General features: G+C 42.4%; 2 protein-coding genes across 2 annotated transcripts; both read right to left on the bottom strand.

Annotated features, from left to right (window-relative positions):
• Positions 1-21,090: 21,090 nt before the first annotated feature.
• On the bottom strand, positions 21,091-53,009 carry CDC5L (cell division cycle 5 like). Its single transcript, XM_064709909.1, has 16 exons — positions 52,707-53,009; positions 49,649-49,752; positions 48,669-48,830; positions 47,731-47,858; positions 46,793-46,892; positions 46,491-46,709; positions 45,215-45,359; positions 44,903-45,091; positions 43,404-43,552; positions 41,606-41,768; positions 40,413-40,577; positions 38,718-38,798; positions 38,152-38,397; positions 35,203-35,400; positions 23,659-23,871; positions 21,091-21,555 (listed from the first exon to the last, which is right to left on the bottom strand). Exons 1-16 carry the CDS (start codon positions 52,749-52,751, stop codon positions 21,451-21,453), a joined length of 2,412 nt encoding a protein of 803 aa, XP_064565979.1. The 5' UTR covers positions 52,752-53,009; the 3' UTR covers positions 21,091-21,450.
• A 1,442-nt stretch (positions 53,010-54,451) lies between these two features.
• On the bottom strand, positions 54,452-60,744 carry LOC135446225 (zinc finger protein 845-like). Its single transcript, XM_064709910.1, has 3 exons — positions 60,633-60,744; positions 59,801-60,400; positions 54,452-59,163 (listed from the first exon to the last, which is right to left on the bottom strand). Exons 1-3 carry the CDS (start codon positions 60,697-60,699, stop codon positions 56,522-56,524), a joined length of 3,309 nt encoding a protein of 1,102 aa, XP_064565980.1. The 5' UTR covers positions 60,700-60,744; the 3' UTR covers positions 54,452-56,521.
• Between the last annotated feature and the right edge of the window lie 10,299 nt (positions 60,745-71,043).

Raw genomic sequence — 71,043 nt, forward strand, 5'->3', positions numbered from 1 at the left:
ACCATTTGATCTCACTGTGCCTCAGTCCCTTTGCTACAACATTTCTAACTCCTGTCCTACGCAAAATTACAGACAAGGCTGTAATACAAATACAAATAATAGTAATAATAATAATAATGATGATGATGATGATGATGATGATGATGAAAATCTGATTTATACACTGCATCAAATCTCAGCCACCTGCACCAGGCCAGCTACATCCTGGCAGGACTCTCACAGCTGAGCAGCGCACACAGGAATCCTTCAGCCGGGAAAAAAAAAAAACCTTTCCCTTTCCTGGTGAATAATTTTAGGACTAGACTGGTAGCAAAGCCAGAGTGCAACCTGGAGGCAATTTCGCTGGCATTCTGAAATGAGTTTTATTTAAGTCCATAAATGTTTTTGAAAAGTCTGTTTTAACAGAGGCCAGGGTGCCCTGGGGTGACTCTTTAAAGAGCTTTGTTTGGTTAATAATGGTTTGTAAATGCTGTCTGTTGGAAGTGGAAGTGCTGCTGCCACTATCTTGGAGAAGTCTCTGCTGGGGAACACAGGTACCCTGTGTTTGCTGAGGTGTTTTCCTTGTGTTTGCTGAGGTGTTTCAGTGTTCTCCTTTTCAAAAATGCCTGCCAGTGCCCAACCCTGTGTGGCCACAGTAGAACAATGCTCAGCTGAATGGCCATGGATGTGCTGCATCCACACACCCATTTCTTTGGCAGCACATGGGATGTAACCGTGGGAGAAGATGGCATTGCCCTGGGATTTGGGGAGCTGAACACCTTGGGGAACTCACTAGATTGTTTCTGAGCAAGGACAGGCCCTGGCAGATCCCTGCTGCAGCCTCAGCTGGATGTGTTGTGGTGTGAATAAACGACACATCCCACCTGCCAGGGGTAAGATTGAATTCATGGCACAGGGAGGGCCCTGCTGGGATGGTGAGCAGTTGCCATGAGGATGCCCTGAACTAGGAGCCAAAGGCACAAATCCTGGCATTAACTGTTAGAGAAAGGAAAAAAAATCAGTCATTTCAATCTCTTTATTTGTATTCAGTAGGAAGTAGGACTCTAAATGACCTTGAGAAATACTCAGAATTGTGCTTTCTGCTGCTGCCTCTGCAAGCATGGACTGTGTAAACATGATGCCTGCTGTTCCTGCTAAAATCCCACAGTTTGGTTTCTCTGCAACCACTGTTTCAAGCCTCTGGGTCCTTTCAGAGGGCCCAGCCCCATCTTGCAGGGATCAGCAGCACTATTTCCACCCCTCAAATCTACTCCAGCAACTTCAGTTTGGATAAAATTACAGCAGCCATCAATCCAGTGCTCGTGCTCCAGAGCCGACGCTAATCACCACAGAGGGGAAGGAAGCAATTTTCTTCACACTTTATTACTGTGCACTCCATACTTAACAGATCTCAGTGCTGCTCCTTATTTTGCATCCTTGAGGAGCATCCATCACCATCCAGTGATGGAAGGGCTGACAGAAAACCAGGCTGGACAGACCAGGCAGGATTCACCTGACCCAACCGTGGCTGCCTGCAAGCTTGGCTGATGCCAGATATCTTTTTCTACTTGGTGGAGAGAGTGGGAGTGGGTCAGGGGATGATTCATCCCATGCTAGGAGAGGTGTCTGAGGCAGCCAGGATAAATCACCCTTCAGAGGCCCAGTGGAGCCTATATGATTCACCCCTGTGAGATTCCAAATTTCTTGATGGTTGTAGTGGAGATAGGTGTTCCTCCTCTCTCCTGGCCATGAGTGCTGTATTCCTGACCCTCTGCAGAAGTTCTTCAGATGAATGAAATTCCAGAAGATTTGCTTTTGCTTAATACAAAAGTGCCCCAAGCATGCTGCCTCTTAGCAGGTTCATGCAGGACACTAGGCCAATATGGATGTGCCATAATAATAATAATAATAATAATAATAATAATAATGTTGATTGCTGGTTTGGAAAAGGGAAATATAACTGAAACTCAGGAGAAGGGGCCAGTGAGAAGTCCTGTTCCAAAATGATTGTGCACTGAGATGATGTGGAAGAGGAGGGGAAGTTTTATTAATTATCGTACTTAAACCTGAGTGCAACGGCAAACACTGCTGCTTTTAAAACTTCCCAGCTGTTCCTTCCTTTGTTCTGGTGACTGCTTGGAAGTTTGAGCAGTGATAAAAGCAAGGGCTCTTAAAGCAGTTTGCAAAGTTGTAGGAGACTTTAAACAGCTGGTATGATAAAACACCCACATTTCCCCTGACAAATGTAAGCTCCACCAGTAGCTTTTAGTACAGGGATCTGTACCAGAGCCATAAAAGAAATCAAATGGTTAAGTGTGGAGGTGAGGTCCTGGGTTTTCCCAGCTCAGTAAAGATATATCCAACCAGCCATTATCACACAGGTGCACGTATATCATTCAACATCAGACATCAAGGAAAAATAATCGCCTGGAGCGAGAGAGTAAAGTTCAATGAAAGTTTGAAAGTGTTACACACCAGCACTCCTAGAAGGATAATCAGACACACACATACAAAAAAAAAAAAATTAAAAAGAGTTACCCCCATGCTTTTGTTTGGTTGATGAGTTTGGGTTTTCTGGCTGCATCAAATGAGATCTGCAAATCTGTCTTCATTAGGCTTCTTCTAAAAACAATTGTACATTTCCTGGAAGCTCATTAACAGAGGAGCATTGCTGAGCTCTTATTCATAATGACCCTGATTCAACAAAGTAGTTGAACATGTGCTCTGGGACTGATGATTTATAATAGAAAGTATAAAAGGAACCCAGATTTCTTCTAAGTTGTAAAAAAACTGAGCCCAGATTTCATTTGCCTTTTAGTGGAAATTCTGGTCAATCCCTATTTTCTTTGATCTGATTTGTTTTAAATAATATGTCCAATATCTACCTATCTATTATTTCATCACTCAGCATAAATTCATGTTGAGCTCAAAATACTTGATGACTCCATCTCAGTATCTACTGATTCTTCCTTCTCTCTTCTGAAATACTTCAAATACTCCAGAGGCTGGGAGGGCAGCAGCTGTTACCTGTTGAGCACTAGGATACAGAATCATGAATGATTTGGATTGAGATAAGCTGGAAGGTTCATCTATTCCAACCCCCTGCCATGGGCAGGGACAGCTCCCACTAGACCAGGTTGCTCCAAGCTTTGTCCAACCTGGCTTTGAACAATTCCAAGGATGGGGTATCCACAGATTCTCTCGAAACCTGTGCCAGGGCCTGACCAGCCTCTGAGTAAAGAATTTCTTCCTAACAGCTAATCTAAATTACCCTTCTACATCTTAAAGTCATGTAGGTAAAGGTCTTTCATGTAGGCTTAAATTTATTTTTTAATAGCTTAAATATTTTTTCCTGTTGCAGTTTCCTCGCTAGAATAGATTCCCTGTTCCTGGCTGAACTTTGATCCAGCTTTGGTTCTTATTCCAACCACCTCCAAGGCATTAGCATCTGCTGCTTTGCCCAATTTATTGCTACTTCACCGTTCCTGTTCCTGTAGGATGATAGCCCCAACAGTGATTAATCCCTTGCTACATCCTAAACTCTGTACAAACATGCAGTCAGAGATTAACATCCCTCTGAGAAGCCTATAACCCAAATAGATGAAATAAATTAGGAGGTGAAGTGATTTGCCAGGAGGAAAAGCTGATTTTTGGATTTGCACCTGACGGCGCCAGGTCTCGGTGCCTGGTCATTAATCCCCCATTCCCCAGGGGAGCAGGAGTGTTACCTGCTGGAAGTCCTCAGCTGGAAAACCTTCCAGCCACAGCTTTCCTCTTGCAGTTCTGCTGGAGACAGATCACTCCTCGCTTGACACATGGAGTTGTACGAAGGCTCATTACAGAAAATGTTTTATGCTGTCGATCTTCCAAAGCGTCGTCGCTGCCAGCAGGGCACTGGCTTCAGAATGGGCGGATTGTGCTTCCAAAAGCTAATTAAAATCATTAGTGGCTCCCTCAGATCAGTTGCCAGAAGCTATCCTTCATGACAGCAACCTCACATTCCCCTTGTCTGCTTGGGTACATTTAAGAGTTATTCTGAAGTTTATTATCTACCTTTTTAAAAATAATTCATGGTTATTTTATGGTAAGAGGAGACATCTTAAAATGATTATATATACCCAGATAAGCAATAAAAATCACAGAGGTCAAGAAAGAGAGGGCCTGTTTTGAATGTTACAAGTGTTCTGTATCTGCTGCTGGGTTCAAGGCCAGAACCTTTGCCAAATCCCCCGAAGTCAGATATTTTTCCACTCTCTGCCTGTTACAAATGGAAGCTACAAAGCCGCTCAATGGGAAGGGGATGGAAAGATGAAAGGGGAATTCTCAACCAGAAAATAGTCATGAGACAGTATCACCATTTAGGATTTCTTTTTCTTTGCCCTGAATTTTTATTTCCCTCATCCTCCACCATTCCCAGGTTTGTATCCTTTGGAAATGGATAGAAACATGAGTTTCATGCAAGCAAGTCTGTAACATGGATAGAAACTTTGACCAGGATTTATACTGCTTACCTGCATACCAAAGAGCAGAGCTGCATTAAGTGCCTGGACTGAGAAGGGTGGTTCAGTTCACTGAATACAGGCTGTGACCCTCAATAAATCAAAATTATACTGCTCTGCTCTGAACCCTTTCTTGTCCTGTCTGTTTCAAGTATATTTTATTTTCCTTCCTCCGTTGGTACAGTGGATTCTCCACATGCTGACACAAGGCATTTCAAGATTTGTAAGCCATGTTACACCTGCAAAGTGCCTGGTAACAGCTGTGAGAGGTGCATTTGTTCCAGCTCTGCTCAGAGCTGCTGGCTACAGCCTTTTTTATGGAATACCTTTGAGCTGTAGTTATGTAGATTTAGACTTAGACAATAGGAAGAAATTACTGTGAGGTTGTCAAGGCCCTGGCACAGGTTGTCCAGAGAAGCTGTGGCTGTCCCTTCTCTGGAAGTGTCCAAAGCCAGGCTGGATGAGGCTTTAAGCAACCTGGTCTAGTGAAAGGTGTTCCTGCCCAGGGCAGGGGATTGGAAATGGATGATCTCTAAAGTCCCTTCCAACCCAAATCATTCCACGATTTTGGCTGGGAAATTGGGTGTCTAAAACAAAGGATTTGAGGCTACTGGGAGCAGTTCTTTGTGTGGCGGATTGCTTTCATGGACATGGAAACTCATGCTGGAAACATGGTTTTAATAATTACATTCATTTGGATATTTTATGTAGAGTGTCAGTTTAGCTTTGTAATAATAAATTCCAGTTCTTCTTCTGTTTGCAGCAATTTAACTCTTACTGGAAGAATCACTTCTGTTCTGCTTCTGCTTCCCACTCACTGATTAGCTCTAGTGCCAGGGATTTATCCCCCTCCATGGTTTTTAAAAAGCACAGGATCACCTGTAAGATGGGGCTGCCCATTGCATCTCTGCTCAGGGCGGCCAGTGATTCCAGCACAGCAAAAAGCATCTCTGAGTGGTTTTGTCCAAAAAAGAAGATGGAAAGAATGTTCTTTGTGCCTGCCTCCTACAGTGAGCATCTTCCATGGTGATGAAAGGTCCTGGTCCTCTTCCTGCCCTTCCCACCTGGAAAGACTACGTAACAAGAATAACATTCCCTGGCTTTAGCTGTGTTGCTGTTCAGTAAGGATTTGCTAAAATTCACTGAAATAGCCATTGAAACCCAAATATGAACAGAAGTTTCTGCAAGTCTGATTTGTGCCATGTGGAAAGGCTGTACCTGAGGCAGCTGAGGCACACTGCTCAGTGACAGCCACCTTTGCAGCCACCCTGCAGGGAAGCAGCAATCCAGCCACATTCATCAGTTCCTAGTGAATGACCACAGTTGCTCTGTGCATCCCTCAACTAATGACAGGCTGCCTTCAAAAGTTTTACAGCTTTTTTTTGCCTTTATTTTCTTTCTTTTTTTTTTTTTTTTTTTTTTTTTGGTAGTAGGAAGCATCCTTCCAGGGAAAATAAGACCATTTGATGTTACAATAAACCATTCTGCTGGCTCAAATCAAAGATGAGGCACCGAGGTGTTGTAAAAATCTTTGAGTCAACGAAAGACAGCTGGTTGAATCATTTCCCAGATTTTCATATGACTCATAAATTTGTTACATAGTGAGGAAATTCCGTGAAAGCTTCTTGGCAGGCACCACCAGTCTGACCAGTAGCTAAGAAACACATAACCTTCCAGTTATAGGGAGGGAGCAGTGTGTGGAGGAAACAAAGAACACTCTGCCTTCAGGTTTGAGCCTGGGGTCATTTGGAAATGCCACAAAAGCCACAATCCTTCTGCACAAGGGGACAGGACATTGAGGTGACAGCTCTGGGTTGTTATGACAATGTCCAGAAGAGTCTTGTCTCTTCCTCTCTCTCATTCCACTCCACTGCACTCGAGCACAGAAACACACATGTCCAGACTCCACAGGGGTGACCTGGTGGTGCAGATACCTTTATCAGCCAAATACATAAAATTATACCTTATCCATGTTAACCAAGAGGCATAAATTCACAAATGTTTTGGGTTGGAAGGGACTTGAAATATCAACTCATTCCAACCCTCCTCAATGGGCAGAGACTCCTTCCACTATCCCAGGTTGCTCCAAGACCCATCCAACCTGGTCTTGAACATTTCCAGGGATATGGAAGCCACAGCTTCTCTGAGCAACCTGTGCCAGGGCCACACCATTCTCTGAGGGCTAGTGAAGCACTGGAGTAAGACAGGCAGCCCAAATCCTGTCTTATTTGGGCATCTAACTAATGACAAAATTTGAGATGTTTCTGCCACCATGATCCACATTTCTTTGGGTAATAAATGGGGAGCACCTTAGAGAGCCTCTAAAGGGAAAAGCCTGGCTACTGTGAGCAGATAGGTTGGGTACTTGTGTTCCCTAAAAAACTGTGTTTGGTTTTTCCACTCTCACCACTGATTGTGTGTGGACAGAAAGGTCTTGCTTCAAGGGAACCAATCAATTAGACACCTATGGCACAAATTGGGGCACAGTGATGTGGACCCCAAATTAAGCTGTATGAACAAATACCAGTGACCATCTCATGCTTGTGCTGGCATAAGCCATTGAGCCAAAATCTCACCTGGTACCTCAGAGACCATTTAAGCCTGGAGTTGTCTCCATTACCCCAACAAAATGCAGCTTATTCATAAAACTCCTCCAGCTTCAGAGGCTGCTGGTGCAGACAACTGCATCTGAATTTCTCAGTGATCCCTTCTCTGTGTCCAGAGGAAAGGAAGAATAGATTCCTCTCATCTCAAGCTATTGAAGCTCCAAGTGACCTCAGGTATCATGCAGATAATCTCACAATAATTTTCATTCATGTCCCTGTGATATATAGACAATAAACCCAGGACACACTCTTGAAAGCTGGGCTGAAGAATCATTGGCAGCTCTACAGCAAAACTCAACAATGCAGCATTTGATTGTTCTCTTGGGTCTCTAAGCTCTGCACCTTGTTATCTTTTGAGGAACCCCCAAGGCATCTGCAGGGGCTCTGCACATCTCAGGTTGTAGCACAGAATCTGAGGTGCTTTGAGGTGTTGTCAGGCAGGTCAGCTCAGGGTTTTTCCCAGTCACTGGTACCAAACCCACAAAGCCACAAAGCCACAAACCACAAGGAGTAATTGACTCCAATGTGTTGGGTTGGGTGCTAGAAGTGAGACTGTCCGGGTTAAAGAGTGTGAAGGTGATGGGGACCACCTTGCAAAGACTTGGGGACCACCAGAGAGGTGTGGGCTCCTCCTTGGGGCCCACCAGTGCCAATATTTTAACCAGTGCTTAAGCTGAAGTTGTGTGACCTGGCAATTCGCCCCACAGAGTTTTCACACATTTAATTAATTCATCAGGTAATTCAACAGCCCTGGATGATCCCAGATAGAAGTCCCACTGAAATCCCAGTGTGTGAGCACACACAGGCCCAAGCACATCCAATGGAACACGGCTCCCAGCTCCCCAAACCCCACCGTGCTTAAAACGGCCAAAGGAAACACAAATGACATTTGGTTTCTTCCCTGTGAAAAACACTTGAAAAACCCTGACCAGCAAGAATGGATTGCATTTCAGGGACTTGTTTATTCATCCGAAGCTCAAAAGATTTAAGAGCTTAAATAAAACATCTGAATGAGGCTCTGAGTATGTGAGGCTCTGAACTGCTCTTTTTAAGAGACAGACGCCTGACGCCTTGGAGCAGCTCCTCGGTGGCAGAGAGGGTTTAGCGGCTTCACTTGGCTGCAATTAAAGCTGATCAGGGCTTCGAGCTGGTTGACAACACAGAAAATCATGCCCAGTTCAGCCCTCCAAAATGCCTCCCCATGTCACATATTTGTCACAGCTTTAGCTTCAAACTGCAGCATGAAATACACAGCCCATAGCCAGGTTAGGGGTGAAAATGTTCCTAGGAATTCAGAAACTTTACCAAACCGTTATTCTGACTGCTTTCCAGATTAAGCCTTTTTTTTTTTTTTTTTTTTTTTTTCCCTCTCCTTCTTTTGGTTGCTTTAATTTACTAGAGGAAGCAAAGGCAAATAGTTTAATCATAACCATCCCTAGGGGCAATTTAGAATCATTTTCTCATTAGTGCCTATAATATGCACTATAAGTAATGTTCAATCAGATGGTGGCTACAAAGGCCTGTGCAGACAGTGAAATGAAATGCACTCCAAAGCCAGGAATAGATGAATGAGAATAATCTTGTCTTTTTGTATCTTGCCCCTTTGCTGGTGGATGAACAGGATTTTTTTTTCCCTCCTTTATTCTCTTTCTGGTTTAAGGGGGATGAATCAAACTTTCTCCTAAATAGTAAAATCAAGTTATAGAAGTGGAGAGATTCCAAGACTGTTAAGGCTCCAGGGAGTTCAGTCACAGACAGCCAAAGGCAGGAAGTATTTGAAGGGGGAGAAGAAAATAAAAACACAAGGGAGCAGGAAATACGTGCTCCATAAAGATGACTTAAGCAGGAGACATGTGTCACACATCCATAAGGAGGGTCCCACTGGAGTACCTGAGGATATTTTGGGAGAGACGGTAGCTTCAAAGGCTTCTTTTTTCCCAAAAGATTCTCAGCCTGAGATGCAATTACCCCCATCCCCAGTTTCATCATACCACCTCATGTGGGTCAGGATTGAAGTCAGATCATGGAAATGACTCCCATTAAAAAAGAAGATCCAAAATGGTGGGGGCAGGAAGTTCTTGCAACATCTGCCCTGCCAAAGCTGGCACACATGGGATTACTCCCCTGAGTGTAGCTGGGTGGATAAGCAGAAGTGAAATGGTCATTACTGGATGGCCACCAGCTCAGTGGTTGCCCTTTTGCTCCTGTCATGTGGGATGTGCTGCTCAGTGACAGCTACACCACTAAAATGGGATCTCATGGATCATCCTGACCATGATGGGGAGCCCAAAGAGCACTGCTTGTGATTCCAGCACAGGCTGGGAGCTGAGGAAGGTAAATTCTTTCCTGTTTTCAGGGAAAAAATCAGTAAGACTCTTAGTTGTGTTCCTGTCTGTATTTCTCGGGAGGCTCAGGGTGGTACCTACTGGCTTTGATGGACCTTGTCTGGGAGAAGGGCAATTTCTGGGATTTCCTGCTTTCCAGCTGGCCAAGGGTGATGACTGAGATTGGATATTGTCTCTTGAACAGCTCTACATTAAAACAAATGTAGTGGCTTCACTTGTCTGTCTTTTATAGGTTGGAAGAGACACTGGTGCTGCTCCCAGCATCCACAGAGATCAAAGGTATGAAATTGGACTCCATAGCAAGGGGTTTTGCAGATCGTTTTTCAGGATCATTCAATGAGGGTTTGAACCTCCCAAGTTTCACTTAATTCTTCATAACTGAATAAAACCAAAAATTCAAAGTGAAACTCAACCCAGAAATCCACATTCAGCTTGGATTTGGATGGAAACCAAAGGAAATCATTTAATCCCAACATGGTTTCTACCAGAAGCTCTGCTTTGGTCTGGGTTTGGTTGAAGCTCAGCTTTTGCTTCCCTTTGCTGAATAGTTCATGTAAACTATGGGATAAGAAGAAACAAATTCAGGAAATACTTGCGTATTTTCCTTTAACGGTTCGAAAATATCCCCTGAATTCTATCAAACACATCAGTTCCATGAAACTCCAGAAAATACATCAGTCCAAACTCTCTGTAAATTAGAAAGAAGAGAAATTTGTCACTGTTTATCTTCAACACAAATACAGGTACTCCAGCACTGGAAGAACCTGGCTATGTAGCCTGCATTTTTTTCCTGTAGGTGAGGAAAAAAGACAACTTTAGAAAACATTATTTGATTTGAAAAACAAATACGAAAGGCTTAATTAATGCCATAAACAAGCTTTCCTCTCACTTTTACGAAGTCTGAAGGAAGTCTGAAGTATCTTTATTTACTGCTGCAAGAGACTTGGAGGATGTTTTCCCCAAGATCACAAAATTGATGGAAATAATACAAATGTTCTGTTGGGCAACAGGCTTTGAGTGATTAAGGACGAGCCTAATTATTGTCTTGTTTAATGGATCACGACAGTGAAAAATCTATTAAATAGGAGGATGGCAGGACTGTTCAGATAGTGAAAAATGGGTATGGAAAATGGGTATTTCTTATTTTAGTATGTGTTTGTGTAAGTCTGTGTAAGGATTGTCTGCCTCATATCCTCTTGACCATGAGAACGTGGAGCTTCATAGGAAGGGACAAGAAACCATAATTTATGCTTATGGCATTAGCAGTTTTTTAGTTCAGCCAACAATTAGGGGCAGCCTGATCTCAGAAGATGAAGTTCTTGCTCCTTTGGGCTCACAGATTGATTGGGGTCTGTAGATCTGGATTATTCAAGGGCAGGTTGGATAAGGCTTGTAGCAACTTGGGATAATGGAAGGTGTCCCTGCCCATGGCAGGGGTTGGAATAAGACATCTCTAAGGCCCCTTCCAGCTGAAACTGTTCTGTGATTCTGTGATACTACTGTGAACTGGTATTCCCCCTCAGGCATTCTGGGTGGTAAAAATACTTGTTTACAGAGTTTGGGGTATGATTGTTACTCCACAGGGAGCACTGGGTATCTGCAAACTGTGCTTGGCAAACTCACACCCTGGAGATATTTCGTGGAAATTCCACTCACTGGTTTTTTGGTTGTTTCTCCACAAATTCCTCGTTAATACATTCTCCACTAATAAATCTTTTCATTGCTCAACCAGCTCTGCAGAAAACAAAAGTACTGTTGGGAGAACATTTGATTGCAACATTTCTTTCTACAGAACTAATTATCATCCAATAAAGTTGGAAGGAGCTTGGCAAAATAAAATCCTCCACTGGGATTGGATCTCCTTGAAAAGACTCAAATTAATTTTGCTGTTGCCATGATTTGATTAGATCTTGTTTCACATGTGGTTGAGCTTCAAAACAGAGATTTATATCTGTGCAGCTAACCTGTGCAACAGCACTTGTTGCTCCTTTTAACTTTATTTAATACACTGAATGCAGTACATAAGCATATTTTAAATCATATAAAAAAGCAAACTAAGGAAAATATTTAAAATACTGATTCACACACATGATGTTTTGTGCTTCTCTTCTTATACTGTCTGCAAAAACATCATGTGTTTTGGCCAGGCCATTGTCAGAACAGACAGAGATTAATTACTGCAGCCATTTGTTCTGTTACAGAAAAGATAAAAATAACTCATGAGTCACGACAACAGTGAACACTGTGGAGCCTGCATCTTATTTGCCATTTTCTAGCCTCAGTGTAGAAGAAGAGATATGATTTTGAGAAGTGACCTGATGGTATCTTCAGTCCCTCTGTGGTGTTTGCCCAGCCAGGGAAGCTAGTGCTGGCACTGCCTTTAGGGACACACAGATGTGGCTCAGGGGAGTCTGTCCTGCTGTGGGCTGTGGAGTGAGCCCACACCTCAAATCCTGGGTCTAGTTCTGGGCCCCTCATGACAAGACGGACATTGAGGGGCTGGAGTGTGTGCAGGGAAGGGAACAGAGCTGGGGAAGGCTCTGGAGCACAGGTCTGAGGAGGAGCAGCTGAGAGAGCTGGAAAGGGGCTCAGCCTGGAGAAAAGGAGGCTCAGGAGGGACCTTCTCTATCTCCATAACTCCCTGACAGGAGGGGACAGCCAGGTGTGGGTCAGACTCTGCTCACAGGGAACAAGGACAGGCCAAGAGGAAATGGCCCCAAGTTGCACCTCAGAAGGTTTAGATTGGACATTTGGAAAAATTTCTTCATGGAAAGGGTGGTCAGACACTGGATCAGCCCGCCCAGGGCAGCGGTGTAGCCACCATCCCTGGAGGTGTTCAGAAATTGTGTGGAAGTGGCACTGTGGGACATGGTTTTGTGGTGAACATGATTGTGGTGCTGGGTTGATGGTTGGACTTGATGATCTTAGAGGTCTTTTCCAACCTTCATGATTCTGTGATTCTATAAAAATCCACAGGATGTGCTACAATAAGCATGAAATACATAAACATGACACACATGTGTCACCGGTGTGCTGGAGCCAGGGTCTGTGTTGTGTCCTCCCTTTGCAGCATGGATTCCAGCCTTTCCTCAGATGTTAGCAGGGGCCAGGGCAAATTTCCGACATAGTTTTCATCCTGGGAGAATCAGTTTAATAAAGTCATGGGCATAATCCATACAAGAGACAGGGATAGGTGGGGCTTAGTTTCCTGGCACAGATCATAGAATTGTTGAATCATAAAATTATAGAATTATACAACATTCTGAGTTCAAAGGGGCCCACAAGGACTATTGAGTCCAGCTTTTGTCCTTGCACAGGACAAATCCAGCCATCCCATCCTGTGCCTGAGAGAATTGTCCAAATGCTCTTTGAGCTCTCTCAGGTTTGGCGCTGTGACCACACCCTAGGGAGCCTGTTCAGTGCCCAGCCACCCCTGGCTGAAGAACTCTGTCCTAATGTCCAACCTCAACCTCCCCTAACTCAACTTTAGGCAATTCCCTCAGGTCCTGTCAATGATGACCACAGAGCAGAGATCAGTGCCTGCCCCTCCTCTTCCCCTCATGAGGAAGGTGTGAATGCAATGAGGTCTCCCCTCAGTCTCCTCTTCCCAGGCCTGAAAAGACCAAGTGACCTCAGCAGCTCCAGACATGGCCATGTCCTGCACAGAGCTCGCTGTGACCTCAGAGGGACAGCCAGCAAGCAGGGAGCAGCTCTGGATTCCACACCCAGGCCTGAGGACTGCTCAGATATTTTTCATTTAACAGTGACTGGATCTAATCAACAAAGAGAAATCTCACTGAAGTCTCCCAAGCTCTTCCTTGAAGTGCTCTTGTCTGTCTGGCCTGGGAAGAGGTGAAGAGAAGTTGAGTGCCTTGTTGCTATAGTGCGAAATTGGGCAGCTCCCGGTCCAGGCACTGCTCAGCAGCAGAGAGTTATGATGATAATGATGATGATTCTCTTCCAGCTGTGCTTGTCCCTTCCCTTGTTTTTTACTGGGCCAAGTTCTCTGTTGAGGAGCTTGAGCCAGAGATGGCCAAAGACCAAATACGTCACCTGAGTCCCATCATCCCTGGGAGTGTGGTGATGCCAGACAGAAGGCATCTGAGGTCAGCCCTGCACATGTTACATGAGCAGAGAAGTATCAGGACTCACTTTTTAGTATTTTTTTTTAAATTCTGCTGGCACACATCTTGCGTGTCAGGTCGTTCCTTCACACGTGCACATGTGTGCACTTCATTACAGCTTCTTGTCTCCCTCCCTTCCTCCGCCTTGCCCCGCTTCCCTGCAGTATCCTCCTTCCACCCTGGGGCTTGGAAGCTGTGCTCAGCCTCTGCTGAGCAGGAAAACTGCTTCCAGCTGTGTGCTGTGACAGGCTCCCAGCCGCCGTGCAGCTGTTCCCGGGCTCCTGCTCCCCAAACCAAGGGGTGGGTGGGGAAAGGCTGATCCATGCTGCTGCCTGACTCTGGGTTTGGAGCCCACCCTGTGCCTGAGAGCACTGTCCAAATGGTTCTTGAGTTCTCTCAGGTTGGGTGCTGTGACCATTTCCCTGGGGATCCTGTTCAGTGCCCAGCCACCCTCTGAGTGAGGAACCTTCTCCTAATATCCAGCCAAAACCTCCCCTGACACAACATCAGGCCATTCCCTTGGGTCCTGTCACTGGTCACCAGTGAGGAGATCAGTGCCTGCCCCTCCTCTTCCTCTCGTGAGGAAGATGTAAACCACTGTCCTCGTAGGGTAGGAAGGTGCCTCACACCCAGCTGACATCTCTCAACCTCTCCTGGCCATGCCACTATTTGTGGTCACTTTTTGCTCGGTGCTTCCAAGGCTATGTGTCTGCCTGGCCCAAGCTCCTCTGTGAACCCTTGTCCTTCTGGCTGATTCAGCACTTTTTCCAATTAGAGTCACAGCCACATGGGCTTGGCTGTGCTCCTGCCCTGCCTTGTTCCTGCTGGAAGAAGGGGAGGCAGGCAGACGTTCGTGCATTCTCTGGTGATGCACAATCCCCGTCCTGTGGTCACCGGGTAGCTGTAAAATTAAATCAGATCCTTGCTGTTAACCAAAAGGCATCTGCAATGAAAGGAAGTTAAATGCAGAGCTGGAGGGGTTGTTCTGCTGCTAACAACACATTACAGGACCTGCTAGGAAATCAAATTCACTGTTCTATCCTTGCCCACATGATTAAGTTCACCCCCAGCTTAATGTGATTTAGGATTAGGTGGGATATTTTATATTGATTGTAGGTTCAAGGACCCATTTTTTTGTTTCCTGGACTTTGGTAACATTGCTGTTATTAATGGCATATAAAATGGCCACAAGTTGCACCCCAGGGGAGGTTTAGAGTAGATATTTGGAAAACTTTCTTCATAGCAAGGGTGGTCAGACACTGGAACAGGCTGCCCAGGGCAGTGGTGGAGTCACAATCCCTGGAAGTGTTCAGAAATTGTGTGGATGTAGCACTGTGGGACATGGTTTAGTGGTGAACATGACTGTGGTGCAGGTTGGACTTGATGATCTTAGAGGTTTTTTCCAACCTTAATGATTCTATGACTCTATAAAATCCACAGGATGTGCTATAGCAAACATTAAACACATAAAGTAATTTTTTTTCCCTGCTGTATAATCCTTCTATGAGGTAGAAAGTGGCCAGATACTCCCATCTTCCTCTCTAGAGACCATGCAAGAAGCCAGAGACAAAAAATTCTGCCTTCACCAGAATTTGGATGTCTTCCAGGCAACACAGTGATGCTGGGGGTGTTGGCAAAAGTGTGACCAAAGGTCCAGACCTTCCAATCCATGACAGGCTCAAAGTTTGGCATCTCTCACAGAAAGGGGGGGGGGGGGGGGGATGCACTTTGTCATAGCAAAATGACACAGTTGTGTGACTAAAATCTGCTGCAACAGGGACAGAAACTGCTCAGGGCCCTCTAAAGCAATAGCAATGCCCAACCATTTATTATGTGGGGTGAAAACACCTCATGGGTGCTCCCACCAAACTGCTGTTCCTGGTTTTGTCTTGTTTTCCTCTAAACTTGAAGCAAGATGGCCAGCACTGTCTCTTTGTAACTAAAGCACCAGAAAAATGGGGAACAAAAACCCTGGAGGTCACTGTTGGAGCTAAGGATGTAGAAGCAGCAGTCTGAAGGGAGAATATCTTTGAATAAACCAGCTGGAACTGGGAGGTGAATTTCAGAGTTCAGGGTCTTGTAAATATCTGTGTTCTCCACCTTTCTAACGAAAGACCCTACCTCTCTCCAGACCCTTGGAAGCACTTGGCAGGAGCATAGATCAAGGAGGGAGAAGCCTGTTCTGTGCTAGAGATTGATTTGGTTGAGTCAGAATTAAGAAAAAAAGTGGGGGAACACAATCTAAGGAATAATTTAATTTTTATTTATAGTTGTTTTATGGTCTGCCATGGAGCCTAATTAATGTGGTCAGTAACCTCACTCTTTTTTTAAGACCCAGCTACAGTGATGGCCCTGCCCAAGCCCTAAGATAATTCATGAACAATTATAGATAAGAGAGAGACAGCTTTGAAATCAATGTTTTACACAAGAGCCAGATATTACAAAGATCAATGCAATAATTAGGTTTTAAAAAAAATAAATATATCATACAGTTGAATTACTACAGGGGTGCCTTTGTGTCTGAGGTTCAACCAGTGGATTCTTTTAATCAGAATTAATTCTGGAATAGATTTTGCTGGCTATGGAGCTAAAAACGTAATCCTGTCTGGCTCATTCAGCTTTATTAAGCATTCATGACTATTTTTCAAAAGAGAATCTCTTTCTTCTCCTCACAGAAAGGCTCATCAAATACAGACAGGAGAGGAGAGCAAAGGAAAGGAAATCTCAGCTCCATTGAAGCTGAAGCCAAATCTCCCATTGAATTCACTGGGGCCACAGTCTCACCTAGGCTGCATAACACACTTAAAAATGCTACTGGCCTGATAATTATACAAAATAGACCCCACATTTCTGTCCTGGGAGGGGAGAGGGAGAGGGAGGAGAAGAAGGGAACCTAACACACATCTGTCTGATCCTGTGAGGCATTTACCAGTAGCATGTACTTGGCAAAAGATGTGATGTATGAAGTGAATAAATAACAAATCGGTCTGTGTTTCCTTGTGTTGCAACTCCTAAATGCTTTTGATGCACATAAATGATCCTAAAAGATGAACTTGCACTTCCTTTGAGGAATCCTTGAGGAATCCAAACACATCAGCACCAGGGCTGGGACTTGGAAACCTGAAAGTCATTGAATGAGGCAGACCCTGTCTAATCTGATCTGTGAAAAACTTTTGACTTGAAAGCAAGACTTTTCTAACCCTGACACTATGCATCTCTCAATGAATCACAGCAAACTCAGACAACACCCCCAACAACTGGCAAACAATCAAACCCACTATGAGTAATCACACCAGCAGCAATGATGTAAAACTCTGCCATACCCACTTCTTTACCTTTTCACCTACTGTGTGCATCACAGTCACCCCTGAGGCAGCAGGAATTGGTTAAAGCCACCTCATTTAAATACATAAAAAGCTAATGAGGCTTGCTAAAAGGGAGATGACTCACCTAAAGGCCTGCATGCAACCAAAAAAGTTAAGCTCCTCTTTTTTTTTATCCACAGCTACTCCCCTTTGCTTCAACATTATTAAAGTCTCAAAAGTGCTTAGTGTGGAACTTTCAGAGGGTGAGACAATTGCATGTGTTTAGGGGAGATACAGGGCTGCATTGGCTTAGATATGTGTCAAATTGTCTTTTGAAGTCTTTTTCAGGGTCTGATCTCACTCCTAATGTCAGTGCAAGTCTTCAAGATCAGCAGAAGCAGGTATTTTTTGTTGGTAAGGAAAGGTAGAAACTGGAGCCCTGGAAAGGCAGAGCACACAGGTCTGGAATCAGTTACAGGGACACTCTGCCTTGAGATGAGCATCTGGCTATTTTTCAATGCGCTTTTCACTCAGCTAGGAAAATGGGGGAAATGCTATTTGATACTCCACTTTTAAATCCTGCTTGGGAGACAGGTGTTGCTTTGAACCCACATTATGGAAGATAACTGCAAGCTGGATTCCAGAGATGAATGTGAGGCAGATTAAGTCCAGACCACAATAATCTCTCTTCTCCAGCAACATCACTGACCGAGGATACTGAAGGCAAGCCAAAGTTCACACACTGGTTTATGATACTGTTAGCAAGTCTGCAGCCAAAACAAAAGTTCAAACATGGGTTTTTATGCATTTTATTTAGAAATCTATGTTCAGGCCATGATGACAAAAACAATGAATTTCCAGAGTTTTCATCAGGGGCACAGATCCAGCTGAGTCTGTCAGGGACCTAATTGTGGGTAGTTACCTCATGTCAGCTACTGGCCCTGGAGCACCCAGCCCATGTTTCACACTCACTTTAGGCAGACAATGAAGTGGGACATCCTCTGGCAGAAGCAATCACAGAATCATTAAGGTCGGAAAAGACCTCTAAGATCATCAAGTACAAACATTAACCCAGCACTGCCAAGCCCAACGCTAAAACAGGTCTCTAAGCACCACATGCACATGGATTTTGAACACTTCCAGGGATGGTCACTGCACCACTTCCCCGTGCAGACCATGCCAATGCCTGATCACCCTTTCAATGAAGAAATTTATTCCAATATTTGATTGAGCCCTTCTTGGTGTAATTTGAGGCTATTTCCTCTTGCCCTATCACTGGTTACCAGGGAGAAGGGCCTGACCACCACCTGGCTGCCTCCTCCTCCCAGAGAGAGCCAGAAAGTCCCCCCGAGCCTCCTTTTCCCCAGGCTGAGCCCCCACAGCTCCTCCCTTGTGCCCCAGACCCTTCCCCAGCTCCACTGTCCCTCTCTAGACACTATTCTGTCCCACTTCCACCTTCACTTGCACCTCCTACCTGGAAATGTGACCCAACTCATGTCTGCCCTGTACAGGGGATTGGACAATCAAGCTGGATGAACATATTTTAACCCAGATGTGCTGCCCCAATGCTTGTCTCAGCAAACAAGGGTGCAAAAGGCAAACAAGCAGCAACAGGCAAAGACAAGATGCTCCTGTTGGCACTGGAAGTGTCTTTTTAAGGCAGCCAGAGCTCTGGTGTGTCTTGGCCACCGCTGGCTGCCGTGACTAATTACAGTGTTACATAGAGCTTTTTTCTCTGGAGATTTGCCACGCTTGGAAGAGCTGGCTTCAGCTCTGTTGGATTTCTCACAGGGAAGCTCCTTTGCCTCTGAGGAGTCTCCCCCTTACCCTGAGCTCATGATCTCTGTTATCTGTTGGGTATGGATGAGACACCCAGCTGTTATAATTTAGCCCCCTTGGCTTTCCCAGGTACCGGAATCCAAGTCAATTGAAGTAAATGACAGCCTTATCAACTCCACAGACTTTGAAGCAGGCCCCAGCTATGGGATTGATCCAATACATAAATGCCAAGTCTGATTCCAGGAAGGGAGGAAAATCATCAGCTGAAATTATTTAAAGGCTTGCAGATATATTTTGGCATGCTGAATGGAAATGGAGGAATTTCTCGGGGAGAATGTTAAATAATTCTCAAAATAATTGTTAACACACACAGCACAGCCCCCATCCCACCTTTGTCACACTGGTTAGAGATTCCCCACTGTAGGGAAATGTTCACAAGTTTGCATTGTTTATGGTTATACTTATTATTGTTCCTGGAAAGAAAGATCAAATCAGTGGCCGGCTTCAGAATTTTAAAATAAAAATTTGTTGTCAAGCTGTGCTGGTCACTCCTGTGTCCAGCAAACATCTGCATTTAGCTACAGAGCCATTTAGACAGAGATTCAGGGAGTGCTGTTCAGAACATAAACTAGGCCAAAGCCCAAGAAATAGATCTGGCAAGCCTGAGCTCCATCATCACCTGCAGCTGGAAGCACTGGCATCTACCAGCATCCAAATTTGCTTGGACAGATTTCCTGAGCACTCCAGTTTAACATCCCACACCTGAATGATCTCAGGATGCTTTATCCAGGCTCTGCTGCTCCATTCACACCATTCTGGAACCAACATATGCACAGAGCACCCTGTGTGAAGTTTTTGGGGTAATTTCAGCAGATCTATGGCTGTCCTAGAGCAGGCAGCTGAGGGCAGGTAAAAATCTAAAGCAGGGCACAGCCAAGCTCTAACTAAGGAAAGAGACTTTATTAGTTTTCTTTCATTACTGAGATAGAAACTGCAGGACAAAAACTCTGACTAAAGACAGGGAAAACTGTGAATTTCCTTAAGTGTTGTGTGAACAAACTGTACTGGAGAAACAGTGACCAAACCTCCTGCAGGTACTTCTCAAATGGAACCACCTCGTGCCTGCTGCAATTAATGACTGGTTAATTGCATACATTTAAGAAAGAAAAGTCTTTTGTGACTGATCAGTCCTTCTGAATTTTTCATTTAAACAATTTAAGGCAGAGTTTGAATACCTGTCTAGCTCCAAAGCTGTCAAAAATACAGGGCACATCAAAGAGGCTCTGCTGCAGCCCTAAAAAGAAAAGAAACAATTGTAGTTGTGGTATTGGTAAACCTACAAGGGTTTCTCTGTTAATATCTCCAGCTACCACACAACCACAAGAACTGACATGATATGCCATGATTTTTCCTTTTGGGTATAACCATCCGAGCTAAAATACCCCATATGCTACAAGATTGATGTTTAATACTTCATTCCAGATGTGTTCTGGCTTAGTTAAATATTTAACACATTTCTAGAAGAATGTAGTCTATAATTGCATTAATACTTCAGAGGAATGATGTCCTGGTGAGTAAAGGGAAAGCTGTTCCAAGGCTGGCTGTGTCCCTACTCCTATCAGTGACAGCAGGACTCACCCAGGTTACATTTAAAAAATCCGATAATCATTGATCTCCATGGATGGCATTGACAGAACTACACAGGCACAGCCCTGACAGTGCTCCCCAGTAACATTTCCAAGGCTAAGCAAAGTGACACTGCAATCTGGTAAAATTCCAGGCAGCAAAATCCCCATCTAAATTTCAAACACATCCAAGTAAAATTGCATGATGCATGTTACTGGGTGTATTTAATTGCTGAATTTTGTGCTGTTAACAAGTTTTGTCTTTTTCCCTGTGCCTTTCCACAATCTATAGCTCAAAAAACCCAAAATGTAGGCACATTCCCACCTTTCCCTAATTCTATCCTTACCCTTCAAGGCAAAGCAATGAGACACTACAATTCTGCTGGGATGTGGTGAAAGGAGGAGAAAACCCAGAGCTTCTTTCCTACCCCACACCATGGGCCACAAAGCAGCAAATGATTTATAAAAATTAATGCTTAGAAAATTTAACAGTACATTTTCTACTGAAATCTGTTGTTCCATTAGGCATCAGGCCATGCTGGGTGTCTTTATAAAATTTATCCCTATATGGGTCCAGGATGGGGAGATTATGCCAGTGTGACCATTAGAGCACCTAGATAAAGCTGGGAGTGTTTATTCACAGGCACAGGGAAGAGTTGGGAACATGGTATTTATTATCTGGACATCAACTATCCTGCACAGGTAATTCCTATTACAAATTATTCATGGAAAATAAAGGCAGCAGCAGGGGGAAGGGAAGACCAGAAAAACAAAGGAGGGCTGGGATAGGTGAAGATTCAATTTTAGTTAAAAGACAGACATTATTACTTCATTGTTTTTTAACATTCCAGGTTTATTCAAAAGACATTATTCTGTATGTATCTTACAGGTCTTAAGACTGGTAAAACACTAGGAAAAACGTGATAACCCTAGCAAATGAAGACATGGATGAAATCATACCAGAGTGATTTTTCTTTCAATAAAATTTTGGACATTTCAATCCCATTTTTAACACTGGCCAGAGCTATTCATACCTAGAGCATTTGGAATAGTCCATTGAAGGAACAAAACTTGACAAGATGGAAACAGCAGACTACACTTGATTTCTGCAACTGCTGGCAAAAGCTGCTGGAGAAGTATCTGCACACTTTAGAAATGTTACATCAGTGACAGATGGAATTTTGTGCTTTAATACTTTGCTTGAAAAGTCTCTTTATCCAACATGAAGTCAGCAAATCTCTGCTGGAGCTCCTTTTCTCTCTCCTGCTGTCGCTGCACATCTTCCTTCAGACACTGTAAGGAAAACATCATCAAACAACCAGTCAGTTTTCCACCAGTCACACCCATGAGGATCATTACCAAAGGCTGTATTTTAGTTCTTCTAGAGGAAGAGCTCAGAATTAAGACAGAACATTGCTGAAATTACTTACTTTAAATATAAATGTAAAACAGAGCAGTGGATGTAAAGTATCAAGAATCACAGTTATTTCAAATGTCAGGTACCTCACCCTGGTTTTGACAGCAGCTAAGATCAAATGCTTCAAAAGGAGAGATTTCAAATTGGAACCTTGCCATTTACTAAAAACAGGTGCTATTAGCAGCTATCAAGTGATTTAATATGTTTTAACTGTTATCTTTCAGTAAATCAATTAATCACTTCTGAGTTTGTAGACACATCTATCAGCATTTCTAAATCATCTTCACAAAATCAGTTTTAAGAACTGATGCATTTTACATTTTTTTAGCAAGTGGTTGAGAATATCTAAGCCTCAATGGAAGCCTCTGTTCTGGAGGAAAACCATATTACAATAAATGTTCTGCTCAGGTGAACACTCATTCCTCGGAAAGAAAGGCTGGTGCTGGTTCAAACCTAGGACTGAGTCTTGATTAAGGGTTGTTTCATTAGCTGAATAAAAGGAGAATATCCTAGAGATCCTTAAACTAAGAAAAGTGGCTCCAAAGTAGTGATTTCAGGTATATATCAGCATTTAGTCTGCTGGCTTTTAAGGAAAAAGAAGGTTTTAGGCAAGTTTTACATTTACCCAAAGCTCTAAGAGTAATTAAAACCGAAACAAACCAAATCAAGAGAGATGGAACTTGTGCTGATATGCATTGCAGAAGACTTATAAAATAAACCACACAAGGAAATAAAAATCCCCAAAGTTAAAGAACACACTGCCAGATTAGTCCCAGCCTCTAATATGTGTATCACAGAATCTTTGATACTGAAGTAAAACACAGATGAATCTGGTAACAGCCAAAAGTGTAATTTTAAGAAAGCATTAAAAACTTGATACTAACTCAGGCTGTAAAGGTCAGTGTTGGGGAAGATGAAACAGGAAAGCCTTATAAATATGATTGCCTGGCAAAAGATTTTGAGAATGTGGAAACTATAAGCGAGATTGAAATGAAAGCAAGCTTTGAGATACTTTAGTTACTGAACAACTGGAAAACAATGGTATGGCTGGCTGAAGGTAATCCTCTTTTGTGACCGTGTTCGCAGGGGTCCGAGGATGAGGGAAGAGATGAGGATCGGACTCCATGTTTCAGAAGGCTGATTTATTATTTTATGATATATATTATATTAAAAGCATACTAAAAGAATAGAAGAAAGGACTTCATCAGAAGGCTAGCTAAGAATAGAAAAAGAAGGAACAATAACAAAGGTTTGTGGCTCAGACAGAGAGTTTAAGCCAGTTCACTGTGATTGGCCATTAATTAGAAACAATCACGAGACCAATCCCAGATGCACCTGTCGCACTCCACAGCAGCAGATAACCATTGTTTACATTTTGTTCCTGAGGCCTCTTAGCTTCTCAGGAGGAAAAATCCTAAGGAAAGGATTTTTCATAAAAGATGTCTGTGACAATCCCCTTTTGATGAAACAATTCCCTCTGCTTGCAGACAGGTCCAAGGGTCAGAGCAGACCCTACTAGCTTGGCAGACGGGACCCAAAGAGTAGTTTTGAGGGTTTAAAATGTAACACAGTATGGTAATGTAATGGTTCTTATAGGCTGTATGTAAATGCTATAGGATTTGTATCTTGTACTAGATTGGTTAGTGAGAATTAGAATATTCAACACAGAAGAAGACTTATGGTATTGTAAGGGAACCTCGATCTCTTACCCTCTTATCCTCTCATCCTCTCTCTCTCTCATCCTCTTTACCACTGTCTTTACTTCTCTCGGGCCTGCTCTGAGCTGTGGCTGGCAGCTCCCAGCAGGGCCCTGCACCCAGGCCCTTTGCAATAAACCCCAAATTCCATGACCTGGCTTCAGAGATCTCTCATCTCCATCCATCCTGACCATCCTACAGGTCAGAGCTCCTGCCTTGTAAAAACATCTTTTCCACGAGGTGCCTGTGTGTGACCTCAGGTACTGGATGCTGGAATCTCACCTCCAGTCTCCGAGGGATGGCAGCATCCTCGTGCTTCTTCAGCTCCTCGAAGGTGCGCAGCTCCAGGTGGGCCTGCTCGATCTGGTCCCACAGATCGTTCAGCTGCTTGATGAGCCCCATTGCTCGAGACTGGTAACCACCAAGGAGGATCTTCAGCTTCTTCTCCATCTTGGCAGCCCTCTTGGCTTCAGTGGTCATGTGGCCTCTGTTGATCTGCCAGAAGGAACACAAGAGTTGTTTTAGTTACACAGAATTCAAAAGTCAAAAGAGAAAAAAAAGAATAAAAATATATCTGTGGAATAGTGTTGAGTTGATCAAGTTCTTTAATTTCTATTAAAATAATCATACTTCACATTTTACAACAATCTAGGCATTTTGGATTAAAATCTTTATAATAGACATAATACATCTCTAAAATTGTAATCCAGACAAAATCCATAAATAGACAAGTGACACAAATTACAAAATTCTGTCACCTGGGACACAGCACCAATAACTGAACATATTTGTGTTTATATGTTATAAATGTTGTACAAAACATTTATAAATAGCAAAGGTAATAGAAGTCTTTGTGTATTTTTCCACCTGGGTAAAATTATGAGCACTAAAAGAATGAAATAGACATCAGAATTTTTAAAGGCATCAAAGAAATCTTTAACACTGAATCCCAATCACAAATGGCCTAAAGATGAAGATTAAATTATATTAAATATTTGGAAGAAATTGTTCCCTGTGAGGATGGGGAGACCCTGGCACAGGTTGCCCAGAAAAGCTGTGGCTGCCCCATCCCTGAAAGTGTTCATGTTGGACAGGGCTTGGAGCAACCTGGGATGGTGGAAGGTGTCCCTGCTGTGGCAGGCAGTGGAATGAGATGATTTTTACAGTCTCTTCCAGGCCAGGCCATTCTATGATCCTATGAAACCAAGAACACACTGAGCACAACTGTGCACACTGAGCACAACTGTGGAGAGGTACAACAGCTCAGATCTTTCAACAGGGACATAAGGTTCCTTGTTGAAGCTTTTTTAATGTTGCTTCCTTAAAAAAAAAGCCCAACAAAACAAAATTTTTTTTTTTTTAGAAAGGACTGTGTGAAGAATGTCAAACTCAAGAAAAAATTGAACTTCTCATATTTTGATTTTTGCCACAAGTAAAGATATAGTAGTGGAGAGCATGAAATATGATATGAAAGTTTCTCAAGTATTAAAATATAAAAGACTAATTCATAACCGCAGTGTCTGAGTCACCAATCCTTGCCTCATTTCTTTAAAAATCAAAGCTTTGCTGGTAAATGTTCTCACATACAAAGAAATTACCAATCATCAACCAAAATGCAGCACCTTTTCATTGATACAATTGCTCAATATATCATTTATTACCAATGAAACAGAACTCCTTTGAGGAGGAACTACTGAAGAGATCTGCCCTTCACAATGATAACTACAGTCAGCCATCACAGTCTCACACACCAAGCTACTGCAAAGTGCATTTCATCAGCGCTCCAACTGTACTGAAGTACCCTCTGTTACACAGCTGCAGGTTTCTGTAACGTGCCCTCCTACTCCTTAACAATTTATTCACTCATTTAGAACAGTTTTAGTTGGTGGTGCAGAGATAAACAAAGTGAATGGTCAAGGGAGCAAACTGTTAATGGGTGAGTGAAAGAGAAATTTGACTTTCTGAGCTGTCTAGTTTGCTCCTGGGGAGAGCCATGCAGACTGCTACGCTTTTCAAACTTTGCTGGCAATGTAGACTTAAGCTATGCCCAAGGTGCTTTAAGCATACAGAAAGGCGCCTCTTTTTCAATATTTATATAAATCTAGAGAAAATTAAATAAATAGATTAGGGATTTGTGAGGATACTCTCTGATGGAAAAGTATGAAAGCTTTAAATGTCTTCATTGGTAAATAATATGCTATTACTGCAACAACAAATACAGCTGTGCGGTCAATGAACTATTTTCCAATTACTGTTTCTTGGATGAAAAATGTATGCTGAGCACCACTGACATTTAGAGATCACGGAATACATGGATGCACAGGCAAACAGATTCTGTTTGTAACAGAGGCCTAATGTAACAAAGATCAACTGTGCATGTTGCTCCCAGCATTACAGACAATATAGAGTATGGCTGGTATGAAATGAAACTCCTATCACAATGTCACTCTTCAGGGCAGGCTAAAAAGGACCATTTAGAGAAGTTCCACTCTTCTGTCATCCTGAGTGAAGATCTCATTCTTTGCTGTGAGGGTGGTGAGGCCCTGGCCCAGGCTGCCCAGAGATGTGGCTGTCCCATCCCTGAAGCGTCCAAGGCCAGGCTGGATGGAGCTCTGGGCAACCTGGGCTGGTGGAAAGTGTCCCTGCCCTTGGCATGGGGCTGGAATGAGCTGAGCTTGACGATCTCTTCAAGCCAAACTATTCTGTGATTCCATGATCTCTCAACAACCTAATTTCCTAACAAAATGTTAAACACTGAGTACCTGAGGGCATAAATACAGTTATCAGCACTATCCCCACCATACAGAGAAGAGACTGGATCAGGGCACGGTGGTCACAAGCCCTGAATTATCCCCAAGCTCCAAGTACAACCAGCAGCAGTGGCAGTATTGGCTTGGTCTCACACTTTTACACTCTTCAGCTGGGATTCACTTTGCTTGGCTTTAGACATCAACATCTCAGTTTGTCCCAGGAGATCTTTCTGTCATCAGGAGAGAAACTGGCAACTCCAGGGCATGGCTCATCTGATCCAGGGCCTTGGGACAGGATTAAACACCTCAGTGAAGGGCTCTTCACTGATGGTGATGGGAGCACAAACTGTTATCCAAGACCAGGTAGATCAACCCCACACCAAGTGTGTACTATCTGAAAGTGCTAGATATAAAAAAGCTTTTTAAAATTTAAAGCTTCTAACAAAGCCAGTTCAAGTCTAATATTTATTACAGCATCAGACTCTGATTATTTGAGCACTCTTGAAATTTTCCGAGAATTTGACTTAATATTTCTGAGTTGGTCTGGATCCTGGACTCTTAACTACTAGAACTCCTTAGGTTATGTGTTCCTATATTGCTTTTCTACTCAGTTCCTTGTCCCATCTTGGATTATCATACGCCTCACTGCTGTGAAAAGACAAAAACAAGAAAAAGAAAAGAAAAAAGCCTCCCAAGTTTCTAAAACCAGAAATAACAGTCCTTTCTTCCTTCTCTGATTAGGGAGAAATGTGAACACTCACCATCTTTTCCCCTCCCTCCCAACTAGAAAATTTTAGGACCTACTATGAGAGGGTCAAAAGGAGGTCTCAGCTTTTGTAACAAATACTATTTATTAAAAATTGCTGACTGCTGCATTACAACTGCATATAATTTCAGTTCAAGCTTCATAAAATTTTAAGGCTCAGATACCAAGCTAAAAATTCCAAGCAGTTATGAAGAGGTGTGTTTAAACAGTAGTCTACATTATTTGCTTAAAGCAAAGAAATAGATTTGAGTAAAATCTGACAACCATTTCCCCCTGAACCTAACAGAAAGAGTAAAGACATTTGAAAGATTTCTCCACTTATTTATTTTGTACTGTTCCTTGGCCAGCTTTGGTTCTGCTGACTTTTATACCAGCAACAACAAAATGAGAACAGCATGTACAGACACGGGGTAAGATGATATATGATGTTAAGGCAAGTGTGAGAGCTTCATCCCATCCCAAATCTCCAATGTAAAAGCTTCCCTCCGGACTCATAAAGTGGTGTTCAGTTTTCAGTACTGCACTAGAGAACCAAGGAAGAGAAACCAAAACAAGCAGCAGACAAAAGAGCCAAAAGAGCAACAGACATAACCAGAGGTTTATAAAACATGATCTAGAAAAGGGAGACTGACTGGAAAACCAGGGTTTGTTTGATTTGTTTTTCCTCTGCCGAACAAAAAGAGAAAAAGAAGACACAACACTCTGCTTTAAATATCCCAAAGTTAATTGTGAAAAATTCATCTGTTCTTACTGCTACTGAGAAAGGAAGAGGGACTTAAATTTGGGAAGGAAATTTTAGATGTTAGTTGTAAGGTTTAACTAAGGACAACGAAGGACAGAGAAGGACTCCTTATGAGAACAAACATCCACTGGGAAAGATTTAAGAAAAACTGACCCTGAGGAAGGAAGAGCTCAATTGCCTTAAAAACTTCATTTTCAGAATTCTCATCTCACCAGGTCTACTGAGGACACTCCTCCTCAGTTCCAAGGGTTTTTTGCTGTACTGACTTGGTTTGTTTTCCTTCCCTTTAATGTGGAGCTTCTGGTAATCCCTGAACAGCATTAAGCTCTCTTGTCTTTTAATTGATCTTCCTAATCACGCTGGATGGATTAAACAAACATGGAAGAAAAACTGCTGCATGTTCAGAGCAGAGGCACAGTCAAAGTAAACCAACCTGTTCCGTGACCTTGGAGAATCAACATCATCACAAAGCTGCCTCGCCTGAGCACAGACATCCTGTGCCAGCTTCAGCCACGCCGGCTGAGCAGAGCACTCCTGGAACACACATTGGACTACTCTAAACCTTACTGCAACTTCCTTCCTCACCTCAGACCCACACATGGCCCACCCAAATTCAGTTCTGCTGGCAGGAGATGGATTGACTTAATTGGAATGGCAGGTTTGTGAGCTTGGCTCGTGCTGGCTCAGCTGCAGTGTCTGCAGTGAGAGCGCTCAGCTCGACAGCAGCCTGTGCTCCAGGCCAGGCACCTCCAACCACTCCAGGGACAAGAACCTCCACACTACAGAATCCTCTGGCCATGCTGGGGTCATCTGCCTTTACAAGTTTATAGTGCACTCAACAATAGCATGTTTAAAAAAAAAAGTCATTAATTTCTCTACTTCAAAATGCTTTTTCAGTTCCAAGCTCTTGGGCAGAATTCTCCATTTTTGGCTTGAAACACTGTTATATCTGTCTAGAGTATGACCAGGCAAAACTCTCTGTAGAGCCCAGCCTGAGTTACCCCCAGGTTAGTGAAATATAAGTCACCTCTGCTGGAAACTGAGGCTTGGAGTTGGTATCAAACCAAAATTGCATGTCCAGTGTAGAACAATAAGGCCTCAATCTATTAAACAACATCAGCTCAGCTCATTGACCAAAACCACTTCATGGGCTTGACACAATTTCACATTTCTGCTGTGGCACTAAAGATCACAGAATCAGAGAATGGGTTGGAAGGGACCTGAAGGATCAAATCACTCCAACCCTCCAGCCATGGGCAGGAACACCTTCCACTTGACCAGGCTTCTCCAAGCCCAAGCCCAAGCTGGCCTTGAACACCTCATCTCCAGTAAGGTGCTCTACTTAATGTATGAGGGAGAATGAGGATCGTGAAGTAAAGGGGCTGATCAGGAACAGAGCAGTCAAAGAGGGACTGAGCTTGTAGCTGGTAAGACATCAAAAAGATGAAACTCATTCTAATTGACTGGGATCACACTAAATTTTTTATGGATTCACTTTAAAAAATCCTCAATTTAAGGCACTGCTGGTAAGCAACTACAGCTTCCCAACTGGAACTAGACCAGATGTTCAGAGCTTGCACAGCAATATAAAGCTGCCTTTTCCCAGTTTAACAGGGGAGCCCCAGATAAACTCCTATATTGTACTTTGTCACGTAGATCAAGTACCACTACGACTTACTGATATCTACAGAACACTGTTCTCTCTACTCACAGCCAAATCTAATGACCCAAGAGCATGTTCCCCATGAAGTGTGTTCCACAAATTATGATGACTTGTCTTCAAACACCATGAGTCAGTGTGACTGCTGAGTAAAAACAATACAGGGAATATGAAATGCAAGTGTTCCTACAGGGGCTTACAGCATTCAACTAGAACTAGAATAATCTAGGAAAGTTACTGTGTAAGTCAGTAGTCATTGCTGTGACATTAAAGTCATGACATTAAAGTCCACTTTGAAGATTTTTATTTGAGAACTGCTTGTAAGACCAGCAGTTTTATGAGCGATACCCATACAAGCTTCCTACAAAGAAAGGAGGTTGTACTGAGGTGGGTGGCAGTCTCTTCTCCCAGGTAATAAATGACAGGATGAGAGGAAATGGCTTCAAATTGCATCAGGGGTGGTTTACACTGGATATTAGGAAAAATATTTGTTATGGAAAGGGTTGCCAAGCATTAGAACAGGCTGAATAGGGGAGTGGTGAAGTCACCATCCCTGTAACTATTCCAAAATGTGTGGATATGGCACTTGAGACCATGGTTTAGAGGTGAACAAGATGGTGGTATAAGGTTGATGGCTGGACTTGGTGATCTTAGGGGTCTTCCAAATTTAATGATTCAAGGATCCTATCTCAGTCACAGCAGAAACATGTCTAGAAAAGCACAGTTTATGATGAAAAACAATTTATTTTTACTCAACTTTTTTGGAAACTCTCTACCACTCACTGGGGAAGAAAAGCCTTGCATTAAGATCACAGACAGCAACACCCACCAAAGGCCAAGAGCTTTGATTAAGCACAAGCAAACCGAGGTCTCTGCAGTGTCTGGTGAGGTCACAGGGCAGCCAGCACAGTGTAATCACCTCCAAACACCACTCCTGCACTACCACAGTGCTGCACTGGCCTCTTCCAGGGGCTGACAAGGTTGTGGAAGCCCAGGCAACAGAGGAGCTGCCAAAGAGCCTGGCTCCCTCTCAGTACAGCAGAAGCTCCAGGGAGATCCTGCAGCACTCAGTTCTGGACAGTGAGGGTGTGCAAAGGCCTTTGCAATGACAGCTTGGTCAATGCTGACATTTATTTCCAAGCACACTAAATTACCAGATTCTGAACAATCTGACAGTGAAGACCCCTGATGCCTCTCTGCTGTGATCCTCCGAAGTGGATTCCACAAATGCAAGACATTAGCACAAAATAAAAAATGTGACCATAAAACCAATGCTACTCAGGATTTTCACCATATTTTTGTGAGCAATTTCTCTGTTCCTAGTCCTATAAAATCTCTTATTTTCTATAGGTGCTTTCTGAGTACCAGCACACCTGAAAATGCAAAAGAAACTGCAAACTTTAGCACATAAACTAGAGAGAAATTAAAAGACAATCTCCAATAAACTAAAGTGATACACCCTGCATCAGAGTGTACCATGTATCCTATAAAACTCCACCTAAGCAAATTTTTCTTAATCTGAATTAATTCAGAAGACTTGGGCTGCAATTAAAAGCAACAATTAACACTTTGATAAATCATCACCTTGATGTATCTTGGATACTGCAAAGAATAGTTAATTTACCAGATTTTGCACATACAGTGTGTCTTGAACTTTTCCCCTGTAGGGTTCCAACAGCATTTATAATTTAGTAATCAACTGAAATGATAATATTAACTACAACAATTTTAATGAAAGTATTTGTGTTCTGCAAGCCAGCTTTATTAACTGTCTTCAAAGGAAAAGTAAAGATGGCAGGAAGTTTCTATGTTGTGAACTACAAAGGAAAGCAACTAGGCTGTTAAATAGATGCCTTTACTATCTCATTTCATCTTATAATGTTCCCAGTTTAACATGTTACTAGGAATGCTTTTCTTTACAAATGTATTGTTTGGAAGAGAAGGGAGTAAAAGGTATTGCAGAGAACTGAAGCCATTACTCAACACAACTGCAAGTATCAGAAAACTCCAATTTCTGAAATCACTTGCTCTGCAGTGTAGCCTAGCCTTGGGAAAATACTTTGGGGTTTTAAAGGTACTGGAAAGATCAGAAAATTCCACAAATCTAAGGTGTACCAGAGCCACATACTGAGGTCACAGGGATTCACCTGCATAGACCTGAAACTCCCCATTTTAATCCAAGAAAACTCACATACTAATCCTCTAACACTCTTAACCCACATTAATAACACATTCAAGGAGCCCAAAACCCTCAAAACAAAGCAATGAAAAGTATCACTAATACACAGCAGTACACTCCAACATCAGAGCTACTGATGAGCTGTGGATTTCTGATGATGCCTGGACAGGACACCCAGCCAAACAGAAGCTCTCCACAAGGCTCCACTTTGCCTCCTCAAGTTCATCAATAACAGCACAAATCTGTTTGTGATATCAGCATCCATTTGAGAAAGATAAATGTAATGTCAACACAGAATGCCACCACTAAACCACTCAGGCAGTGAGAACAGGACAATTAGAGGAAGATGAGTGTGTGTCCACACCATCAATCCAACCAGGAATCTCTGAGTGATGAAGATAGACCCAGAAACAGCTTGGTTTTTCTGCACAGGATCTGCAGGGTGTCAGCAGCCCCATATGGAAGCATTAGACAGTGACTTCCCCATGTGCAGCTGTGCCAAATATCACTGCACTCTCGTGGTTTTTTCCCTCTAAAAATCTTAGTGCACATAAATGGGCAGAAGCAGCCCCCAAAACTGACCAACGTCAGTTGCTGCTGCTGGTAAACTTTGTTTCACAGTTTCTACTCTTCTCACAAAGACAGCTAAGAGTAAAAGCAAGTGTCTTGGGGTACCAAAAGCTGATCTAATATCCCTGCTTTTCATTAAGCTTGTCTGATACTTCCCATTAAAATATCTATTTCAACTGATATTGCTTTCAGACAATTTTAATTGGAAAAACATTAAAATGAAGGTGGGTTTTGTCATTGCTGAGAATGGGGTAGGGAAAGAAAATCTGTGCTTTTTTATTGCATATTCATTAGTTCATTAAACTGCTCTGCTTTTTATTTATTGTTTAAGAAACGATTCAGCAGGTGAGCTATGCTTAAAAAACCTGTATATCTTCCTTTTAGGCAGGGCCTTTTAGGGTCAAGCCACAGAGCTGCATTTTGCACACACTTGGGAGAGATTTTCAGTTCAAATTCAACTTTGCACAGAGTCCACCTGCACTCAACAGCAGTGAGTTGTGAGAGGCAGCACAGGGCTCGCTGCACCTGCAGGCACAGGGCTCTGCTGGGTCCCCTGGGGTGGAATTTGGGAACACAGGAAAATGGGAGAGCAGGATTGTGTGTGGAATTGCACTATGAGTCTCATCCAGCAGCACTCAGAGCTCCCAGGGGATGCAGCTGCATTAGCCAGAGTCTCATGACTACAGTGACTGATAACAGACACAGAAGGGGTCAGGTTGGAAGGGACCACAGTGGCTCCTCTGCTCCCTCCTCTCTGCTCAAGCAGGGCCATCCCAGAGCACATGGCATGGGATTGAGTCCAGGCAGTTCTGGAATATCCCCAGTGAGGGAGACTCCACAGCTTCTCTGGTCTCTGTGCAGTGCTCAGTTCTGCCTCCTGTCCAGGTGGAACTTGCTGGGCTCAGTCCCTGCCCATGGCTCTGGTGCCATTGCTGGGCCCTGGAGCAGAGCCTGGGCCCTGCTCTGCCCCTCCCTGCACACAGGGACACCCAGGGCTGAGGGCCCCTCTCAGCTGTGCCTCCTCTCCAGGCTGAACAGCCCCAGCTCCCTCAGCCTTTCCTCCTCAGGGAGATGCTCCAGTCCCTCCATCACCTTTGCCACCCAGCACTGGACCCACTCCAGGAGCTCCATGTCTCTCTTGTCCTGAGGAGCCCAGAACTGGGCACAGCACCCCAGATGTGCCTCAGCAGGGCTGAGCAGAGGGGCAGGATCACTTTTCTAAGCTTGATGGGACACAGCTAACAGGATTTTGTTAAGTGTCTTTCACAGAATCCCATGCAACGTTGGCAGAAAATAAAACCTTTTCCCTTTTTTTTTTTGGCAAGACCTCTGATTTGTATTTTGCTTCCTGGGTGACTGTCCTGTGACTGCAGAGCAAAGACCATTTAGAACAAACATACATGAGCTTGATAAATGATAACTTGACCTCACTTTGCTTCAGTATCCTTAATACACATTCCACCACCAACTACTCATTCAAATATAGGGAAGAGAAGGACAGAAATCAACAGCAAAAGAAAGCCCACACAGAAGTAACCAATTTAGACTGCAGAAACAGTGCACAGGATAAAGGCACAGGGCCACACAGCAAACAATTAAGAGAAAACAAAATATTCAAGAGCTACCCATTAAGCAAGTACCATCCACCCTGTGCAGTAAATGAGGCTGTGGAAAAACTAGGCTGCAATCATGAAATTAAAGACTGTCTCAAAAAGCATATGCACAGGCAAATTAAGGCTGTTCATGCATTCCCTAACTTGGACTGTTTGACTTTGCAACTTTAATAATGCCCTTCTAGCATAAATTTGGATCTAAGATATTTAAATTTTAAAAGGATTTGTACACAAATTAGGTGCAGCCCTCTGACTTCTGGCACGCTGCCTGCCAGGCCAGGCTGCTGCTGAGCTCCCTCACGGGTTTGGGAAGCAGAGCAAGGGAGAGTGCGGCAGGCAGCGCTGGGCAGGGCAATGGCGCTCTCTGCTGGGTGAGCAGCAGCACGACAGCGGCTCTGGAGTCCATACTAAACCCCTACTACAGGGATACACGCAGGTGAACTGCTCCTGGCCTGGAGCTGGGCTAAAAACTGCGGGAGCTGCACCTGGACAACGCCCTGGACTGACAGACTTCACAAAACACACACTCACATCGTATTTCATGTGTATGAATCAAGTGAAAATTCAGCCTTTCTGGCCTCTAGTTATTTCTGGGATAGCAGTTGTTTGGGGAGGTTTACTTCTAGCAACAGTAGCTATGTTGATGTTAAATAAAGAAAAACTTTTTTTGCAAAGTTTCCTTTTACCATAGGAAAAAAATAATCTGATTCTTGCATAATTTGGAGAGACTTTTAGGCTAAAGCAGTATTTTAGAAAACATTTATGACTTACTGCAAGTCAGAACAAACATGTTCTGTGGGAAGAAACTGTTTCAGACCAGCTTACTTGTTATCGTGAAGGTTGCCTATTTTTGGTTTTTTGTATGGAGTGTTTGGGTGAAAATCTACAGAGGAATGGGCAAGGGAAATCAGTGTCAAAGGGTCTGACAAAGACAAGTGAAACGGGATCACAGACATCCATTGTTCTCTTTTTTGGAGGGAATCTCTGGAACTGGAAAACGATGCCAGTCTGGAAAGAACTCAAGACTCTAATCTTCATGTATGTAATAGTCAGTCAGAAACCAAAATTAAGTTGGAAAGAGAACTTGAGAGGAACTTTGGCACAGAGATGGTTTTTTTAAGTATCTTTCTCTGAGGTTTCTCCTCATCCTGGCCACAATCAAGTGCAAACTGAGGAAGATCTGATCCACTCACAGCAGAGATTAAGAAAACATGAAAAAATCCACATGCAATTAACAGACAGCAGAACCTGACCTTCTCTCCAGTACAGAATGGAGTGGATGAGCTGTGTTACAGCTAATAGTGCAGAGAGAAACTCTGTGTGGGAATACTCTGTGTGGGGATATTGTAAGGAGGAAGATGAGAGAAGGTGATTTTAGCACCACAATAACATCTATAAACTCCCTAGGAAAATTCCTCAACAACCAACCTTTTCAAATGGATCCCTTTAAAAGACCTGATTGAACTCCTACAAGGAAAAATCACAAAAAACTACAAGGAAACTCAAAGAAAAGGAGGTGCAAAAGGTAGGAAAAAGTGACACTGACCTCGAGTCTCTTTTCAAGTGACTCTATCCTGTCCTTTTTGCTGGCCAGGTTAGCCCTTGTGTAGCGGCTCTGTCCAGGCAGGTACAACACTTGGCTGTAACATTCTTCCCACACCTGGTTATAAGCTTCACTTGACAGCTCTCCATGCCCCATTCCTTGCTTTACCACCTCCATCTCTTGTGCCAGTAGATCCTGTGCCTGTTGGAAAGGATGAGAGAAGTTGCAGTTACAATACACAGGATACAAGGAATTTTTTTTTTCTTTTCAAACCTTCAGTGTGCAATTCATGGGGGCAGCTTTTCTTTTCATACTCAAAGCTCACCATCAGGTTAAGCTAACTATGAAATTAAACACAGATGCTGTGGATTACAAATGAAACCCAGGCTAGAAGGCTCCTCACAGCACAACTATCCCTCATTTTATATAATTTGGCCAAACCTGACATCACTCTGGCATGGCTAATGAAAGCTGTGGCACAGCGAGATACTTCATCTTGCTGCACAAGAACCGAGATAAAAGCAGGGACCTTGAGGGGAGGGAGAACTGCACAGACAGAAGCAGCTGTCCTATGAAACAAAAATCACTTTTAATTTCCTTTTGCTTGCCCTTCTCCATACAACCTGGAAAGTCAAGTCTAAACATTCCCGGGTGAGCTGTGTAAGTTCTGCTGCAGGAAACACAACTCTGACTGCAACTAACACGTTCTGTGGCTGAGGAACTGGTGAGATATGAGCACTCTGCTGCTTCCACTTTAGTTTTCAAAATTTACAATGAACTGAAAATATTCTTGTTGGTCTCACAACTCTTAATATTTCTGACAAAGAGCCTGGCCTGAAAAACTACACAGGCACCCAGGTCCTTCTGATTTTACTAATAACTAAAAAACTAAAGCATCTTTGCCAGTCTAAGACTTCATTGTTTATAAGAACGTGTCCATCTCCTCTCTTTCAATAGCATTTACAGGTGCAGCACAAATTTCCCTATCAGCAGTAGCTATCTTACTGCAAGCACATGTTATGTTTTGTAACTGCACACTGACCAGGTAGAAATTCAGGTATCACCAGATTAGATGATTCCACAGACACTGAGGAAAATAAAATTAATTACTTGTTCTTCTTGATGGTCAAGACAGATAAAATAGGAGTAACACAACCACACCTGACAAAGCTAAATGTTATAAATTTCAATTAGCCAAGATTAGTGCACTGTGAGGAACTACTTGAGGGTATTTACTTGTGGCACCAGAAGTGTTTCCCAGCTCCAGGAGCTCAGCACACCCTGCCCAGCACCACTGCCAATCCTTCCCAAAAGAGAACTGCACATCAGGAAAAAAAAGGAGTATTTTATGAAAGGGTTTTAGGATGAAGATGTTCTAAAAACAAACGAAGTAAAGCAAAATAAACAAGGTCCAGATGATATCACAGAGATAGGAAAATTTTCTGGTTTGAACTGACTTTTTAGACAAGGGGGAATATTGTGATGAATGTCAGAGAGCAAGCAGGAATGCAAAAAAACTTCTGCCCATCAGTTAGGAGATGAAACTTCCAGGGACTTTGAAGAAAAAATTCCAGACAAAAACTACTGGACCGTGTAATAGTCTCTAAGGGAAGTGATAGCAAACCTGATTCTTGCTGCACTTCAAAACAACCAGAGAAAGCACTTGGAGAACATTCCTAAGGGAACAATCTGACACTGGCAGGGCAGTGAAATTCATGATCTAACTGTATTTTCCATCTTTAATGTCTCCTGGTAAGAGATCTTGAAGTATAATTTTTCCTTTCACAGCAAATTGGAAGTACATACTGTTCAGTGTTTCTCCTTTCAGGCTCTACATTCATTGGTCAGATATGGTCAAGGACATGGATTTAAAATCTGCTTGTGTATCTTTAGAGCCACCTTAAAGGAATAAGGGATTTAGGTGCAGAGGTACAACAGGTATTGTCAGAGGACAAGTCTAAAGAGACAGACAACTTGGTGGCACGTGATTTTGCTCTTTTCATTCATTTTTATTCCTGTAGGCATTTGGTCAAAGGTTACTGGCACAGCTTCACAGGTGAAGCTCTTTGAAAGAGCTAAACCACAAAATTGCCTATCTGTCACTTGGCAGCAAAAGCCAACATCTGTAGCTGCTTAAATAAATGAACACCCTGAACTGGAACCCTGGTCCAGAGCTGCTGTTTAACTTGGGATTACAATGCAAAACAGGACACAGTGCCCAGGCCGCCCACTCACTGCAGCCAGCCAGGGCCCAATCTGCCTGCTCAGCACTTCTGGGCCAGGTATGGCTGCAAGGTCAGCTGCCACAGCCCAGCAGGCTCTGCAGCAGCACAGCTTGCCTGGATTGAGCCTGACAAGCACAATTAAGCAACTTGATTTGCTGCTCCAAGGTATAAGCTGAATACCATTGTCCTATTTGGTCTGCACTGTTTTGAAGAAAATGCTTTGTGATTCTGGATTAATAAAATTCAGAGGCAGCACAAGGTGGGTATCACACCTGGTTAATGCCTCAATGATTTAACAGCAATTTACAGAAATGGCAAAGTAGAATTTGGTAACTGTTGGGGTATTACTCCTCTTAGCCTTATTTAAAATGATAAGCAACCACAACACATTCAAATTTGTATCTCAGTGACAATGTCTATGGGCAAATACAGCATCCTCATCATTCTGCTGAAAACCCAGATTAACATCAGCTCACAGACAGCAGAATGTGCACTTAAATCATCCTTACTTATTAACTTATCCTTACTTAATGCTTGGCAGTGCTGGGTTAATGATCAAACCTGATTATCTGAGAGGTCTTTACAATCCCAACAACTCTATGATTACAGCCCTTCATACAACCCTCTGGAGACCTCCCAACTCAATTCTTTCCAGGCTTTTTTCCCTAATATTACAGAACCATGCCCTAAGGAGTCTTTAGGTCTCCTCAAGCCACATAATTCTCACCTTCTTGAGATCCTCTTTGGAGAACTTCTCATAGGGATTTTGTTCCAGGTAAGCCATGTGCTCTGCATTGTTGCTTCCAAATCCTGGGCCTTTGCCTTTCTTACCAGTAAACTGTTCTCCAAATGGATGGTGTAAAAGATCAAAATGAAGCATGGTAATCATCTCTTTCTTTATGAGTTCTTCACTTTTCTGCAAGTCTGTTAGAGGTGGTTCCACATTTAAGGGTCTCAGTATTGTTTCATTAACCTGTTCAGGAATAAAAAAAGTTTGTAAATATAATATACACCTAAGATATTAAATTCATGTATCTCCACTCCGGTATGAATTTTATCTATCAGCTAAACCTCACAGAGGATGTACCAAAACCCTTGTGACACATGCAGCAATCTCAACATCTGTGCAGACAAAATACCACATGACAACTCTGCTGGGGAAGCTTCATGAAAATCAGAACAGTCAAAGATTTCACTCTCTCATTATTTCCTTTGACTGTATTTCCTCTTATACTGGTTAAAGCCTTTATTTTTAATTTTTGTTCCTTAGCAGTGAATTTTGTTTCCACTTACTTCTGAGGGCCGTGGTAGATTCTTCTGCACAGCTTTGTGCATCCTCTTCAGCTCCTTGGCACGCTCTGCTTCTCGGAGAGCCTGAACAGACAAGGCAAGTGTTACTGCAGCCACTGTAACTCAGTCAGATGCTGCTAGGAATGTATGTGATATAAAAACTAATTGATTATTGCAGCAAAGATTCCTTCTAGTATACAGACTTCATGTTACTAAGCCAGAGCTAAATAATGTGATGACAGCATAATTCACTGCCTCTAAAGTGAATGGGAAGAGCACAACAGATTAATTCCAACAGAAAAGAGATCTTCAAAAGTCATTTCCAGGCATCAAATCCTCCTTCAATCTCAACTGCAGCAAGATTTTGTTCTTTACACATTTCTCTATGTGTGACAGCTGCTCTAATTCTTCAGACGTTAAATCCACCAGGAAAAGAAAGGCTCTTAAATTAGCAGCCATGACTCTGTTTCTCATCTTCAATGACCTAAAGTACATATTTCACTAAAACAATACTTGTTAAAGTGGAAAAACAAGTTAGAGTTCTTTTTACAATACACTTTCAAGCAATAAAGAACATGAAAAGCCAGTGTTGTCAGGAACTTCAGGAACAATGACCAACATCTTCCATGTTCTAATCCCAGCATGTCACATCTTCACTTGAAGGCAGGATGCTGTTCTCTTGTATGATGGTACAACTCAGATTCTTTGTTCTACACACATACATTACTTGCAATTATTCAGACTTTTTATTAGGGTATGTATGCACAAGACATACAAATACATATATAAAACATGTTCCTCCCCAAACAGGACACATAAGGAATCAAATTCTGGGAAATGCTTATCCTATTTAAAGACCAAAGCATAGGATTTTGTAAAATATTTTGTTCACTTGTCAAGGCAGAGCCATTTTCAAAAAGTTCTCTGGACTCAAAAATCCCATTTATTTTTATGAAAAATGTATATTTATATAAGGTATATAATAGAAAGAGATTTGCAAACAGAATTTAGGCTTAGTAATAAATAGAAAAGGAACTGTTTTTAGAAAGATTTAAAGTGTCTCTGGTTACTGGCCAGTACAGCCAATTAACTGGCAAAATTTAGGCTTGTACTTTATGCAGTCTTTCTTGATTCTAAACCAAAACACAACAAGGACCCATTCACAAATTGGCTCTTTGGGTAATCCTCTAGTAGTAGCCAAGAGTGCCAATTCCCTGCACGGCAGATTTTTATCTGTGTGCTACCAGCCTGCCTGAGTTTGTATACACCTGTCTAAGCTTTCACAACCAGCAACTTTTAACTTTGAGAGAATAACTTGAAACTGAAAAACAAGCACAGCTCTTATGTGCTTAAAATCAAGCAAGTATCACTGTAGAAAAAAGCTGTTAATTAATTTTTTATATTCTGGGGGACAAACACAGCAGGTAGGACACAGGGGCTCTTAGGGACTTCATCCTAGAAAACGATGCGATACATAACATTAAGAAATTAAGAAAATTATTTAGAGAGGAAACTGATTTGGCCTCTGTGTGTGCATACTCTGATAGCAGCAAAGAAAACAGGTAAATTTTACTTTGCTATCCCGTAGAAGCTGTACCTCTTCCATTGAACAGGTGTGAAACGATGGGACCCATACAAGGAACACATTTTATTTTATTATTTTACACAAAAAGCACCATCCACATCTCACCCACTGACCTGTTTGCGGGCTTCTATATCAGCAGCATCTTCTACAAAGGTTTCATCTACTTCATGTTCTTCAAGTTCCTTTTCTGCATTTTCAGGCAGAACAATCTCAAAGTCATTCTTTGGAGCAGGGAGGGCCATGAGCCCCATGCGCAGGTGCTCCCGAGACTCCCTCTCCTGTGGGAAGAGCAGGGAGATGTGATTCTGGATTTACACCCTGAGTGCAGTGCAATGCCCTGAGAGCAACAATCACACTCCACTCATCTATATTAACACACTGATTATTCCACCTCAGTCTGCTGCAAAGCCAGCCAGCACTAGATCTGGATCTGGAGAGTCCACCAGGGATTTGAAGCCTCAGTTTCCCTTCTAGCAGTAAAAAGTCCTTTCACTATAAAAAGGCTAAGAGAGAACTAAAGTATAACTACATCAAATAAACCTTTTCCTTTTAAGCTAATAGGAATTTTGAATTTGAAGAGTTATTTTTGTGAGAACATGGCAAACACTTGGAGTGGATATCTTAGGTAGGCCAAAAGGAAAACTGCCAATAGCTCAGGTGGGAGATATTCAAAGCCACAGTCGAGGCTGCAGAATCAGCCACATAAAAGGAGTTCCCAAGGTGCCACCTATTAGGTATATACCCTTTTATGCCATGTCTAATTGGCAGGGCCCATCTGGCTGAATCTCCAAGAATGGAAACATCTGTTGCCAAAGGTAATGAAAAAGTCTGGATGGGACTCAGATTTCTGAACATCTCAAACCCCAGTGCTCCTAATGGCAAAAATTAAACTCCTTTAGCTCAGTGTTGTCAACATGGCAGACTGATGAAAAGGTCCTGTAGGTAAATCAGGAAGTCAAGATAATGAGGAATTTGGGGATTGTGTAGGATTGCAAGAAAAATGAATCTTTGCTCAAGATGCATTTCTTGCTCAGATTCAAAGATAGAAATAGGATGGAAACTTAACTATGTCTTCTCCAAGAAACAGTTTTAGTGTGTTTACTGAGCACACTGAAAGCCATTCTAAGCAGCAAGAATTCTGCTCTTTTAAATAAAGATTGTATTTTATTATTTGATGAGGACAGACCCCCTAGACAGGTGAAAGCAATATACATTTTATTAGAAAATAAAAATATTTTCAGCAGATGAGAACTAAAAACCTGAAAATAGATAGAGCACAGATTTCCACTTCTTAAGTACTACTCACCATTTGTTTTGCATAGGATGGGTCACTGTAATCTGCCATTCCCTCCTCTGGGTTGATGTTCAGTTTATCCCGCAGGGGAGTTCTCCCAGGAGTTGTGCCAAGGGCAGGTTTGGGAGTCAGCCCTCCCCGAGGAGTTAAACTCTCTGACCCCTGAGAGGGTGTTCTAGTGGAGTGCAATCAGTCATTAGTTTTTTACTAAAGAACTCTACTTACAGAAGTCTGAAAAGTTACATAAACACAGTCTATATATTCAATCTAGAGCTTTTCTTGGGAGGCAGTAAAATTGTAAACTGCAATTACAAGAATACTAAAAATAAATTGTTTAAGTCAAGGTGCAACCAAGGTCCTGTCAAAGTGAAATCCAGGCACATCATAATTTCAAGAGAAGTTTCAGGAACTCCACCAACACAAACTCCCACTGCTGCTTTTGAGAGAAGAGCTTATCCAGTCACCAGGCATCACTCTGGGATGCAGTAACCAGGGCTGAATTGCAAGCTCTGATTTCCCCAGCACCTGGGCAAGTCATTTGCTCTGAAATCATCTGGCCCAACAGCTGTCCCACACTGCAACTGAATGGATCATCCTAAAATGCCTCTTTGCTTTCACTGACTATTGAAGAAGTAATTACATTATAATAATTACTTCTAAGCATCTGTGGTTAGGCAACATGGATTAAGTCTTAGATTTTGTTGGCCCCAATTGCTTCTCCTCTAGACTAGGAAGGAATATTGTTCTCTATCCCAATGACCTACTACATGAATGAGGGGCTACTTCATGGATTGAATTATTTTTCCCTCTGCTCAAGGACTGGATTTTCCCACTGACAGAGCATTTCTACAAGCAAGCCAAGTTGATCCACAGGTAACATATTTACATCTGCAAATCTGAACTTTAGAAGATAAAAAAACACCACAAAAAATTCCAAACAACAAAATTAGAGCATCTCTACTTTTTAAAATATCAAATAATGCAAATCAACAGCCAGATCACTCCAGGTCAAATTGTACATTCATTTTGCACCACAGTGACACCAACAGATCTTCAAAAAAAGCACTCACTGCTGGAACTGCTCTTTTTAATTAAAACATCAGGGCTTTTGCACACAGCTTCTGAACAAAATAAAGCTGCTTTGGAAAAGCTGCCATAAAGGTCCTTTTTATTTCATTCTCCACTTTTCCTACTAACGTGATACAAGTAAAATTAGAACCTAAGTGGAAAAATCTGACACACAAAATGTACCAATTGTAACATGTTTTAGCTGTATGGTATTTGACATTTGTGGGATATATATTTGTTCACTGTAAGAGTTAAACCAGCAATTCTGTACTATTTAGATTGGCAATATAAGAAATATTTTATTTTGGATATATATGGCTTATAAAATATTTACTCCAGCTTTTCAAAAATTCAGTGTGGGTTTGGCTGAGGGACCTCCCACATCTTTGATTCCAAGGTAATACTTTGGAAAGGCCAGGATCCACATACAGAATGACACTCCAGCTTACTATTTATACTCCTGCATTACCCCAGAATAATTTCTACTGCTCCAGACCACAGAAGGCCACATTTTAGATCAAAACTCCAGTGAGCTGTGTGAATACAGATGAAGAGGACATGGCTGAGCGTTCTGAAGACTCAGAGAAGGAGAAACTTGTACAACAAGGGCTTGAAATAAAAGTGAGTTTCTTTTGAAGCTCTAATCATGACAATATTTTACACATCAAAATCTGCTCTGTTCACCCACCTCCAAACAGACCCATGCCCACCCAGGCACCCATCACAAAAGGAGTCTGTTTACCTGAAAGGTGTGGAAAGCACAGTATTTGGAGTCTGAACAACCTGTTTCTGTGGTGTTACCCCTGAAAAGTCACTTTCATGCAAGGGAGTATTAAGACCTCCTTTCAGGGGAGTATCCACATTTGTGAGAGCCATCAGATTCTGGGCCTCCTGTGCAACAGACAACACAAGCAGGGCTTCACCAAGGCATTCACAGTCATGTTTAACAGATTCAGTAGCAGCAAGAATAACTGAAGAGCTATTTGAATATCAGTTTATAGAAAATGTTTAAAACTTCTTAGCTCTAACACTCATACACTGGTATTTATAAATCCTACTGTTCCACTGAGAGGCATTTGAACTTCATTTCCAGTAAAATACATTATAAACTGGAGTTGCAAAACTGAGTGTGTTACTTATTGTTTCAGCTTCTTCAGTTTGCCAGACTCCATAAATCTCCAAGATCTTGACTGAACACTCAAGTAATCCTAAGAATCCTGATTTTAAAAGGGAAGAGCACACTTGAACTCTGAAACCTGAATTCAATCAACTTTATCCAAACTGCACTTCAAAGACAGTATTCTAAAAGAGATGGTCACTATTCAGATTTTTGGTCCATGACTCAGCTGAGAATTTTATGAACAGCTCTCTTCTTTATTTCATTTTTCCTTATTAAGTGAAGAATTAAGTCTTCCTAAAAATGAGCTAATTATACTACTGCAAATAGCAAATATATTCCCAGAAGACCACTAATCTACCTATGTATATGCATAATACTGTGACATTTAAATAATAATAATAAACTCCATTTGAAGGTGAAACTGACCCTCCTGCAAACATTGTACAGACTTAGGTTATGATCTGCAGAGCCAGGAACTTTCTCTTTTCTCCTACCATGGAACTGCTGAAATATAGCTCATTGTCAACTTAGAGGGTTTTTTGTTTTGGAGTGGGATATTTGGGGTCTTGTCCTACACACTAGCTGCACTGATTTAATTTATCCCTTTCCACATACTCAACAAAATGTTACTCAACATAACCAGTTTTTTGAAAAATCCAGGCAATCAGAGGTTGCAAAGGCAGGTTTTGGCTAACCTAAGTTTTAAGCCAATAAAGTGCTATGAAAATATTCTTGCATTGTTGCAGATAATTACTACTTGTTATTTAAAATAAAAGTTTGACAACATAAAATACACTGTTTTAAGGGGATGAACTCATACATCTTCAGCACTGAGAGACACACAAGGAAGGGAAAATTATGCAAAACTCCAAGAGAATGGTAAAAAGCTTTACACAATATATGACTGAAAGAAAAATAATCAGAATGTTTTGAAGCACAGTGACAACTGATTAAATATAAGCAGGTCTGATTTATGCCCTTCAGTGTGTCCTGAAGATTGGGACTGCTTCAAATCCCAACACTGCACATAATGTAAGGAATGTTTCTCTGGCACTTACACATTCTACTCAGTTGACTCCTGCTCCAAAACTTAAAACCCATCCTGTACACTTCTACTGTACCTGCAGGATCCTGTCCTGGGCTGCTGGAGTTTTGGGAGTCCTCAGAGCTATGCTGTTGTTGGTTACATTATATTCAGACAGAAGAGTGCTGGAAGCTGAGTTTGTGATTCCAGATTCCTCAGCAGTTTGCCGTGCAATCTCACTTGCTTGGCCAACTTTTACAACTTCTTCAAGTTCTGTATCAGATATCTTTGAAAGAGAAAATCCCAAAGCATAGTAAGATATAATGCAACTATGAGATCCACGCAAAAAAACAAACAGTGCTATTTGGTATTGGCCTCACAAGTTGTTTATCATCAATAAACACCTCACCTGAGGAGCTGGAAGCACCAGTTTACTCCTTTTCTTGGTAAATTCTGACACTCCACTGGTCTGCAGAATAGCTGAAGGCAAATCTGACTCTTTTTTCCGTTTCATGTGCTGCTTGTCCTTTTTGCGCTCTCTTCCCTCCCTCTCACTGTTATTGTGGAAAACAGGATCATTTCAGAACACACAGAGCAGCTACAAAGCAAAGCAAAGAAGCCAAGAGCAAAAAGGCTGTACCCTTCTCAAACACTGGATAAGCTGAAATAAAACACTGCAGGAGGAGTGGAGCACCTTGTGGGTGATTGGATGTGATCTGCAGATCTTGCAGCAGAACCTACTACAGGGCAGTGTAATGCTGTTAAATCATGGAATTAGCCAACAGATTCAGCTTTTAGGCTGAAAAACTACAATAAACAGGGTCACAGGATCAATAAAAAAATGTCAGGCCAAGAATTTAGACAGTAAAAATAAGAGTCTCCTTTTCTCCAGAAGCTGCTAAAGTGAATCTTTTCTTTTGTGGAAAGTAGGAACCAATTTCTCTTCAGTCTTTAATAAAAATGGCATTTCCTTCAAACAGCAATGGAGGCAGTCAGTGAAATCATAACTTTAGTCTGAAGCTCCTGCCTGACCCTCTGAACACATAGCCATGCAGAAAAATCAGTTAGTAATGCTACATGAGTTAATAAACCAAATTGTACATGGCACTGAACTCTCTCAGTAAAATGCAGTTTTGGCAGTAATGGGAAATACAACTGGACAATTAAGTATGTTGCAAGTATGTATGCCCAAGAGTGGCATTTAACTTCTCAACTACACTTTTGGGGATTTCTGGGGGGGGATGGGTAGAAATTAAGCATTTAAGGACATCAACTTAAGAACAACTCCATCAGAAGTAATACTACAAATCTACTCCTATAAGCAATCATTATAAAGTTATTATTTAAAGGACACTAAACACACAAGCAAATAAACTGCTAAAAAAACCAATCTCAAAAAAAATAACATTTCAACTTAAAGAACAAGAACATATGTGAGAAACATTATTCTGATGAAAGGTGAACTAGAGGAAAGAAAAGAGGTGATCATAGACAATAGGTGAACTAGACCTTCTGGAAAGATAAAACCACAGAAAACTGAAAAGGCAGAGGCCACCTGCACTTTTATCTGTCCCATGGAAAATACATTTCCCATCCACATTATGTTTCCAGGATTTAACACACAGACATGTGGGTTGCTTTTTTTTCAGATACACTGTTCCCTCCTTATTCCAACACACACTTACGATCTTAATTCTCCATCCAGGTCTTGCTGACGCAGTCTCCTGAAATCTGCATCCAGGGACTGATAATTTTCTTCTGATGTATCATAAAAACCAGGGGCAGGCTTCTTTTCAAATGGAATTTCTGCATTGTAATCCACACCTCTCTTCTTTTTTCTTTTCTTCTGGATCTCAATTCCAGCAGCGCGAAGTTCTCGTCTTTTCTGGAGAGCAGCAAGACGTCTGAAGAAACAGTAACAGCACATGATTTAAAGTGTAAATTAAAGAAAAGGAGTCCCAGGATATGAAACCAAATGTAAATTTACCGAGCTTCTTCCAGCTGCTTCTCCCTGGCTTTCCTCTTGGCCTTCTTTCCCTGTGTATTTGCCAGACGTGCTCGAGCCTCAGACAGCATTTCAAGCTCATCTACAATAGCACAGATAAATACAGCAGTGAATCTGCACTTACAAGATGAGAGTCAGAAAAAACATGACACTAAAATCAGAAAACCATCTATAAAAGCTGAATCAATCAATCATATGCACTCTGTATCATCACCAATCTCCAAGTTGTACCAATGTATTTACTGAATCACTAGACAGGTGAAATGAAGACTTTTAGAAAAAAGCCTCATGTTGAAAATAGTATCAGTAAGTATCAACACCAAATAAAAATATTTACATAAAGAGGCCAACTGACCACATTAATGAAAGTAAAACTTCATTTACATCTTTATCTGAGAGTATTTTCTTGAGAACTTGTTAATTGCATTTACTTCCAGAGCTGAGAGTGTTGATTTTGTGAACCTGTGACTGTTCAAAAACACCAACAGTCCATTAAGGGAATTTTAACAATGTGCATTTTTCTGTGCACATTTCTGTGCAGTTTGTAACATTGCTTTGTGAAAGGGAAAAAAAAAAAAAAAACAAGTCAGGCAGTCCTGTGCCTCAGCATGGATTCATCTGAGAGGTGTGAGCTGATGGAAAATGATGAAGATACGAATGCAAATGAGCAGAGCAGTTGTCAAAGTAAAGAACAGCCAGTCGCGGTAACAGATAAGGAAGCAAAAAAGGCACCAAGACAAGAAAAACTTTAAAAGTATAATTGACTGCCCAGATACAGAAATAAGACAAATTGTGCAAGTAAATTAATGACCAGGCAGTGGTGGAAAAAAAGGAAGAAACTAAGGTACACTGGCTGTGTAAACAGAAAAATCAAACAGATCAGATTTCTGTCAAAAATAGTAAACACACCCCGAACTCACCTTCATCCATGTCAATGGGATCTGGCCTGGCAGGTTTGGTTTCTGGATTTGGATCGATTTCTCCAGGTTTCAGTTTCCGAGGATCATCAGCAGTTTCTTCCTCATTGTCTCTCTGAGCAGCTTTGTCCCTAAAATCACATTGTAGGTGTTTGTTTTCCAGCTCTTTGTTTTTCCCCACACTCATAACCACCACCCCTTAAATGTCTCCAAAGACTGATGATAAAGCAGCAACCTCATGGTCTGTACAATACAGTTAATCTGTTATACAATTCACAAATGTGGTACAGCTCCATAATCTTAAGACAAGAGAAAGAAACCAACACAGTATTACATTACAACAATAAAATATTCTATAAAATACAACACTAATACAGCTAGTAAAGAAATCCCCTCAGGTAATCTTTCATAATAAAAACAAGAATTCCAGCAGTGTGACAAAATTAAAAAATCAAGTTTTATATTATGTTTTTTCTACTTAACCAATTGCACCAGAACTAATAATGCTCACAAGGGAAAACAGCACATTCTTTCTCTTCTCGTGGTCAAAAGAAACCCCTTGTTATCTGCACATTCAGCCACTTCAACACAAGTTTTATGTCTCTTCTTTCTCACATACCCACTTCTGCTGATCAGCCAGGCAAAAAATGCCCAAAGAGCCTAACAGAAGCATAAATCTTGGCAATCCCTTAGCCAGAATGACCAGGAGCAGGTAGAGATACACCTATCTCTATCCAAGCTGCTCTCCAGGCTCCAGGAGCTCCCTTCAAGCTAGACACAAGTGACTGAACACAATCTTTAAAGATTTGCTTACAAAAGGACTCAGTCAGCTTGAAACCACCTTAATTTCCCAAAGGAGAAGGGAATGACAAACTGCTACAACTCCTCAGATTTTTTGGGTATTCTTGGCTAGATTTTCCTCTAGGCCAGCAGAAACTCACAGCAGAAATTCATAGTGTTCCAAGCACTGTGCAGCAGTTCTGCCAATGATGGGGGCAATGGTTCTCCACTGGGTTGGCATCAGCTTGGCCAGGTGCAGCAGCTTCTCCTCCTCCTCCCGAGACCACTCTGTCTTTTTGATGCTGGGGTCCAGCCATTCGTACCTGCAGTGAGGGAAAAAATTAAAGATGACAGATCCAAGTTATCCCTTGATTTGTCTTCAAGAGGGTTTTCATGACATATGTATTTGGGCTTTAAAATGTATTATTTATCCAGCACTTTTCACACAGATATGGCCTCTTCCTTTTCCCATCTCTATTCTGGCAAAGTAAAGAGTCACAGAATTAATCCTGAAAAAAGTAAAAATTGCAACTATCAAAGACAGAGAAATGGTAGAATTGTTTGGTCTGGAGACTTCAACAATTATCTCACTAATCCTCAACTGTGCCAGTACTGTTATCTCTACAATAAGTATTCTATTAAATATGTGTAGTTCAGTACTTGAGAAAGTAAGTCTGATTCTCAAATACATTTATGCTGCATCAGTATTTGCATCAGTTTAAAGCTCCTATTTTTCATAAAATACTAAATTTCACAGTGCAATTTCTTAATGCTTACTCTCAAGCCAAACTCCCATTACATGAAATTAGAAAATTATATGTAAGAGAGATTAGTATCTTACAATTTTACTTCCTTGGCAATATCCACTGATTAAAACATGTTTAAATAAAAGGAAAAACTAATGTTGATATTTTAAACTGATCCTGCATTTGCTAACACTGCAGTCACTGGCAAACAGAAGATCTGGCTATTTTTTTTCAACTACTTTCAAGCATTAACAATTTGAAGTTTCCATGATAAAATCAAACAGTGTTAAAACTGTTGTTGGTCTGTGGACATAAGTTAGTCTGTGGTAACATTTTTTCCTAAATTTCCACTAATTATGAAGGTCATATTCCCAGGCACAGCACCTCTCACTTACCATCTGGCTTTGCACTGCTTTGCTGATTTCCTGTGCAATAATGAGGCAATTCGAGACCACTGGTTTTTGCCATATTTCATAACAGCTGCTTTCAGAATTTCATCCTTGAAAAAACCATAAATAAATACCCTTATGGACTGCAAAACAGAAGGTCTGAGCTCAAGCAAAGGAGAACATGGTAAATTTCATGGGCTGTCCCAGAGGAAACAGCATAACACAGCATAACACTGCTACTTCTGTTCCATTTTATTCTCAAGAAAAATGAGGATCTGTATTTCAAAGATCAATGAAATCCATAAAGATTAAATGAAATAGACACCTGATTATTGTTCCAAACTTCACATAGCCAACAGAACTTCCCAAATAATTATTTTCAATGCTCTCTAATGCACTAGTGTTTAAAGGCTCTGTATGTCTTCCCTGAAGGATGGCAAGAGAGGCAAGGAGGTGTTTGTCTGGTAATGACATCGCAACTGGAAAAAAGTAGAACTGGCAGATAGCCCTGGCTGCCCTGCTTTAAATAATACTGTAAAGTTATCTATTTTTCACATTTTAATACAACTGGAATAAAAATGTAATAGGTTCAGCTTGGGAGCCAGGTTGTTCACATACAATGAAGCGTGTGAGTTTGTCCAGAAGCCAGAAGTGCTGTCAATTGTCTGTCAATCCATCCATCAATCCCTCTCTCCCTTTCTCGATAGATGGGTTCATTATTTCTGGATTATTCACAGGAAGTGGTATTTTAAATGCATTAAAACTATTCTTACAGCCCTGTCAACCACACACATCCCTCTCCTGTAGCCAGTGAGAGTTCAGGGAGTCTGACACTGTCTCCCCTGACACCTCCCAGGGAACAACAGCTTTAACTGCGAGCTTATTGATCTGGCGTGACCTGCTACAGGCAACAATTCATGTGATTACTGTTCTGAAATAAATAATAAATCCTCCCCTGTGTGTTTTTTAACTTGGTGCTCTATGGCACACAGGAGCTGTACCAGTGACATGAACAGGCTTTTTTGCCTGTAATTGGTCATTTTACGAATGACCTGGTATCACCTGATTCCCCTTTCTCTGTCTTTAATGCTGTATGTATCATCAAAATGTTAAAAACAAAATAAAAATCCAACACCTCTTTTATCTCTGGGACACAAAACCTGGTGAACCAGGGATCTCTTTGGCCACTGGAACAGGCTCCCCAGGGCAGTGGCCACAGCCCTGAGCCTGATAGAGCTCAAGCAGCATTTGGACAATGCTCTTAGGCCAGGGTGGGATTTTTGGAGGTGTTCTGTGCAGGAGCTGGAGTTGATGGATCTCGTGGGTCCCTTCCCACCCAGGATGTTCTGTGATTCCATTTAATGCACTGCTCTTTCTCTTCAGCTGTCACCAAAATTTATCAAGTATGGAAGACCCTAAGAATGGGGTGAAGACAATGTGAGTTTTCCTGTCCTCTGCTGACCCCAAATTTAGCTGCCTCCTGGCACATCACCACAGCACAAGTGCTTAAAAGCACACACAGCACATTTTATCCTCTATTACTTTTTCTACACTGTTTCCTGGAACCATGTACATGCCTGGTGTTCACAGTATGCAGTGACAGAGTTCTGTATTTCACAGTGCCAGGAACATCATTTTGCTTTAAACATACATCTAATTAAACTGATATCCTTGATTTCACATATTATTTATTTTTTTTCATGACTACTTGTGGTTCTGAAAGCTTGTGATAGCAAAATTGGAGGGGAATTGTTCTTTTTGGGAACAGCAACTTCTGTGTACAGGATTCTTGGGGCTGCAGATGAAGAGCCCACACACATTGACAAGAAACAGACTGAAGTTGCACCAGGGGTTTAGATTAGTTATAAGGATTTTTTCTTCCCATGGAAAGGGTGGTAAAGCATTGGAACAGGCTGCTCAGGGTGGTACTGGAGCCACCACTCCTGAAGTGATAAAAAAAATGTGGATGTGGCACTTAAGGATGGGTTAAATGGTGAACATGGTGGTGGTGCTGCTGGGTTGATGGCTGGACACTTGGTGATTTTAACTCTTTTTCCAATCCTAAAAGTTGTATGACTCTGCCTTTGTCAATTCCACATTTGGAAATATCTTTAAGGGCAAGAGATTCCTGCTGCCTCATTCTCCTAGAGCATAAGAAACCTGCCTGTGCAGCACTGGTCACACTCTATCCTGTGAGAGGGACATCTCCAAGCACAGCACAGCCCATGCTTCCTCTCCAGTGGCAGTGGGAACAGTCTCCCTGGGGCAGAAGGACACAACACACACATGGCTGAGCTTCCCAATCTGCAGCCCAAGGGAAAAACACCAATGTGACCTTGTGACCTTTGCCTACTGGAAGGAGGAAGGCACAGGTTATTGGAGAATGCAACCAACAGAGAGGGAAGGAATTAGAGAATCAGGTTGGAAAAAACCTCTCAGATCACTGAGTTTAATCTACATCTGATCACCACCATGCCAATGAGGCCATGGCACTCAGTGCCACATCCAGGCTTTCCTTAAACACCTTCAGGGACAGTGACTCCATCACCTCCCTGGGCAGCCCATTCCAATACTTAATCATCAGCTCCCTCCGCAGTTCCTCATCAGACCTGTGCTACAGACCTTTCCCTGCCCTCTCTCCTTTCCTGCGAAAAAATTCTTCCTAACGTCCAACCTAAACCTCTACTGGTGCACTTTGAGGCCATGTCCTCGTGTCTTGGGAGTAGAGCCAGACCCACACCTGGCTGCAACCTCCTGTCAGGGAATTGTGGAGAGCCAGAAAATCCCCCCAGGCTGAGCCCCTCCAGCTCCCTCAGCTGTTCCTCATCACACCTGTGCCCCAGACCCTTCCCTGCCCTCTCTCCTGCAGTCCCAACCCCTCCGATCTCCCGGCACAGCGGCTCCGGCAGCCCCGACGCTAACCGGGGATACCCCAACCCCGGAGCCCCGCGCAGGCGCACACGGCACCCGCCCCCTCCCGCGCCTGCGCACCAGTGAGGGCTTCCCCCCCCCCCACCTGCCCGGCCCTGAGGGGGGACGGGGCTCGAACCCCGCCGAGTCTTACCTCGGTGTTCCGCCACACGCCGCCTTTAATCATAATCCGCGGCATCTTGGCGGTGAAGGGAGGCGGGGACGAACCCCTGGAGCGAGAGAATGGAGAGGGGGCGGGAGCGCCACTGGTGTCAGCGGGGCCGGCTGAGACGGCGCACGGTCGCCCTCGGGGGCGGCGGGTGCCGAGGGCGAGGGAAGCGGGGCCGGCTGCTCTGCCAGAAAAGCGGGAAGCGGGTCCGGCGGCTTTTCCAAGGGAAGCGAGGCCGCTGCTCCTGCACGGAAGCGGGTCCGGCCACGCATGCGCAGCCCCCCCGCGTGTCCTGAGGCGGCGCTCGGCGCTAGCGCCCCCTGGCGGCCGGAGGAGCGCACGGCGGAGGGGCCCGGGCGGCGCCGAAAGGAGGAACTGGGCGTTCATTAAACTCTTCAAATTCCCTCAGGGGACGCAAAAGAGATAGCGGAAAGAAATCACATCTCCCCAGTGTTCCCAAGGTATTTTGTTAATTTCAGGAAAAAGCCCTAAGGTTTATGTGTGGAATAAATTCTTGGCTGTGAGGGTGAGGAGGCCCTGGCACAGGATGCCCAGAGAAGCTGTGGCTGCCCCATCGCTGGTGGTGTCCAAGGCCAGGTTGGACAGGGCTTGGAGCAGCCTGGGATGGTGGAAGGGGTCCCTGCCCACGGCAAGGGGTGGAACGAGATAATCTTTAAGGGGCCAATGCAAAACTATTCTGTGATTCTACAAGAGAGCAACCTTGATAGTCCATTTGCATATTAACACACACACACCCCAAAGGAGTGTATATAAGCTACATACCTGAATTTGGGAAATGCTCATAGGTAGGTACTCATGTCACTCTCAACAGGTGAAGGGTTGAGTGTCAAGGAGTGGGGCTCTCAGCTCAGGACCTGTCACTGTCCCTCAGCTGTGGTGCCCCAGGTATCTCCAGCCTGGGAGCTCAGAGGCCCCACTCAATGGGAAGTGCTGGTCTCAGCCTGCTGCAGTCTGGAGAGCTCAGAGGGCCTAAAATACCCCTGCTTAGATAGTCACAACAGACTTGGCTTTGGTCATAGCAATTTTCCGCCCTGGCTGCAATTCAGGTTGGTAACTTTCTCTGAAAGTTCAAAAACAAAAAAGTTGTTCCACATGAATGGTTATTCAGGTAAGAAAAATAAGTTCACAAAGGCTCTTAAAACCCAGAGGGCTCCTTAGCCAGCACAAGCTCCTGGGAGCAGACAGTGTTTTGACAAGCTCAAGAGGAGCTCAGCTCAGCTTGTCAAGGCCAAGCCCTAACAATCATTTGTGAGACCACAGTATGGCCCAAACAGGAGAAGGCACCACCACACCATACAGGTCTGACCCACTATTGTTCATTTATATCACCTCCAGTTTAATTTGTAATAATTTAATTAGCAGATGCACAGCAGGTGAAATGACAGCTTTTTGCTCAATTTGTCTTGTTACACTTCCCTGTTTTGTCCAAATTCAGGATATGTTCATGGAGAAAATTATGAAACTTCTTAGGTTTAATTAGGAAACTTCATATTATGATTTAGGAAAGGCTTTGATTTTTGTTTAAACTGCAGGAATAAAAAATATTACAGTTCTAGCTACCAAAAAAAGAAATTCCAACAACAGCCCATGTCTTAATTGAAACTGAATATGCCTCAACCTTTAAATTTCACTGACTTAGCAGGCTGATAATACCTTTGAAACCCCAAAAATCCAGTGCAGTGCATAAGGAACAGAAAGCAACATCAGGAGTCATTGAAGTGCTTATTTTTATTAGAGGCAGTGACTATGAATAATTATTTTTATAAAATCAAGCTCTAACTGAAAGTACCTTCTTGTTCTTACTTAAAATTTGAAGAAACTTACATTTACAAACTCTTTCAAAAATTTACTGCAGAAAATTTATCCCCCTAAACCAGGCTGTTTTCATCACTGGTGTACACCATGCTTTTAAACCACAGTGCTCTGTCAGATTTAGCCTTTCTAGTCTCATCTAATATAGAGGCTTACAATCCCTTCAGTATTTTTGTTTTCTCTTTGTACCTGTTCTTTTCAAATCAGACCAGAATTGTAATGTAACAGGTAAAAATGCCTCCATGCTCGAGTAACCATTTGTATTTCCCAGGAATGTTTTTCTTTCTTCACACAGGATAACATTCTTCTTTCTCACAACTGGATTAGGTGGCTCCAAGGTCTGAATCACTCATCTGTAACCACCATGGTCAGGCACAGACACTTGTCTGACTTCACTGAAGCTGCAAAGAACTGGATCACTTGAATATCTCTGCTGATCTGGCCTTAAATACATTCATGTGTCCATGAGTTTCAACCCATTATTGGAAAATTGTCCCCCAAATCACAGAATGGTTGCAGGGCTCTGGCAGACAAGCTCCTGCTCAGGCAGGGCCACCCAGAACTGGTTGTCCAGGATTGAATCCAGATGGCTTTTAAATATCTGAAAAGAGGAGAACTCACTACCTCTCTGGGCAGCCCTTCCCAACCTGTCTCCAATGTTAGCAGAAAGCCTCTACAAGACATCATCTGTATTTCTACAGAAGGACACACATCCAGAAGCAGAAGAAAAAAGTAGAGTTCCACATTTGCATTCTCTAAATTAAACCACAGGTTTGTTCTGCTGCTCCATGGACTGAGCTGTAGCATTGGGACAGTTTGCACCAGGCCTTTGCTGTTGCCTTTCCTCACACAAGGGGATAACACAGTTATTAAAACCAGTAACCACACTCAAAGAGTTCCTAGCACTGCATAACTCCAAAACAAAGAAAGATTTGTCTAGACTTGAATATAAATTGGAAGCAGCATCCATCTGGCTTCACCATACCCTGCACCAACTGCTGCATAGTACAATGGTTCTTACACACAATATTTTAGACTAAGAGTAAAGTTCTTAAACTAATTTTAATTTCAGACACTGTGAAGGACTTCAATGTAACTAAACAGCATTCACAATTATTATTAACAGAAGTTATTTGAAAAGTGTTTCATCTATTTTAACAAACAACACAGTAACTACCAACCTGAGAAAAGGTAAGGCATTGTACTTAATGTACTACATTAACATTAGACATTCACATAAAATTGAAGATTTAAAGATTCCCAGTATCATAAAATAGATGTTTCTGGACATTACCATTTCTGTCAGACTACTCAAAAAATTATCAAAACTACAGACAAGGTAACAGCTTAATGAATATCTTATATATACAGACACATGTTAAACATTTCAATGTCACAAGTTCCCAGTGATGACATGCATATTTTGTTTCTGTAATTTGGTGAGATACCATTTTTTTTTCCTCTTACAAGTATTGCAAAAAGCACCTGGGAGTAAAGGAGGCAACTTTCAGCAGATGGGAGGTAGCATTTAGCCTCCAGATGCAATGAAAATTTTTATATGAAAAGTTATTACTACAAAATATAACATGCCCTTCCTTCCCTCCTGTTACACATTATTTCAGTTAGAAAAGAGATTTTTTTTCTTATTAAATTTCTACAAGAAAATAAGTGGTGCAGAATAACTGCTTAAACACAGATGAACACTGGCCAAAATAACTGACCTCTACTGAAGCAGTTACTCAGGGATGAAAAAGTGTCTCCAAGATCTTCAGCACAGCCTGTGCTAGAACTGATGTTCCCAGAAACAGCTGCAGCAAACCAGGACCCCAAGTGTCACTCTCCCAACCAAAATGCTGCATGCATCCATTACCAACCATTGCTCTGGGACAGCAAAGGAACATAAAACCATAAAAACTCAGGACATGCAAACCTGCCCAAAACCAAGCACCAACTTCCAATTCTCAACCTCACATTCCAGCGTCGTGCTGCTGCTTATGCTTCTCCAGCAGTTTTTTGGTGGGCAGCACCACATTACACTTTGCACACCTGTGCTTCTTTTTGTGCGTTTTTATGTGCTTTTGGAAAGCCTGTTTATCCACGGTGGAGTACCTGCACCTCCTGCAGTGCAGCTTGAGGTGGGTCAGCCAGTGGCGCTTGAGGTGGCTGGAGGTGCGGAAGGCCAGCGAGCACTGCCCGCACTGGAACGGCTTCTCCCCCGTGTGGATCCTCAGGTGCAGCTTCAGGTTCCCGCTGTGGGTTGTGCAATAGCCACACTCCTCACACCTGTACGTCTTGACAGGCAGCTCCTCGTGCTCGTAGAAGCAGCCAGGAGAGGAGGTTCCCTCCCCGCTGTGAGAAGCCAGGTGCTGCTTCAGGGACAGCCATTTGTTGGTGGAGTAGTCACAGCTCATGCACTTGAAATGCCCCACGTTCAAATGTGTGAGTCTGTGCCTCTTCAGGTGACTGGAAGTACGGAACTTCTTCTGACAGACGGGGCAGCTGTAGGGCTTCTCACCCGTGTGAGTTCTGATGTGGAGCTCAAGGTTGCTTAAAATGGCAGTAGCATAGCTGCACTCTGAACACTGATATAGTAATGGCTGACTTTGTGCTTGCACATCATTTGCCGTGCCCCTCTGAACACCTTGCTGAACTCCCCAAACTTCTGACCCAAGCAAGGAGCTGTTTGAGCCTTTGCAGGAATCAAAATCCCTTTCTGGGTATGTGCCTCTCTGGATTTCACGATGCAATTCAAGTTTCTCTAAACACCTCTCTACAAAGAGGCAACTTCCAAACTCCTCTCCATTTTTCACATGAAGAAGGCTGTGTTTCTGCAAATGGTTTGATGTTTTAAATGTCTCATTGCACTCCTTACACACGAATGGTCTCTCATCCGTATGTATCTTTAGGTGCAGCCTGAAGTTCTTAGGAACAGCAGTAGCATAACTGCAGTGCTGGCATCTGTATGTTTGGAATGTATTGAAATTAGAAGGATATGTATCCTCCAACTTTTCCACAAAGTTATGAAATGAAGCATTATCTTGCACTTGTGAATGAGAGGTCTCTGATTTGAAGAAAGGCTCCTCTTTGTAAGTGATGGTGTCCATTTGGTAAGAGGTCTGAGGAACATCTGATCTGTTTCCAGCAACAGCCAACCTGCTGCTTCCTTGGCTGTTTCCAAGGAATTTCTTTCCAGGACATATTTTCTTATTGTCCCACACATCACCTTCTTGCTCAAACTCCACTTCTGAAGCCAGGATTCCCCCAGCCAGACAATCATTTTCTCTACCAAAAACAGAGTGAGAAACATGGCCCTGAGAATCACCATCAGCTTTGCCTACTGTGCTTGTACAGTATTTATTGCTCTGATTTGTGTAACCATTGGCCTTTAACTGTTCATGAAATTTCTTGTGAAAGCGGAGATGTCCTTTGGTGTAGAACACCAGGTTACATTCATCACATGTGTAATGCTTTGGAAGCTTTTCAGTTCTCTTTCTCCCACTCACGCAGTTGGGTTGCTGTGCTTGGCACGTTTCTGTCTCTGCGTGTGTCCTCCTGTGTCTCTCCAAGCCTGAGGTGCTGGTGAATGCTACCTGGCAGAGCTCACAGCAATATGGTTTATCCCCTGTGTGGATGTGGCTGTGCCTCACCATGCTTGCAAAATACAATGAAAAGAAGGTGCAGAACCTGCACTGGTAGAGCTTGTAGCCAGCATGCCAGTACATGTGATTTAACAGGTAGGACAAGCTGCTGCAGGAGTAATCACACTGAGGGCACTGGTAAGGGGGTCTCTCCTTGTGTCCCTTCATGTGATGAATGAAACTCCTAGGACTGGATGAAACAAAGAAACAAATTCTGCAGGAAAAGCTAACTGGCACATCCAGAGGTGTAAAGTCCCTTTCAATCTTAATGAAAAATTTCTTGTATTTACTTTCTTTTTTCTTGGTCTCAGATTTTCCTTCAGATCCTTTCTGCCTCCCTTTCCTTGCATTTATTCTCTTTTTTCTTGCCTTTTGCAACCTAGCAATCTTCTTATGAAATTTAAGGTGATTCTTAAGATTGAAAGAAAAGAAAAAAGTTTTTTTACAAAAGCAGCATTTATGTATTTTCTTATCTTTATGTGCTGAATAAATATGTTTCTTCATGTGTGCACTGCATTTAAACACAGAACTACAAAACCTGCACTTGAAACTCGATCTTTCATTCTCCTTTGCAACACAAGATGTTTTAGGAAGAGGTGTGATGGTCACACCATCATTCAGCCACTTTAAACCTTCTTGCTGGCTCTGCAACTCTTCTGAGCTTGCAAGAGAAGAAACAACTTTTTGTCGCTGGTATCTTTTCTTAGGGAATGGTGTTAACATCTTGTAAATATGCTCTCCAGTAGTATTTGGTTCAGCAGAAGTAGAAGCATTCATGTCAGGTTTCCCTACATCTTCTAGATTTTCCTTAAAAGTAGAACATTCAGTAGGAAATGGATCAGGACAATTGTAGGTAAACTTCTCTTCTTCTTTCACACCATGTTCCAAAAGAGAACTTACAGCTTCATCTTCAAATTTGCTTATTTCCCTGTAATCAATTTCATCATCTCCATTCTTTGAGGAATCAGAATCTACAAGGAGATATAAAAAGTCACATTTCATACAATCACAAATATTCATTATTAATTCATAGTAATAATCCCAAATTGCCTAATGAGTTTCTTGTTCTTCATACCTTCTGTTTCCTTATTATTTCCCTCTCTCCATTTTGTCCCTAATGCCTCTCTCCATGCTCCCCTCTGCCCCCAACACTGAAATGTTGCTCCTTGTTAGAAGCCACCTTCTCTCCTACTTTCTATTTTTACTCAAGACTCTGAATTTAACAAGGCAACACGACATCCAGAACACCTTCATGGCAGAATTCCTATCAAAGTACTAACACCAAGCTTTTCTAATGCTCTATTCTCAGAAATACCAGGCTTTTTTTGCATTTTTATTTTGGGAACATTTCCCTGATGAAAGGACACCCTTGTTCTCATTGGAGAAGAATGACAAAATTTTGCAGTTTCACTGCTTTTCACAGGAGTCTGTGAAAGAACTGAGCATACTCCAGGCAATATTTTCCTTCTGTTTCATTTATGAATCTAATTCAAAATGCTTACTCTAAAAGAAATTGGTTTCTTAGCTTTTCTATATAATTTTTTAATTCAAAAACTTGAGGTTTATTGTATTTTTTAAACTCTTGCAATAATCTTATGTATATATTACCTTCCATTTTAACAATTATCTCAAATTCCTTGTGGAGTTCTGCTTGTGTCTGTGGACAGTCATCCAAAAGAACACTTGCAATGCTGACAGGTTCTTCTTCATGTTTGGGTACCACTTGCAATGTCTCCAAAGTGTCGGCTCTGTCACTGTCAGCAGAGGAGAGGAGAGCAGGAATCTTCTGAAAGCCGTCATTATCAGCACAATCTTCTCCATCACTGTATTTCACTATCTCTGGAAGCTCTGTTTTGCAAGATGATGTAGGTAAGATGCAACCTGGACCACATTTATCCGTATCTGCATCATGTACATCACTTAAAGATAATGCTGATGTGTTACACACACTCTCAGCAAGCCATTTCTCCTCAGAGTACTCAATACAATTATCTTCATTTGAAACAGTCTTGTTTGCATCCCAGTTGCCTACACTGCTGCTGTCATTTGAAGGCTCCACTTCGTTTTTTAGGCAAATGTTGTTTAATTTAAACTCCTGCTCCGCTTCGGGAATGGACGCTTCCTGGTCGTTATCATCATCCTGGAGAAAATCCTCATCGCTCAGCACCAAGATAGTGATTGGCAGCACAATCTCAAACACCTCGGGCTCTGCGAGGAGAAACAGACACAAATATCGCAATTCCCCAAAATACAAAACCCCGAAACACCGGACGGCACCGCGTCCACCATAATCCCCACGCATGCCCAGTGCGCATGTGCACGCCCCGGCGGGCCCGCCAATTGCCCCCCATTCCCGCCGTCCCCACTTTCCGCGGTCCCTCGGGCACCGCCGCTGCCGCGGGAGCCGCGCTGGGTCCGTGCCCAAGCCAGCAGCACCTACCGCTGTCCGCGGCCGGCGGCGGGACCTCCTCCCCGCCCGCCTCCGCCACTCCCGGCTCCGTCGGCATCTCCGGGCCGCAGCGCCGCGGGACTCGAACCAGCGGCCGGGCGCGCCTGCGCAGGGGGCGGTGCCTCCCGGCTTCGGGGGGAGGCGGGGGCGCGGCCTCAGGAATGTGTGGGCTGGGACCCGGGACTTTGAAATACGCGTTAGAATTCAGTTTTCAACGGGCTCGTAAGTGGTTTAAAAACCCCGTTTATTCACCCACCTGCGCCAGGGAGCCCCCAGCCCTGGGCAGAATTATTCGAATGTTCCGTGAAACCTATTCCCGGTTTAAGCAATTTTGATCAGTTGTTACTTTTCCTGTAAAATTAGATCTCAGCTAATACCGATCGTACTCTTAAGATCGGAATTGTGACAACAATAAGGGACTCCCTTGCTGGGTACAGAAAGAATCGCAACATAATTGCAGGCAGAGATCACAAAATTCATTGGAACATAAGACAGCGGCTTAGGTTTCATCCTGTTCTCCTTGGCTGTTCGGGCTGAAAGTAGAAAATATATGATATATGAACGTGTGTGCAGACATATTTACATTGTAGAGATGTAGGTCTTTGTATATATCTATAAATTTATATACATTCAAGGTGTCCCTGCCCATGACACGGTGGTTGGAATGAGATGGTCTATGAGGTCCCTTCCAACAAAATACTTTCTGTAATTTTGTGACTTGGGGCTGGAAGGGACCTTTGGAGATCATCCAGTCCAAACCCCCTGACAAGGCAGGGTCACCTGGAGCAGCTGACACAGGAATGTGTCCAGGTGGGTTTGGAATATCTCCAGAGAGGGACAATCCACAAAATCCCCGGGCAGCCTGCCTCAGTGCTCTGTCACAGAAAGACAGAGCTCTCCTCAAATAAAGAAGCTCTTCCTCATATCTAGATGGAACTTGTGTCTAATTTTACAGCCACTTCTCCCTGTCCTGGTGCTGGGCACCACTGTAAAAAGCCTGGCACCATCCTCCTGGCACCTGGCTTGGAGATACTTACACAGATTGTTGTGATCCCCTGTCAATCTTCTCTCCACAGACTAACCAGGCCCAGTTCCTGCAGTCTCTCCTCATGAGAGATGCTCCAGAGGCTTCATCATCTCTGTGGCCTCTCCAGTAGCTCCTTGTCCTGCCATCCCAGGGATCCCCCCAGCTCTCAGCACCCTGTTCCTGACAGAATTTTATCCCCATCCCCAGCTGTGATCCCACATTCTGCACTGCTAGAGGATTCCCAGTTTCCATTTTCCAGACTCAGCACTCTGTAGTGGTGTCTCCAGAAGAGGGTGGAATGTTTCACCACTCCAATGAGAGGAATTTTCCCTATTCCCTGTCTTCTTCCCCCAATAAAAATCATTGAACCAATTATCTGCCTTTATTTCAGACCCTTGCACTTCTTGTATATGGAGCTGCACCATTTGTAGGAACACTTGTTCAGTTTGTGAAATTTAGGTAGCATCTTTTTATCTTCAAATAGAACTGATGAAGCCTCAAGGGAGGAGCATTTCCAAAATGCTCCTAACTAGGAGTATTAAATTAGGAACGGATGAGAGGAATACTGGCTTCTGTGTTTCAGCTCTGAGGGAATTTGGGAATCTCTACAGAGTGAGAAGACTTGCTGATGCTCCAAGGTGAGTGAAACAGATGCTGGGGTGAGCAGCATGTCTTATGCAGACTTTTTGCTGCCCGAGCAAGCCACAACATGTGAAAAAACCAAAGTAAAAAGGTCTCCTCCTGGCAGAACTGAGTCTCCCCCACAAGATGGCTCTGCAGCCACAGGCTCTGCAAGGGAAGAAGCTGGAAATACTGGTTATTTCTCTTTTTTAAAAGCCCTAACTTTAAAATAATCTCCTCTGAAAGATATCTGCATCACTAGAAAACCTGCAAAAATCTGCAAAAACTTTACAAATATGTCAATCCAAGCCTTTTTCTTCAAAAGTGGCTCTTTCTACTCTTTTTCTTAATGGAACAGACTATTACTCTCAGCCTACTACTTCATGATGCCATCATGCAGTGAACAAAGTGACCATGAAATGGCTGAGGAATGAATCTGTCAATCTGAGCTTCATCTTCTTCATTACAAGCCCTTTGCACAAAACTACACTTTGCAAATTCAGTTTACAGTGGAGTGATCTGAACCTGCTTGCAACTGTGCTTGTGCCCATGCTCCAGCATGAAAAAAGTTTTGGAAAGTATCTTGTAAGGAATAGGATGGGGTAAAATGGCTTTAAGATGAAAGAGGGTGGATTTAGAATGAGTATTAGAAAAAAAAATCTTCCCTCTAATGGTGGTGAGGTCCTGGCAGAGGTTTCCCAGAGAAGCTGTGGCTGTCCCTGAATCCCTGGAAGTGTTCCAGACCAGGCTGGACAGGACTTGGAGCAACCTGGGATAGTGGAAGGTTTCCCTGCCCATGGCAGGGGCTGGAATGAGATAACACTTAAGGTTTCTTCCAATCCATACCATTCTGTGATTATGTGAAATATTAGATACTATGAGAAATTGAAGCAACTCAAATAAATTGTGATTATTTGAAGTGTGGATTTTTGACATTTTTATGGCCAGAATGGTGGCACAGAGTTTTACCTCAACTAACATAAGATATTGACCTAAAAAGTGTAACTTGAGAGTGTAGTCACTGCAAGTGGTTTTTATCCTCTTGCATTTAATCCTGTAGGTTGGAAGGGCCTGTGCCAGTAATTTTGTAAGGTCTTACATCAGTATTCTTCACTTTACAAGCCAGGGCACATAACAAAAAGTCAAGCAGGAAATATTAAACAAAAGGCCTGAAAGTTGAGGGCTAAAAGATAACGTCACTTTTAGACCAGGGAGAGTCAGAGAATTGTTCCTGGGAAACTTTCATTGTGTAGGTGCATAGTGTAAGTGCATTTGGTCTGGCAATAAGAGAAATGGTAGCTGAATACAAATCCAGCTGGAAAAGCATAGGAAAGGGTCTGGATAATTTGAAAATGAAGTTATTGATCAATATCAACTAATATAAAGAGGCAAACATCTCCAGAAGGATTGCTCAGCCCAGATGTTGCAGTAACAAATCAAGGCTTAGTAACTAAATGGATTCTTTTACTGTAAAACCTGCTGGTTTGTTTTTCTCTTTCTCACTCTGCCATTGACTCTTTTTTTTTTTTTGTCCCTTTTTGAAAACAGCTCCACTGAAGTCTGCTCCAGAGGGAAGAGAAGAAAACACGTCAGTGAGGACAAAGAGCTTAGCAGCACTTAGGCACAGAGCCTTCTCACACCAAATGCCCACAGAGAGAGGCAGCTGAGGATTGAGAGTCACACAAAATCCCAGCACACTCTTCTTTCCAATAGCCCCAAGAAGATCTCCTTATCACTAAGTTCACCTTGAACTTGTGGAAACTGCCAGACTAGGAAAAAAATTCAGTCTTAAGCTTAGGGCACAGGAGTCAGGAAGTTTGATTTCAATTCCTGTTTTTTCTGCAGGTTTGTGAAAATCCCTATTGTTTGCAGAGTGTTTCAAGCTCTTCACTTTGCTATAAGAGAACAGAGCAGAGCTCTTATATGTTTTCAGCTCTCAGTGTTGGAAGCAGAGTTTGATTTATTGCCATATCCAGCATTTCCTTTAATCTGGAGACAAATATATCTGAGGTAGAACTCAGGAAAACCTGGAAATACAGAGTTTTTTCTCTGGCAAATTTGGCATGGTCCATCCTACTGATTTTGCTCTTTTTCTCTTCATAGAGTCATGGAATAGTTTAAGATGGAAGCACCTTTTAAAGGTCATTGACTCCAACTCCACTGCCATGGACAGGGACACTTTCCACTAGACCAGGTTCCAAGTCCCCTCCATCCTGGCCTTGAACAGCTCCAGGGATGGGGGAGTTCTCTTGTGCCTTTCTGATGTGAAAGGCAGAGAACTTCTGAATAAAAAATGACTGGTTTTTATGAGGCCACACTGATCTGAACAAAGTTAGCCCAAATCTGAGTTATGGAATCTGTTGCCATTTGAGAGAGAAACAAATGTGGCAAGGGAAATTTCAGCTTGAAAGTTCCAGCATAGCAAGACCTCATTGTGGAAAGTGAGGAAATCTCAACAGAGGTTGTTAGTGCCTCTGCCTTCTATAATAATTTGAAAACTGAACATTAAAATACTGACAGTAACAGAGGGTAATGATCCATTGTTTGTCAGGAATAATATGTAGGAAAAGGTCAGCTCTTTGGGAAAGCAAGTGCCTCTGGATTGACAAGGTTAATAATAAAAATAAGTGTATTGCTGCCAGATTGCCAGTTGCTGGGTAACCCACAGGTGAAGGGAAGGGTGTTTGCTTAGTGGCAGGAATTTAATGATTCACTATCTGGGTGAAGTTTTCTTCAGTGGAGCGTGTAAGGTTTTTATTCAGACAATGCAGTCTGCCTGCTCCATTTGACCAGCTAATCTGTCTCTAGACTGCATTGATAATATTGGCTGCAAGCTTAATTCAGTTGTCTGAATGTGAATAACAATAAAATTCTCTTTTTAGTTTTTCTGTATTCCTAATGGACTTAACTTAAAATAACACATCCACACCAGATAAGATAAAATAACATCATTAGTTGGTGGAGAAGGTGCTTCCTAGGCACAAGGTTTGAGACCAACCTGCAAACATGATATTTTTTTTTTCTTAGAGCAAGGCAAAGGTGCCATAGTCAAAACAGAGGATGTTCTATTTACTTTTAACTGGATGTTAATTGATTGTTTAGCTGTTTTTTTACATGGTTTTTGCATTAAATTCTTCCCTCTGACAATTGTGAGGCTCTGGCACTGGATGCCCAAAGAAGCTGTGGCTGCCACATCTCTGGAAGCGTTCAAGGCCAGGTTGGATGGGGCTTGGAGCAACCTGGGATAGTGGAAGGTTTCCCTGTCCATGGCAGGAGCTGAAACAAGATGAGCTTTCAAGTCTCTTCAACCCAACCATTTATGACTCTGATTTTGTGTCGCAGGGCTTTTCTGCAGGTTGGAGGCCTTTTGGTGTGATCTTGTCATGCCCTATTGTGAATTCCTGTTCCCCTCCCAAACTGGGTGATTAGGACACCTTCCACAGCCAGGTGACTCTGACTTGGATCCAGGCAAACAAAATTTCCAGGTACAGTTTAGGAGGTAGCATGGGCCAGGGCTGATTTCCCAGAACAGGAATAAACAGAAGGAATGAGCAGAGAAAATTAATGCCTGTACAAAATCAGATGAGAACCTCTGACACTCATGATGCCATCTAGAAAGATGTTTGCTATAACATGCAAGTAACTTTTTGTTTGTGTGTTTCAAAAGATTTCTTAAAAAGTCCTCCCCAAACTGAACTATATGGTGATCAGATGTAGTTTATGGAATTATAGTCAGTGTGGTTACTTTTCTGCAGCTGGGAGGAGTCTTTCAGCTAAAAGCAAAATAGATGAATGGTCTTTCAACCGATTTTCAACTTTGTTTTGTATTCTGCAGCTGCTTCTAAATCCCAGCAGAAATCAACAATATTATTCATGCTGACAAGATTGAAAATGATGAAAAATTATGGGAAAGGAGAAGCCGAAGTTTTTTTTGTGTTTGGAACCTTTTCCTCAGCTAAACATGTCAGGTCCCTCCTAGCTTATTTTTGTATTTTCCTTCCAGATTAGATTATTCCATCTTTAGGTACTTTTTGCACTTTTAGCACGTGCAAAACATTGGTTTCTTTCCTGTAATTTTGCCTTGCATAAGTGGCAGTTACACAGGACATTGGAAGTGATTGAGACATTCACCGAGTGGTATGGATTTCTCATTAAAGTAGGATCATTTCCAGGGTGACTGAGCAGTGTAATGGCATTATATTTATATTTTCCTGGTGAGGGGGGTGAGGCCCTGGCACAGGTTGCCCAGAGGAGCTGTGGCTGCCCCATCCCTGGAAATGTTCCAGGCCAGATTGTACAGTGCTTGGAGCAGCCTGGGATAGTGGCAGGTGTTCCTACCATCAGAAATATCATTCTTTGTCTGCATTCACTCCTTATCAGTATTTCTTTATGGAATATTTAAAAAACAGGAATCCAGATCTTGCCCAAACAGGTTGGCATTCCCTGATAGATGCTATGAATCCATACATCTCAGATATGTCTGCTAAGTTCACAAAGTGCTCTGAGATTTCAAAATACAGCTATTATGGCAATAACCATTGTTATTCTTGTTTTTAATAACTGCTGACAGTCAGAAATATTTTGAGGTAAGTGCCAAGTTAGAAGCTGTGATTCTGAATAGAGTTTTTTCAAATACTCAAGAGGTCTGTTATGTTTGAGGTAATTTGTCTGGACTGTCATCCCAGAAACATCTGGTGGAAGGGGATCAGGCTGGCACAACAAAGACTGGCAGTGGTGTTTACATGTCCTCTTGTGGAGTCACTTTATGGGTTTGGTTGTGCTAAAGATTTTGAACACTTTACAGGGCATTACTGAATTTTCTTGAGCTATCTGAAACTCAGCATTTCCATTTCATGGCAAATGTCTAAGTTTCAAAGTATGTTTTCATTCTTAGAGTGAACATACCCACAAGTATAAAACCTCTCCTGCCCATTTAGAAAAGTGTTGTTTTAAACACTAAATATATATAGAGAAACTTCACTTGAAAATTAAATTACTAGTTCAAAGCTTATTTTATTCTGTTTCTAATCTTAGGATGAGGTGTTGGTGCATGTCTGAGGAAGGACAATGGAGCTGGGGCTGGAGAACAGGTCTGATGAGGAGCAGCTGAGGGAGCTGGGAAAGAGGTTCAGGCTGGGGAAAAGGAGGCTCAGGGGGGACTTTCTCACTTTCTACAAGTCCCTGACAGGAGGGGGCAGCTAGATAGATGGGAGTTGGGCTCTACTTCCAGGGAACAAGTGATAGGACAAGAAGAAATGGCATCAAGTTGCACTAGGGGAAGTTTAGATTGGATATTAGAAAAAAAAAATTTATTAAGTGAGTTATCAGTTATTGGAACAGGCTCCCCAGGACAGTGGAAGAGTCACCATCCCTGGAGGAATTTAAAAAACATGTAGCTGTGGCACATGGGGACATGGTTTAGTGACAGGCTGAGCAGTGCTGGGTTAATGATTGCATTCAATGATCTTAGAGGTTTTTTCTACCCTAAACAATTCTGTGTTCATTGATTCTCTCCTGACACAGCAGTTCTAGTGGCTCAGGACATGACCCAGCTCATCGCTCTGTATCCTGTCAGGATAAGAACCAGGTAAGGATGCTGTTGCTGGGCAACCACATGGGCAGTTTCTAGTGGATGAGATTCATCAGCAATTACCTTATTTTAGATGGCTTTTTTTGTGTCATGACTACACTGGAGCTTGGTGGCCAAGTTCTTGATTTGGAGAGGGATTTTCTACAGCCAAAAATGTGGAGTCCAAGTCTGTCTTAAATTAGATTCCTCTACTTAGACAAGTGATTTCCTGTTTCTATTGCCTGTGTTGAGTCATTTTCCACTAAGCATAATGGGAGTCTGGACTGCTGTAGCCATGTCCATTTAGGTTGGAAGTTGGTGCTGAATTTCTCCCTGTTCTGTTCACCAGTAGGATGAGAGCTTTCTGAGAACTCATTAGTGGCAATAACTTAAAGCCTCTTGTCCATTTATTGTTATTATATTTATAAAATGCATAATACCATCTTGGGCCTGTGATCCAGAACACAGGGCAGGGTACATCAAAGTCTGTCTTGTCACTGGAATATTTTTTAGTTGGTAATATAAAATCCTATTGAGACAAAGCTCTGTAGTTCGTGCAAGACAACTCAAAACCAACTGGGTTCCTCTGAACCTGTCTCCATTAGGATCTTGTGTTGACTTTTGCTGTTGGATTTAGCAATCAGCTATAAAAGACAACCTTTTTAAAGCCAGTCTAATGAAGATACTTAGACTAATATGCTTCCAACCACATGTTTGAATTTGAGAAAATTACTTCAGGCTTTATTCCCTTTATTGTTGATGGGAAGAAGCAGGAATTTACATGTGACTCATCTGACCTATTTTAGATGTCCATTTTAGAGTGATGAGTTGCAGATGAAATGCTGATTTCTCCCCATTGAGTACTAGAGGCCAGAGGGGGATTAGGTGAGATGCAGGTGACTGATGGGATTGGAGATCCCCTCCTCACTCCAGGGTACAACGTTTGGCCTTATCAGCAATAGCTTTATCACCCAGCAATGGCCATGGCTGATATGGGGTCTCTCCCAAAATGAGTCTGCATGGAGATGAGACCAGACACTGGAACTGGAGCTCCATTTCCACTTGGGAATGATTCACTGAGGTCAAAGGGAATCTTTCCACTGGCTTCAATGGGCTTTGCAAACCCCAGAGTTTCAGCATACATTAATTTAGCAGCTGGGTGCCACAATTTAAGATAACATCATTCTCCTGGGTTTTATTATCAATGTTTTGTCAAAGGTCAGCACTCACAGCAGAGCTGGCAGACCAAAGTTAGCCACAGACTAATACAGAAGTTCACTTGGTCATAAAGGCTGTGCCTGTGCTACTACTAACAGAATATTCTTCCCTTGGTACCTGAGTCTCCTCTGCTTTGGTGATCTACTCCATAGTCTTCATCATCATAGAAATCCATACTTAATCCCTTTGTCCATCTCCTCCAAGGCTGCCAGTGGTCTGTGGTTTACAAAGAACAGCTTCCCCATCCAATCCCCACTCTCTGACATGTAATCTCTGTCCTTTCAGCCTCTGACCACCTTCAAGCTGCATCTCAGTAGCAAGTCTGGTGAATTAAACAAATCATCTCTGACAAAGAGGGGACTGAAAGTACTTTTGATAAGAATTGAAAATGGACAAAAAAATTTGGGGTAAAAACTGGATGTTCTTCCTTTTTGCCAGGCAGGCAGAGATGTTGCTTATTTGAAGGAAAACTATTAAGAAAAAATTCAGTATTGAGTTGTATAACTGAAGCTTGAAACTTCATTAATTAATAATTAAATAACTTGAAAAGCTATTATAGTTTTTGGGGTAAGTGAAGACTTTGGAGAGAAAACAGAAGAGTTTAAGTATTTGTCTTATTTTTGTGGCATTGTGGGTGCTTTTGCAATACTTATACTTTTACTCGCCCCACTGCCCCGACATCCTTTTCAGCATCTGGGAAAAATTATTCTTTTAGAATCCACAGAGTGCTTCAGAGAGCACACTACTGCCTTACAGAAAAGCCTTACAGGTACCTACAATTTTCTGCACCAAAAGAGGGGAAACTCATGTTCATGTGTTGTCCAGGTCAGTGTGATGTGACTTTCACAGCCAAACTCAGATCATCCAAATGCTAATAATATCATTGTTCTGGTCATGTTTCTACAGGAAGGAAATGGTAATTAAAAACCTTTGGGAAAATAATATTAAAGTTGGACAGCTAAAATACTTTGTTTTGTTTTAAATAGCAAGCCAGCTTCATGACCACTGCATGCTCTGAGGAATTTCAGTTTTGGCAGTAATGGAAGCAAGGGGAATGTAACACAGTTGAAAGCCTGAACTCAAGATTTGAGACCATATGTTCCAGTTCATTCTTTATTACAGGTTTCTTGTATTTCTTAGAATGTCTGTGAGGGTAGGATTAAAATCAACCAAATTTAGCCACCTCAAATTAGGTGGCTTATTTAAGTCACCTCTCTGGGCTCTCTGTCATCCCAGAAAGGTTTGGGTTGGATGGGACCATAAAGATCATCTTGTGCCACCCCTACCATGGGCAGGGACACCTTCCAATATCCCAGGCTGCTCCATCCTGGCCTTGGACACTTCCAGGGATCCAGAGGCAGCCACAGATATTCTGGGAAATTGTTCCAGGGCCTCACCACCCTCACAGTGAATAATGATGGTATTATTCTTATTATTATTATCATTGTTATTGCTATTATTGCTATTAAATTTAATGTCAGTAGGCACTTGCAAATAACAACTGATCTCATCCAGAGAAGGTATTGGTATTTCTCCACCAAGAGTGTCTTTCACTTCAGTGATCTTTCACTATTGACTCCGGGGGAAGTCTGGATGACCAGTTTCAACCAGATCTGTAACTTTTGCATGGTTTTATTTAGCTGAAATACATTCTCTGGTGAAGTTAGGGCTATAAAATCTATTTAAGTACATGTGACAGATTTTAATATAATCAGTTACAAGCCAATAAATGTTTGCTTCAACTGTTCGGGTTATAAAAACCATTTCAACATCTGTGACAGAAAAATATTTTAAAATATTCAGTTACAGGCAAAAAAAAATTGGTATTACTCTGTGAACTCTCCGCATTATAATGGTCACAAGTCAGTATGACAGCAATGATGAGAGAAAAAAGGGTCATAATTATGGTTCTTTATTTACCTCATGGGTTTTGTACCTATTGTCAGAGTTTTTCTAAATAACCATAA

This window comes from Zonotrichia leucophrys, chromosome 3, assembly GCF_028769735.1.
Source record: "Zonotrichia leucophrys gambelii isolate GWCS_2022_RI chromosome 3, RI_Zleu_2.0, whole genome shotgun sequence".
Classification (NCBI taxonomy): Eukaryota; Metazoa; Chordata; class Aves; order Passeriformes; family Passerellidae; genus Zonotrichia; species Zonotrichia leucophrys.

What these genes read in the sequence shown, in the direction of transcription:
- CDC5L (XM_064709909.1), bottom strand. Translation starts at nt 52,751, where the DNA reads ATGCCGCGGATTATGATTAAAGGCGGCGTGTGGCGGAACACCGAG. An exon ending in GAACACTATGAATTTCTGCT is followed by an intron (nt 47,859 to 48,668) that starts GTGAGTTTCTGC and finishes ATGTGATTTTAG; the next exon opens with GGACAAAGCTGCTCAGAGAG. An exon ending in CCAAAGAGGATCTCAAGAAG is followed by an intron (nt 35,401 to 38,151) that starts GTGAGAATTATG and finishes CCTTTCCAACAG; the next exon opens with GCACAGGATCTACTGGCACA.
- LOC135446225 (XM_064709910.1), bottom strand. Translation starts at nt 60,699, where the DNA reads ATGCCGACGGAGCCGGGAGTGGCGGAGGCGGGCGGGGAGGAGGTCCCG. An exon ending in GCCGCCGGCCGCGGACAGCG is followed by an intron (nt 60,401 to 60,632) that starts GTAGGTGCTGCT and finishes TTCTCCTCGCAG; the next exon opens with AGCCCGAGGTGTTTGAGATT. An exon ending in GATAATTGTTAAAATGGAAG is followed by an intron (nt 59,164 to 59,800) that starts GTAATATATACA and finishes ATCTCCTTGTAG; the next exon opens with ATTCTGATTCCTCAAAGAAT.